The 70,260-nt window shown below is 47.7% G+C and overlaps 2 protein-coding genes across 4 annotated transcripts in view; one reads left to right on the top strand and one right to left on the bottom strand.

Moving 5' to 3' along the window:
* Positions 1–30,328, top strand: part of LOC148131047 (uncharacterized) — a 33,331-nt gene extending 3,003 nt beyond the window's left edge. Inside the window, exons 2-11 of one of the 2 annotated variants that reach the window (XM_087959130.1) lie at positions 6,499–6,614; positions 9,792–9,834; positions 9,919–10,137; positions 13,870–13,974; positions 16,621–16,761; positions 18,149–18,212; positions 22,519–22,579; positions 24,568–24,653; positions 28,668–28,710; positions 30,163–30,328. In XM_087959130.1, coding sequence (XP_087815256.1) covers positions 6,500–6,614; positions 9,792–9,834; positions 9,919–10,137; positions 13,870–13,974; positions 16,621–16,761; positions 18,149–18,212; positions 22,519–22,579; positions 24,568–24,653; positions 28,668–28,710; positions 30,163–30,182 — 897 coding nt within the window. In that variant the 5' untranslated portion in view covers position 6,499 and the 3' untranslated portion in view covers positions 30,183–30,328. Of the gene's footprint in view, positions 1–6,498; positions 6,615–9,791; positions 10,138–13,869; positions 13,975–16,620; positions 16,762–18,148; positions 18,213–22,518; positions 22,580–24,567; positions 24,654–28,667; positions 28,711–30,162 lie in introns of both variants that reach the window. The other variant, XM_087959129.1, reaches the window with a different exon arrangement.
* A 5,693-nt stretch (positions 30,329–36,021) lies between these two features.
* On the bottom strand, positions 36,022–68,646 carry CDK5RAP1 (CDK5RAP1 mitochondrial tRNA methylthiotransferase). Of its 2 annotated transcripts, none has more exons than XM_087959123.1 (14): positions 68,513–68,646; positions 66,560–66,872; positions 62,142–62,245; positions 60,985–61,019; positions 59,395–59,495; positions 55,424–55,634; positions 51,833–51,953; positions 50,164–50,394; positions 49,987–50,084; positions 48,383–48,438; positions 47,940–48,070; positions 44,820–44,969; positions 39,796–39,936; positions 36,022–36,768 (listed from the first exon to the last, which is right to left on the bottom strand). In XM_087959123.1, the coding sequence occupies exons 2-14, from the start codon at positions 66,846–66,848 to the stop codon at positions 36,622–36,624; spliced, it is 1,815 nt and encodes a 604-aa protein (XP_087815249.1). In that variant the 5' UTR covers positions 66,849–66,872; positions 68,513–68,646; the 3' UTR covers positions 36,022–36,621. The 2 variants fall into 2 exon arrangements, with proteins under 2 accessions (XP_087815249.1, XP_087815248.1); XM_087959122.1 differs by having other exon boundaries at positions 68,439–68,643.
* Positions 68,647–70,260: the final 1,614 nt, after the last annotated feature.

Here is a 70,260-nt window from a genome sequence, read left to right as displayed (position 1 = left end):
ATCTCTTTTTAAAAACTTCCAGTGTTGGAGCATTCACAACTTCTATCACTTAGGATTGCTTGTGTTCTGTACAAGTCAATTAACATACTCGTAGCCCGCGTCGCGATTGGTTAAGGCGCGCGACGACCGGGATTGGTCGGCGAGCCGCACTGATTGGTCCGCTGCGAATCCCCGCGATTGGTGGAAACTAATCGCGGGAGATTCAGCGGTGTCATTGGTCGCGACCACCGCGGCTCGAGAATAAAAAGCCGCAGTTTTTCCCTTCAAGCCTAAGCTGTATTCAGGAGCCAATAAAGAGCTGAAACCAAGTCACTGTCTCCGAGCTTCCTTTCTCGACGGACACGACACTGGCGGCGAAGGTGGGATCCAAAGAATAACCACCGAGCACGTGTCCCGAGGAAGACAAAGGACCGACGAGATGGCCAGCATGACCCCACCAGCACCCTTCAACCCCGCTACCGAGGACTGGGAATCGTACACGGATAGATTCCTGATGTTCCTCGAAAGTAGCAATTTGAAGGATGCGAACGGGCAGAAGAAAAGGGCCGTCTTCCTCACACACTGCGGGCCCGCAGTGTTTAAGATGGCCAAAGCCCTGGCCGAAGCTTCCGCAGCGAAGCCACCCGGAAGTCAGCAGCCAGACTTCGGAGGGCAGACAACGGGACCACACTGAAACCCCGAGACAAGCCAACGAGAAACCACCACACACCACGGGACCTGGACTCCGCCTCCGATACCATGGACGAGGAGGAAGACGCCCACCGACTACAAACAGGACGGGACCGGCGAGATCAACGGGGTCGTAAGTCGGGAACCAGTGCGCCGGGTGCGGGGAAACCACTTTCGATCCGAGTGCCGTTTTATCGACGCGATCTGCCGGCAGTGCAACAAGAAGGGCCACATCGCCCGAGTCTGCCGACTCAAAAAGACACACAGCCCCGCCGGCGAGAACCAAGCAACCGGGACGAGACGACACCCCCGAGAATCAGAGATCGCCAAGCCGACTATCGCTGGAACCGAGACAACCGAGGACGACGGAGCGGGAAGGCCGACAGAGAGAAGAAACCCACCAGACGGTCACCATCGGCCATGCCGAAACCACGGATGCCCGGAAGGTCACGTGGAGGTGAGCATCGAGGGCGAACCATGCCGGATGGAGGTAGACTCCGGATCCTACCTCTCCATGGTCGCCTGGAAAGAACTCAAGCGCCTGGTGCCAAACATCCAGAAAAGAGGACTGGAGAACCAGAAACTGATCATCAAGGACTATCAGGGAACCGCATCCCCGTCATTGGGACCGGACAGTTCGTGGTGACTTTCAAAAACCGCACCGCGAAACTTCCCCTGACTATCGTGGACCGGAACCGACCCAGCCTTTTAGGACTCCAATGGTTCGCGCCACTCGGGATCGAGGTCACGGGAGTAAACCACACCACAGAGGCCGACTGGGAGCAGCAGCTGGCGAGGACTTCCAAGAAGTATTCGACGGCACCCTAGGCAAGTACAAAGGGCCCCCTATCTCTTTTAGCCTAGACCCAAATGTCGCCCCCATACGCCTAAAACCCAGACGGGTGCCTTTTGCACTCCGGAAGAAAATAGCGAGCAGATTGACAAACTCGTCAAACAGGGGGTTTTGCAGCCAATCGACCACGCCCGTGGGAGACCCCTATAGTCACCCCAGTCAAACCAGATGGGTCAGTAAGGATCTGCGGGGACTATAAGGCCACCCTCAATTGCGCCCTGCAACAAAGCGCCTACCCCGTCCCAGTAGTGCAACACCTATTACACTCGCTGGGGGGCAAGGTCTTTGCGGCTCGACCTGGCGCAAGCCTATCAGCAACTGCCGGTCGATGAAGAAACCGCCGAGGCGCAAACAATAGTCACCCACCGGGGAGCGTTCGTTGTAACCGACTCCAGTTTGGAGTCAGCGTAGCCCCAGGAATCTTCCAGAGCCTCATGGAGAGACTGCTGCGAGGAATCAAGGGGTGGTTCCCTATTTTGACGATGTATTGGTGTCAGCAGCCAACCAGGAGGAACTAGAGGGTCGCCTAAGGGAGGTGCTAGAAAAATTCAAAGGGGCCGGGCTAAAGGTGAAGAAAGAGAAATGCCAGCTATACACAGAGCAAGTCGAGTTTCTGGGGTACCTCCTAGACCGACATGGCATCCACCCAACCGGAAGCAAGGTCAAAGCCATAAAGGAAGCCCCCACACCCAAGAACAAAACAGAGCTGCAGGCATTTCTGGGACTGCTAAATTTTTACAATGTGTTCTTGCCCCAAAAGCGACGCGGCGGAGCCTTTGCATAGGCTCCTGGACAGGACGGCCAAATGGACCTGGGGAAACGGGAGGACACCGCATTCAAGAATACCAAAGACCTGCTCACCTCGGATGCCGTTCTCATTCAGTATAATGAGACCCTACCCATCGCCGTCACATGCGATGCCTCACCATTTGGCGTCGGCGCTGTCCTCAGCCATACACTCCCAGACGGAAAAGAAGCACCCATCGCTTTCTTTTCAAGAACACTCAGCAAACCCGAAAGAAACTACAGCCAATTAGATAAGGAGGCACTGGCCATCGTCGCAGCAGTAAAAAAGTTCCACGAGTACCTCTACGCCGCCGATTCACCCTCATCACGGACCACAAGCCGCTGCTAGGCATCCTGGCGGGGAACAAGGCCACCCGAACATCCTATCCCCCAGGATGACAAGGTGGTCTGAGTTCCTCGCCGCCTACGACTACCGGCTCACACACAGACCGGGTAAGGCGATCTCCCATGCAGACGCGTTGAGCCGCTCGCCGCTTCCCGACCTAGACGACGATCCAGCTCCCACGACGACCACCTCAGCATAGAGACATTGCCGGACCTACCCATAACCGCGTCAGACATTGCCCGAGAGACTAATAAAGACAAGCGTCTGGCGCGGGTATTACATTGGGTAGCAAAGGGATGGCCAGAGAAAGACAGCGATGAGGCATTCAGGACATTCCGAAACCGGCAAACAGAACTGTCACTACAGAAAGGTTGTTTGTTATGGGGGACAGGGTGGTCATACCGGAAAAACTGCAAGGGAAGGTATTACAATTATTACACGAAGGGCACCGGGAATTGTGAGGACTAAAGCTTTAGCCAGAAGCTATGCTTGGTGGCCAGGTATGGACAAGGAGATCGAGGCCTGGGTAGCCAAGTGCTCGCGCTGCAAGAAACCAGACCAAATCCCCCGCAGCACCAATTTTAGAATGGGAAACGCCCAGGGGACCATGGTCGAGACTCCATATAGACTTTGCCGGGCCCACAAAGGGAACACATTCCTCATCACGGTGGATGCTTACTCCAACTGGCTGGAGGTAAGCAACATGAAGACCACCACAACAGATGCAGTAACCAAGGTCTTAAACAAACTCTTCACAACCCACGGTCTCCCGGATGTCATCGTGTCAGACAACGGACCCCAGTTCACCTCGCTGGAATTCGAAAGATTCCTAGCGGAACGAGGCATACGACACGCACTGACAGCGACGGCGCATCCGGCGGCCAATGGTAGGGCAGAACGGATGGTTCAATTTACAAAAAGAACCCTCCAAAAGATCGAACACGGGACATACAAGAAAAAATAAATAAAATGCTCCTAATACAACATATCACCCCTAACACAACGACTAACAAAAGCCCGGCAGAATTACTAATGGGGAGAAAACTAAGGTCACCACTCGACAGACTACACCCCACATACAACCCGGAAAAACCCCCGGACTCATCTAGCAAGCACCGGTTTTTGCACCAGGCGACGCAGTCTATGCAAAAAACCTTACCGGAGACCCACTATGGGTACCGGCAACTATAACCCAACTGACAGGACCCCACTCCTACCGGCTACAGACAACCGACGGACAAACATGGAAACGCCACATCGATCAAATAAGATCAAGAACAAAAACACAACCGACACGCAACCAAACACAGACGACACCGATAACACAAACCAAGAGGGGAGGGAAGACACAGAGGATCAAATAGGAAATAACCAGCAATACTCACCAGTCAACAGCCAGCCCAAGTCTCACCAGGAAGGAACAGCCAGGCCAGCTCAACCAGCCCGGAAAGACCAGGCAGGAGCGGCGAAAGTCGCAGCTCGACCAACCCGGGTAGACCAGGAGGGAGCTGCAACAAGAGGCCAGCGACACCTTCCAGGGGGTTCCATCGACAGGGCCAAGAGAAACAGAAGTCCCGATCGAACCGGCCGGGAACCAAACAACAACTAAGCTGCGCAAGTCAAGTAGACAAGTACGAAGCCCCGCCTACCTACGGGACTACGTTACGTAGGACCGAACCAAGAGGGGAGGGGTGTTCTGTACAAGTCAATTAACATACTCGTAGCCCGCGTCGCGATTGGTTAAGGCGCGCGACGACCGGGATTGGTCGAGCGAGCCGCACTGATTGGTCCGCTGCGAATCCCCGCGATTGGTGGAAACTAATCGCGGGAGATTCAAGCGGTGTCACACGCGACCACCGCGGCTCGAGAATAAAAAGCCGCAGTTTTTCCCTTCAAGCCTAAGCTGTATTCAGGAGCCAATAAAGAGCTGAAACCAAGTCACTGTCTCCGAGCTTCCTTTCTCGACGGACACGACAGCTTGGCGAGATCCTTTTGTGTTTGCCACCAATGGGCCAAATTGTCTTTTTGGATGACTCATGTATGTGCACACCTCCTCGGTGGTGGCATTTACTCCTTCTCCCTTATATTTGAGGAATAAACTCTTTAAAATCCAACTGTTCAACGGAACTTTTCTGTGTGAACCAAAGGGATACTCCTGGCTTTAGTATATATGTTTTTCTCTGAAATAATGTTTTTTGTTTAAGTCTTTTAAAAAATTTCAAAACTAACAGTTAACCAGCAGAAAAGAATATTTGCGCCTTGGGGTTGAACTGTGAGATCATTGATGTTTCTGAGCTTGGTGGTTTTCTTGCAGATTTTCAAGGATCCAAGTAGGGAACCTCATCAGTGCTAGAAGGGAGGGAAGATTTGTGGGGAGGATTAGGAGGAGAAAGAGAAGAATGACTGTGGGGTCCTTGGTGGTCTCTGAACTTGGTTGTTGATGTTTGATGACCCCTAGAAACATCATCGTTGTTAGTAGGGAGTGGGTTTGTGGAGAGGAGGAGGAGGAGGAGGACAGTGGGGTCCTTAGTGCTATATGAGCTTCGTTGTTTTCTTGCAGACATTTCATGACCCAACTAGGGAACATCATCAGGGCTAGACAGAAAAAGAGTTTGCAGACATGAGGTGGGGAGGAGGAGGAGGAGGAGGAGGAGGAGGAGGAGGAGGAGGAGGAGGAGGAGGAGGAGGAGGAGGAGGAGGAGGAGGACAACGACTGTGGGGTCCTTTAGTGCTCTATGGGCTTGGTTGTTTTCTTGCAGATGTTTCATGATCCAACTGGGTAACACTGACAGTTCTAGACAACAAGGGGGTACAAACAACAAGGAAGTGCCTAATCAAGGAACTACTAAGAGGAAAATGTCACAGCCACCAACACTAATAGGATAAACAGAGAGCATTCCCTCTTCCTTTTAGCACTTTACCCAATTGGGAAATGAAACATCTGGAAGGAAACGTTGAAGCTCCACCAAGGACCCCATATCCCCCTCTCCCTACTCCTCTACACAAACCCACTCCCTACTAACAGTGATGATGTTTCTAGTTGGTCATCAAACATCAACAATCAAATTCAGAGACCACCAAGGACCCCACAGTCATTGTACTACTACTACTACTACTACTCTTTCTCCTCTTCTTCTTCTTCCTCCTCCTCCTCCTCCTCCTCTTCCTCTCCACAAACTCACTCCCTATTAAAAGTGAAGATGTTTCGAGTTGAGTCATCAAACATTCACAACCAAGTTCAGAGACCACCAAGGACCCTACAGTCATTCTCCTCCTCCTCCTCCTCCTCCTCCTCCTCCTCCTTCCTCCTCCTCCTCCTCCTCCTCCTCCTCCTCCTCCTCCTCCTCCTCCTCCTCCTCTCCACAAACCCACTCCCCTATTAAAAGTGAAGATGTTTCTAGTTGGTTCATCAAACATGGGTCATCAAACATCAACAACCAAGTTCAGAGACCACCAAGGACCCCATAGTCGTTCTCCTCCTCCTCCTCCTCCTCCTCTCCTCCTCTTCCTCTCCGTGAACCGACTCCCTACGAGCAATGATGATGTTTCTGGTTGGGTCATCAAACATCAACAACCAAGCTCAGAGAGCACCAACTGATGAGCAGCTGTTTTGTGGAAAGGAACAGGGGTGTCCACAGTGGTGGGGAGAGAAAGGTGGTGGCCATATCATGTGGATGGGTTCTCAGCGGTTGAAGTCCTTGGGATGTTTCTGCTCAGATTTGGGTGAAATTATTACTTTCTAAAAAGGTAAGATCTTGGATCCTTGCATCATGATGATAATAATTCAAATGTCGAGAACCTGCCCACGTCACCCCCACCCATTCTTTTCTTCCCTCTCTTTCAGGATGTCCATCTTGACCATGGCTGTGGCCATCTACATGGCCCTCTTCTGCTGTTTGCTGGGACCAACCCTTGGGCACAGCAACCTCCAAGGTTTAAACTCTGAAAGAAGTCGAAGGGGTAAGTTCACCTGAAATGGCATTTTTCTCCTTTGGGCAGATTCCATCAGAGTAAAACCATGATTGAACAATGGTTCATCCTGGCAGGATATTCTACCTAGTGTGATGACCCAGGGTGGGATAAAAATTAAACACAGTCCAAAAAATAGGTGAAGCCCCTTTTATTCCTTCACTTTGCTTCAAAGCTCCAAATATCCTTGACTGGAGACCAAAAACTCCCGCACAAGCAATTACGAAAAGGAGGAAAATGCCGTTTAAACTAAAAATGCCTATAAATTATCAAGAGTAAAAACAACACAAACCACACACTGAAGCAATTAAGGGAACCAGGCAAGATAAGGGCTTGAAGACGTCCACAGATATCGGAACACACACTGGGAAGGACGCCAAACTCAGAGAGGAACGACAGACTACAGATATTTCCACGTTTTGTTTCCAGCACTGGCCCATACGCATGTCCATCCTCTTATCCAGTTCTCACAGCTGCAGCCCATCAAGGGGATCAAGGCCCTTTCCTCCCCCCGTAGACCATGCCATTCCTGTCTCTCCCTTATTCTCTCCTCCCTGCATGGCCTAGGATGCAGAGGGGATGGGCCTGGGTCCTCCTCTGACTGCTCAGCCGGCCTCTGCCCTTCCCCCCGCCTCCTCCACAACCTCCGGAGCCACACTCCCACTCCCTGTCAGCTGTTCCTCCTCTCCCTCGGAGTCAGTCTCCAACAGGGGCATGACACCTAGTGGCCCTTTGCATCCACGGGTGTATCTGGATAAGGACATTGCGTCTAAGTATCTCCCACCCTAGTGTTTTCGGAAAGAAGTTTACTCACAAACCAAGGTTATAGCTAATTATATTTAAGCAAGACATAATTTCTTCTAAAACATGAAAGCATACATTCAAAACTGCATCAGTCTTGTAAATACAGTATACATAAAACTAAAGTTGCAATCTAGATAGATGTTCAGACTCAGCCTTAGTGGAAGCAAGAAACAGACTCCTTGTCACACACACACAAAAAACCCACACAAAAACACCCCTCTTTATTTACCTCTTGTGAATGAATGGCATTCCCCCACCAAAAAGTCCAGGCAATGGTCCTTCAAAGAGTTAGCAACGGCAACAGATCTTATCAGTTCCTTGAAATAATTGCAAGTTTATGAGCTCCCAGCTGAAAGGCTGCAAATTAAGTTCTGGCAAGCAGTCTTTATGGCACGAAATACAATGAGCCAAATCTTCAGAACTCCGAACTGTGGTCTCCTACAACCACCACTCCCCTTTCCTTCTATTTATTCCTCAGCCAGGGAGGGGCCATTCAGCATCCATGTGTGCTTTGCTTCCCAAGTCAACTCCTTGTCTTCCATTGTTCCCCTCTCCTAACAGCTCTGTGCATGTGTGTCTGGAACAGGCCCCAGCTTTTCTTCCTCCTCGCTTATCTCAGTCTCCGAAGGCAGCTGCATCTCTAGTGGCTGGGAAATATCGGACGGCCCTGGCTCTATCTCTGCTTCCGATGCAGAGCATCCATCAGAGCCTTCCCCAGACTCCAGCACTGGCCCAAGTTCCTCCCCAACCTCCTCATTGTCCGATTCTGCCGCCAGCTCTGGGCCACAACACTAGGTTACTTAACCTCAGCCATTGGAGGATGTGTGGACTTCAACCCCCAGAATTCCCCAGACAACCATGCTGGGAGTTGAAGTCTACAAGTTGGAAAGTTGACAAGTTTGGAGACCCTTGATCTAGTGGTTAAGACACCTGACTAGAAAGTGGAGATTATGAGTTCAGGTTCCACCTTAGGGCAAGAAAGCTGTCTGGGTGATTTTGGGCCAATCACCAGGAGACTTGAGTTCTAGTCCTGCCTTTGGCATGTAAACCAGCTGGGTGATTTTGGGCCAATCACCAGGAGACGGTGAGTTCTAGTCTGGCTTTAAGTATGAAAGCTAACTTTGGGCCAATTGCCAGGAGACAGTAAGTTCTAGTCTCATCTTAGGCATGAAGCCAGTTGGATGACTTTGCACCCATCACCAGGAGACAGTGAACTCTAATCTTGCCTTTGGCATGAGAGCCAGCTGGGTAACTTTGGGTCAATCACACCAGGAGATAGTGAGTTCTAGTTCCCCTCTTGGTCAGCTGGGTGATTTGGGACCAATCAATCTCTTTCAGCCCAACCCATCATGCTGGAATATTGTGGTGGGGAACATTGGAGGTGTGTTGGGTATGTTTGCTGTCTTGAGTTGTTGGTAAAAAAAAATATTATAAAGGGTGGAATACCAGTATAATAAAATAAACAAACAAACAAACAAACAAATAAATAAATAAATAAATACATACATACATACATACATACATACATACATACCAGTGGTGGGATTCAATTTTTTTTAACTACCGATTCTGTGGGCGTGGCTTGGTGGGTGTGGCAGGGGAAGGTTACTGCAAAATCCCCCTTCCCTCCCCACCTCCACTAACCTGCTTTCCAGCTCCGTTCTCCTGGACACGGCAACCAAAGGAGACTCAGCCGATCAGCTGGGACTCAATGGGAGGCAGAGAAGAGATGGGGTTGGCGGGCCCAGTCAGAGGTGGGATTGGCCGGTTCTCCAAACTACTCAACATTTCCACTACCAGTTCTCCAGAACTGGTCAGAACCTGCTGAATACCACATCTGATACACACATAGATACATAGATACATGCTGGTATGCATGCATGCATACATGCTCAAATAGGTAATAGCATTGGTGCTAGGCTGTAGAGTGGTGCGGTAGCCTAGAAGTGGAGCTCTTGCCTCACAGTCAGGAGGCTGTAAGTTCGATCCTAGGTAGAGGCAGATATTTCTCTCTCTGGGCACAATGAGAATATATCTGCTGAACAAAACTCCACACTGGCAACAGGGAAGGGCATCCGGCCAGTCAACATTCTGCTAGCTCCATTCAGTTGCCCAGACGCCACCAGCATCCTCTCTTGAGGATGATGATTGGTGCTAGGCTGTAGGGGAAAAGCAGATTGTGGCGAGTACCCCCATGAAAACTGAGCTCCGGCTGCTGAGAACCCAAACCAGAGAGAAAAAGGAAGAAGGAAACCTTCCCTTGCTGAGGGGAACCTGAGGAAGACGTTGAGTCAGAAGGTCTTGATTAATGCAAGTCCTGTTGATGGAGAAAGCCTAACGGGAACCATTCTCTTCTCAACGCAGGCTTGCTTGGAACGGGAGGAGGATTTCTCGGTGGTGTCCTTGGAGGTGGAGACAAAGCCAGTGGAGGAGGACCTCTCGGTGGTGTCCTTGGAGGTGGAGACAAAGGGGTGCTTGGTGGTGTCCTTGGTGGGGATGGAGGAAAAGGAGACGGCCTCCTTGAGGGTGTCGGAGATCTTCTCACCAGTACCACCAAGGGAGTCTTATCTGGAGCCGGCGGTCTCCTGAATGGGACTCTGGATCAGAAAAAACTGGTTGATCTCCTCACGGGTAAGAACGGACTCCTTGGACTGACAGATGTCCTCAACTTACTCGGTCTGGCAAACGGACTTCAAGAACCATTCCAGTGGTGAGTGGATAAAAACCAAGAGGCCGATACCTCACCTGACCCCCCTCCCCCCCCCAATGTAGCTCCAGGGACATCCCTCGGCCTCCCTATCTGCTCATGAAGGCAGAGCGAGTCCTCAACTTATACAACCACCATTGAGCCCCAAAGCAAGACACTTGTTAAGTGAGCTTTCCCTCATTTTACGACCTTCCTTGGCACAGTTGGGAAGGGAATCACTACAGTTCTTCATTAATCAGAATAGAGCTGGAGGAGACCTTGGAGGTTTTCTAGTCCAACCCTCCCCCGCTCAAGCACGAGACCCTCAGGGGGGTGTCAAACTCGATTTCATTGAGGGTCGCATCAGGGTTGCGTTTGACCTCGGGAGGGTGGGGGGCTTGGCCAGGGTGGATATAACTCATGTCAGGGGCACCTGTAGTGGCCCAGGTGGGGCTGGGGGATCCATTGTCCCCAGCGGAGAAAGGTGAGATCAGGGAGAGCCCCAAACCCTTGTCCTCCAGAGGAACCTTGCCCTCTGCTGGTAGCCAAGTACTAAGGCAGGACTTCCTTTCCTCCCTCCCTCCCTCCCTCCTTCCTTCCTTCCTTCCTTCCTTCCTTCCTCCCTCCCTCCCTCCCTCCCTCCTTCCTTCCTTCCTTCCTTCCTTCCTTCCTTCCTTCCTTCCTGTTCAGAGTATCGCAACGTAAATTCAGCATCAAGAAAGTAAACACAGATGACTAAGGCTTCATTTAACTTCTTTATAAACATATAAAGTAAATTTTACAATACCAGTTGTAGATTTCTCCAATATAGAGCAAACTCAAACAGAAGCAGACATGTTACAGGTTCAGAGCAAAACAGCAACCCAGGAGCTCAGAAACAGACATCAGTTTCACTTTAGTTCAGCAGGCAAGCAGAGGAGAGAAGCAGTTTCATGTTCAATAGACAGACTCAGAGCTCAACAGAGCTGCAGAGCTGCAGCGCTTAATATGGAGCCATGCCTAGGCTGCTTCTAGTTTCAGTTTCCAAACAGTCCTCATTGGCTGACTTAGTTGCTCTGCCTATTCATTGGTTGACCTTGTTACCAAGCTCTATTCCAGGTCATGAATATACTCTGATCCTTTCCTTCCTTCCTTCCTTCCTTCCTTCCTTCCTTCCTTCCTTCCTTCCTTCCTTCCTTCCTTCCTTCCTTCCTTCCTTCCTTCCTTCCCTTCTTTCCTTCTCTTTCCTTCCTTGCTCTCTCCCCCTCTTTCCTTCTTTTTCCTTCCTCGCTCTCTCCCTCTCTTTCCTTCTCTTTCCTTCCTTGCTCTCTCCCCCTCTTTCCTTCTCTTTCCCTTTCTGTTTGTAGTTTGTTTTCCTAGTCCTCTACCAGCAAAAATGGAGCTGGTGGGTAGGCTGCATGCAGCCCTCCTGGGCTGCATTTTTGGCTGCAACGGCATCCTGCAACCCTCTGCCAGTGAAAACGGAGCTCCATTTTTGCTGGCAGAGGCACCGTGGGCCAGTCCTTTGCTGTTTCTATGGTGGCCCCACAGGCCAGATCTAAGCACCCTGCAGGCCAGATCTGGCCCATGGGCCTTGAGTTTGACACCCCTGCCCTATATCATTTTAGACGCCTGGCTGTCCAGTCTCTTCTTAAAAGTCTCCAGTGATGGAGCAGCCACAACCTCTGGAGGCTGTTCCATCTGTCTGTCTGTCTGTCTGTCTGTCTGTCTGTCTGTCTATCTATCTATCTATCTATCTATCTATCTATCTATCTATCTATCTATCTATCTATCATCTATCTATCTATCATAGCAGTCACATTTGTCCATCTATCTGTCTGCCATTCTGTTTGTCTTTATCTTTCTATCTATCTTTCTATTTGTCTGTCTACCTTTCTGTCTCTCTCTTCCTCTATCCACCCACCTATCCTATCTATCTATCTATCTATCTATCTATCTATCTATCTATCTATCTATCTATCTATTAATTCATCTATCTATCTATCTATCTATCTATCTATCTATCTATCTATCATTCTATCTATCTATCTATCTATCTATCTATCTATCTATCTATCTATCTATCTATCCATCCATCCATCCATCCAGGGGGCTGGATAGGAGCTTGAAGGTCATCTAGTCCAACCCCCCGCCCAAGCAGGAGACCCTATCCCATGTCAGACCAGTGGCTGTCCAGTCTCTTCTTAAAAACCTCCAGGGATGAAGCCCCCGCAGCTTCTGAAGGCAAGCTCTTGAGTTAGTGATCCCCTTTTGCGACCTTCGGACAAGCCAAGTCAATGGGGAAGCCAGATTCACTTAACAACTGTGTTCCTAATTTAACAAGTGCAGGAATTCACTTCACAACTCTGGCAACAAAGGTCGTAAAATGAGGCAAAACTCACTTAACAACTGTCCTGAGGAGCTATGGAAATGCTCAGGCTCAACTGCAGTCGTAAGTCAAGGAATACCTGTTAACCTTCTGACAAGCCAAATCAATGGAGAAGCCAGATTCACCTAACAACCATGTTACTAACTTATCAACTGCAGTGATTCACTTAACGACTGGGGCAAAACTCACTTAACAATTGTCTAGCAACAGAAATGATGAGCTCAACATAAGGGCCGTGCATAAGCGCACCATCGTGCCTCCCATCCCTGTCCTATTGTCCCCATTTATCCGTACCTGTTTTCTGTATTCTAACTCATGTTTATACTTATACCTATTATCTTGTAAGCGATTGACAAATAAAAATAAATAAAATAAAAAATATAAAAAAGAAGAAAAAAGGAAGGAAGGAAGGAAGGAGAACAGGGAAGGGGAAGGAAGGAGGAAGAGAAAATAAGGGAGGGAGGAAAGAAAAGAAGGGAGGGAGGAGAGAAAAGAAGGGAGGGAGTGGGAGGAAGGAAAGAAGGGGGAGGGAAGGAGAACAGGGAAGGAGAAGAAAGGAAGGAGAGAAAAGAATGGAGGGAGGAGAGAAAGGAAGGGAGAGAATACCCATTCCTAAGAGGTCTGTAAGGGGCGTGCATAAGTGCCCCATCGTGCCTACCGTCCCTGTCCTATTGTCCCCTTTTATTCGTACCTATTTCCTGTATTCTTACTCATGTTTATAGTTATACCTATGATCTTGTAAGCGATTGACAAATAAAATAAAATAAAATAAAAAATATAAGAAAGAAGAAAAAAGGAAGGAAGGAGGAAGGAAGGAGAACAAGGAAGGGGAAGGAAGGAGGGAGAGAAAAGAAGGGAGGGAGGAGAGAAAAGAAGGGAGGGAGTGGGAGGAAGGAAGGAAGGGGGAAGGAAGGAGAACAGGGAAGGAAAAGGAAGGAAGGAAGGGAGAAAAGAATGGAGGGAGGAGAGAAAGGAAGGGAGAGAATACCCGTTCCTAAGAGGTCTGTAAGGGGCGTGCATAAGTGCACCATCGTGCCTACCGTCCCTGTCCTATTGTCCCCTTTTATTCGTACCTATTTCCTGTATTCTTACTCATGTTTATAGTTATACCTATGATCTTGTAAGCGATTGACAAATCAAATCGAATAAATAAATAAGTAAAATAAAGTTGAGGGCTACCTGTAGATGGGGAAGACTTCTCCAGGAGACAAGTGAGATTCTGACGGAAAGTTGAGTTTGATAGATTCCCTTCCCTTATCGAGCAAAGTGGATCCCTTGGCAGTCAGTAAGAGACAAGAGTGGGACCGGTGAAGGCAATTTGAAAAGCCAAGGGCAATTTTGGGTGGGGACCCCTTTCCTTCATCTCTTTATTTCATTCCCCTTCACAGGGAAAATATTTTGACCATTCAATTTATCCAAGGATCTTGGAAGATCGTGTGGGGAACGGAGTTCATCGTGAATTTGCAGTCAGTGATCACCCTGAATTTGCCAACGTGAGTCATCAGGTGAACTTGCTGGGGAGGGAGAGGGAACTGTCAGACCTGCCCCAATCCGATCCCTTGGGAAAGAAAAACCCTCGACTCCGTGGGGTTAAAGCAAAGGGTTCTTTTAGTAGGGATTGTTGGTTGCAATAAACTCGAGCCGGCTCTGAAATCTCCCACACTCGCTAGATACAAAAAATAGGTTTGCCGCCATCCCATTCCCCCCGTGAGCAGTCTGTTTCCAGCCAATCGGAGCCTGTCGAGATGTTTTGAGAACTCTGAAATGTTTGGGGGTAACCCACATATTTCTCAAGGTGCCTGGCTGTGGGATGCTAGTACAAACAGGATTATCGTCCTGTCATTCCCCTCTCCCAATTTCTATCACACACACCCAAACCTTTATTGCCCTTTCATCCTTCCCCCTTTCTTCTTGTTGTGACCCACCGGCAGCTGATGGAGTAGGCAGCCAAGTTGGACGGTAGTGAGGAGGTTGAGGAGGAACATTCCTGGAGGCTGAGGAAGGCTCGGACGAGGGCTCTGCGTCAGAGGCAGAGTTGGGGCCAGGGCAGGCTGACAGTCATCAGCTGCCTTCGGGCTTGGACAGCAGTGAAGTGGGGGAGCTTCTGGAACCGGTTCCCAGCCTGCACATGCACAGAGCTGCCAAAAGGAAGGCACAATTAAGGACTCAGGGTCGACGTGGAAGTAAGGCCACAGGTGGATAATGAATGGCCCCTCCCATCAGGAGTAAAAGAGGAGCAAAAGGGGGAGGGGGCTTTTGCAGGAAACAACTCGCTTGCTCGTTCATTCATTCCAGCCTCGTGAAGATTTGTCCGTGTAACCCAGGCCTTCCCTGTCAGCACTGAGTGTGGAACTATTTACCGGGCAGCTTTCCAAGATAGATAAGTTCTGAGCTAATTAGTATACCTTTGCAAGACTGTTTGCCAAGCCGTTGGCTGAATGTGAATGCACTAAATTCACATTCATTTAATAAGAAAGGTTTTGTGGAGACTCAGAGTTAAATTAGTGCTTTTTGGGGAAGCCTTGGACAGGAATACTCCTTTCATCCTTCCCCGCATCTTCTCCCTTCCAGCTTTTAATAGCAGGATGCCTGTGAGGCGCCAAGCCAAAGTAGCAAGGAAGGGTCTGGACTTGAAGAGGGAGAGACCCAGATTGGTGGCTACTGTAATGTCTCTCTCTTCTATCTCTACTCAAGACTCAATGTGGAGGTGGTGAAGAAGGTAGTAAACCAACTGAGGAGAGACGTGGGACATAAAAAACTAAGATTGGAAGGGACTTCTAGTCCAAATCCCTGCCTATGGCAGGAGACCCTAACAGAATAGCATAGTTGGAAGGGATCTTGGAGGTCTTCTAATCCAACCTCAGGTATACTGTCCAAGCTCTTCTTGAGAACTTCCAGTGATGGAGCACCCACAGTGCGTGGAGGGAAGCCATTCCACTGATTAATCGTTCTCACCGACAGGAAATTCCATTTTAGTAATACAGATTAACAGAGCTGGAAGGGACCTCGGAGGTCTTCTAGTCCAACCTCCTCCCCCACCCAAGCAGACGCTCCACCATTCTGTTTGGAGTTCTGTTTCCTATGGATGTATTACCTGGAACCCTGACAAGAGACTGGACAATGACTGGTATAGGCAGGGGTGCGATTCAACTGGTATAACAACCGGTTCAGTGAGTGGGTGCTCCGCATTTTAAAAAAAAGCTAATATTAAACCTTCAGCTGCAGCTGAAGAAAACAGCTGAGGTGCGGAAAACTACGCGAAAAAGACAAAAAGATGTAGAGCACAGGAAAGGGAAGGGCCCACATGCGCATCGGAGCGACCTGGTTCGGAGCTGCTGATTGTCGGAACAAGGGGTTTGCCCGAATCAGTCTGAACCGGGAAAATCCCACACCTCGGCATAGGTCAGTGATGGGGAACATTTTTGTTGTGTGCCAAAAGTGCACGCATGTCTGCCAGAACCCACAATGCAATGAGCCCCACCCACCCCCCGCACATGCGCGTGCCACACCCCCTTCCCCCTTCCCTGCACTGTGCACGACACGCACCTCCCAGATGATTTTTGGCCCATTTGAGGCCGTTTCGCCCTCGCGGAGGCTCGAGGAAGCCTCTGCAGCCTCGGGTGGCCGAAAAACGGGCCTTTCGGAAATACCGGAAGTGCTGAAACGGGCCTGTTTTTCGGCCTCCCGAGGCTGCAGAGGCTTCCCTCGAGCCCCTGAGAGGGCGAAAACAACCTCAACCAGGCCAAAAATCAGCTGGGAGGCACATGCACATGCACATTGCAGGTAAGTTTGGCTGGGGCTTGCGTGCCCACACCAATGGCTCTGCATGCCACCTGTGGCACGTGTGCCATAAGTTCGCCATGACGGGTAGAGGCTCTCCTACTTGAGTCGGTGGTGTCAGGCTCCCAGTTCACCCAGAGCCCGTCAGCTCCGAATATGCCTCGCGGCAAGTCAGCCGGCCATGTCACCTTATCTCTGCTGCTGCCAGATCTGGCTGAGGTGTGGTTGGACTAGAAGACCTTCAAGGTCTCTCCCAACTTTGTTATTCTGTTCCATCCAGTATGGTGGACCGGGAAAAGACGAGACGGCCTGCATCCGGGTTTCCAACGCCACTTCCCTTTCCTGTTTGTCTTCAACAGGCCGCTGCTTCGGAATGTCACCGTGGATGTGGACACCACTGCAGACCTGGCCATCCTCCAAGACACGTCTGGTGACCTCAAGCTGGTCCTTAAAAATTGCCAAAAGCTTGTGGCTGGCTTTACCGTCAACTTCCCTTCAGGGTAGGCTGGCAGAAAGGAGGAGAGAGAGGAGAGGTGGGGTCTGTCTCCCAAGGGTCCATCCAGCCTCCGCACAAGATCCTTAGGCAGGCCACCTTGAGACCCAGCGGTGTTGTCTAGACAGACCAAGTTTGGGGATTTCTGTAGCTTCGTTGGGTGAGCCCAGACCATGGTCCTTCATGATGGGGAGATGGAGATGGAGAGAAGAGATACTGTAGATGAGTGTAGTACTGTAGATGGAGAGAGAGAGGGAGGGAGGGAGGGAGGGAGATGGGCAGACAGATAGATGGACAGACAGATCCACGGTAATGATAGACTTGAGACAGATATGGTCGATGACAGAGATAGACAGACAGATATCTGGACACAGAGATAATAGATGAGTAGACAAACAGACAGACAGACAGACAGACAGATATAGATTAGAGAGAAATAGAAAGCTAGATAGGATAGATATAGGTAGATAGGATGGATAGATAGATGAATAGATATAGATAGATAGATGGATAGATATAGGTAGGATAGATGATAGATAGATAGATAGATAGATAGATAGATAGATAGATAGATAGATAGATAGATAGATAGATAGACAGACAAATAGACAAATAGACAGACAGAGAGATAATCGATAAGTAGACAGAGACAGATATAGATTAGAGAGAAATAGAAAGAGATAGGATAGAGATAGGTAGGTAGGATAGATAGATAGATGGATGGATGGATGGATGGATGGATGGATGGATGGATGGATGGATGGACGGACAGACAGACAGACAGACAGACACAGGGATAATAGATGAGTAACCAGACAGACAGATAACAGATTGGATAGAAATAGAAAGATAGATAGGATATAGATAGGTAGGTAGGATAGAGAGATAGATAGACAAACAAACAGATAGACAGACAGATAGATAGACATATAGATGAGTAGCCAAACAGAGAGATATATATTAAAGAGAAATAGAAAGATAGATAGGATAGAGACAGACAGACAGAGACAGAAACAGACAAACAGATAGAAAGGGAGATAAATTAGATTTGATAGAAGATGGATGGGTAGATGATAGATGATAGATAGATAGATAGATAGATAGATAGATAGATAGATAGATAGATAGATAGATAGATAGATGATAGATAGATAGAGCAAAAGTAAATAGTAAATGCTGCAAAGGAAAGATTGTAGAGGACTTGCAAGATCAGGTGGTCTCACGACAGGTGTAGCTTTCTTTATTGTTATTCTCCCCCCCTCCCACTTTAACATTTGAGCCCCATTGCTGGAGCTGGAGCCCTTGCAAAGCCCCTCTCCTTCCCCAGGGGGATGTGGGAGCTGAAACGCCCCTCAGTTCCTCACTGAGATGCTCTGCTTTCCTTTTCTCCGCAGCCTGCTTGCCTTGATGATCAACAACGCGGTGAACTCGGCCATTCAGACCTCCCTGCCTGAAGTGGTGAGTGACCAGATACCCACCCGGGGGGGGGGACACTGGAAGAATAGATTACACATTAACAGAGTCGGAAGGGACCTTGACGGTCCAGTGGTTGCCAACTGGTGGGCTGGGGACCACTGGTGGTCTGTGAGAAAATTTTGGTGGTCCACAGAAAAATGCGCCCCCAGCAATTAATCCAGGCGGGAACACAAGGGTTGCGTTGCTTGAATTGCGAACAACATGAGGTAGTGAGGGGAGGGGGGGAAAGGGCGGTGGGGAGAACTTGCCCCACTCTCCCCACGTGCCTGGCCTGGCCACTGGGCTGCTTCTTTCCGCTTCTTTCTTCTTCTGCTTTTGGCTGCACGCAGGGAAAGCAGCCAAAGTCTTTCTTTCTCTCCCCCAAACTCCTCCAGAAATGAGTCTTTGGGACCCTGCAAGGCCTCCTGCTCCAAGAGGCTGCGCCAGCAAAGACTCTTTTCTGGTGGAGTTTAGGGGAGAGAGAAAGAAAGACTTCTGCTGCTGCTGCTGCTTTCCTTGCATGAAGGCAAAAGTCTCTCTCACTCTCTCTCTTTTTCTGCCCCTGAGAACGGAGCTGGAGACGGTATCCTGTGATCCCAATTAAAGAACGATCGATCGGGAGGAAAACGGGGTGGGGGATTTTCCTGCAGACTTTATTTGGGATTTTCCCATGGTCTCTGGTCCGCGGGATTTAAAATGATGAGTTTGGTGGACCCTGAGGTCCAAAAGGTTGGCGACCCCTGGTCTAGTCCAACTCGCCTGCAGGCACGTCTTTTCCGGCTCACCTGCTCCTCGGGGGCCCCACTTCCAGATCTCGAGATCTGGAAGAATTACAGAAGAGAGAATCCTAGGGGTCTGGGAGGGGACTTTGAAGGTCATCAAGTCCAGACCCCTGCTTGAACAGGAAAACCAATACCAGTGGCTCTCTACCTGTGGCCCATTTATGTCATCACAGGGGGGTTTCCACAAAAGCTTAGAAGAAATATTATGATTTAAATCTTAAGTCTTGCAGAAAAGGTTGAGGGCTGCTGCCTTATACCCTTCAGAATAACCAAATGCAAGAAGTCCTTGACTTACGACCACAGCTGAGCCCGAAATGTCTGTCACTAAGAGAGACGGTTGTTAAGCAAGTTCCCCCCCCCCCGTTTTTATGGTCTTTCTTCCCACCATGGTGAACTGAATCAATGCAGTTGTTAAACTACTACTAACATGGTCATTAAGTGAATCCGGCTTCCCCCCATTGATTTGGTTGGTCAGAAGCTTGCCAAAGGGGATCGGGACACAGCGACCATCATAAATACGAGCCAGTGGCCATGCACCTGAATTTTGATCACATGGCCATGGGGAGGCTGCAGTGGCCGTGAGAAAAATGGTCATATGTCACTTTTTTTCACAGCCATCGCGACTTCAAACGGTCACTAAATGAACTTTTGTAAGTCGAGTCGGAAGGGACCTGTTCTGACCAAGGCTTCCTGAGACCATAATTAAGCACATTCTTAGTCCAAACAACTCTTGTCTTATTTCAACACTGGGAATTAGGTTCATTCCCAGCCTGTAATGAGTCCCAAACAGTCCCTCGAGATAAGCACCCACCTTTCTCTCCTTTGAATGGCTGCCAACGACTAAAGTGCCAAATGAACTGTAAAAAAAAAAACAACCGAAGTACAAAGTCCACACAGAGCTTCAAGGATTAATCCGATCAGGGCAAACGACTTTGCTTCCTGCAAAGATTTCTTTACCTTTGCCTATCCTTTATCCCTTAAGGGAGTGGCAATCACCTCTCAGTCTTACTCCCCAGTCGCCCCTTTTGCCTCAGCTGCTCTTGACCTTCTAGCAGTTCTGTGCGCGCCACACACACACACACACACACACACAGGTAACAGGCTCCCCCTCTGCCTCGCTGCTGCCAGACTCTGGAGGCTCCAGAGGCAGCACCCCACTCCCAGATGGTCCTGGCCCCATCTCTGCATCAGATGCAGGACCCTCGTCCCAGTCCTTCCCAGACTCCATAACTGGTCCCCGTTCTTCCCTACTGTCCGATTCCTCTGCCGTCTGCACCGGCTGCAGGGCAAACCACAACAGAACCTTGGAGATCTTCTAGCTCCACATGCCACAAAAAGTAGGGTTCAAAAACTATTAGGGAGGAGCTGTCTTCGCCCTCTTTCTCACACACAAACTGTGCTGGCTCATCCTCCTCTGGGATGCAGCTCCTCCCTCCTGGGAATCCAGACTACATTCCACCCCACATCGTTAGATCTACCAACTTTAGAAGAGTAACAGAATAACAAGAGTTGGAAGGGACCTTGGAGGTCTTCTAGTCCAACCCCCTGCCCAAGCATGCCCAAGAAGCATTTTGTTAGACAGGGTTCAAGTCTGTCAATGACAATCATGCCCCCTTTTTAAAAACATGGTGGCAGCTAAAATCTTGACTTTTTTGACCTGCCTTGACCCAAGCTCATGAGGTTGAGCCTCTATAGACCACAATTTTGGTTTTGCAAATGCAAAATCTAGTCACATTTGGCCAATAAAGTATTCATTCATTCATTCATTCATTCATTCATGCTGTTATTTCCCAAAGTTTGCCAAATTACAAAACAGTAGACAGCTCCCCAAAAGAGTGAAGAAAAATTATTTTAAGTCTCTAAGATAACAGTGTGAAAATGGAACTGAAAATTAAGATAATTCATGCAGAGCTCTAAGTTTAGAGTAGAACACAAGGCACCAGAGGTTCTGCTTCCAGACATCAGCTGGAAGAACGAAGTCTTCATGACTTTTTCATGAAAAGAAGGACTAGGGGGGGACAGGATAGCAGTCTTCCAATATTTGAGGGGCTGCCACAAAGAAGACGGTGTCAAATCATTCTCCAAAGGACCTGAAGGCAGGATAAGAAACAATGGATGGAAACTGATCAAAGAGAGATTCAACCTGGAAATAAGGAGGAATTTCTTGACAGTGAGAACAATTCATCAGCGGAACAACTTGCCTCCAGAAGTTGTCAATGCTCCAACGCTGGAAGTTTTTAAGAAGAGACTGGACAACTATTTGTCTGGAATGGTCTAGGGTTTCCTGCTTGAGCAGGAGGTTGGGCTAGAAGACCTCCAAGGTCCCTTCCAACTCTTGTTATTCTGTTACTCTTCTAAAGTTGGTAGATTTGATGATGTGGGGTGGAACGTAGTCTGGATTCCCAGGAGGGAGGAGCTGCATCTCAAAGGAGGATGAGCCAGCACAGTTTAGACTGTGTGTGAGAAAGAGGGTGAAGACAGCTCCTCCGTAATAGTTCCCAGAATGTCCTTTTTGTGGTCCCAGCAGTCTAGTTTGGCCAGAACAATAAAGGAAACTGCTTAGAGAAGAACCTCAATGGCTCTTTGGTGGGAGCTAGGCAGAACTTGGCAAAGGGATTAACTTCAAAGGGCCAGGAGTTTTTCTACCCGTTTGGAAGAAGTTCCACTCCAGGGCTCCTACGCCTTCACCTCTCAGGTGGACATCAAAAGGACCAGGGGGGACATGATAGCAGTGTCCCAATATCTCAGGGGCTGCCCCAAAGAAGAGGGAGTCAAGCTATTCTCCAAAGCATCAGCATGAAGAATAAGAAGCAATGGATGGAAACTTAATTAAAGGAGAGAAGCAACTTAGAACTAAGGAAGAATTTCCTGACAGAACAATCAGTGGAACAATGCTCCAACACTGGGAGTTTTTAAGAAGAGATTGTAGAACCATTTGTCTGAAGTGGTGTAGGGTTTCCTGCCTAGGCAGGGGGTTGGACTAGAAGACCTCCAAGGTCCCTTCCAACTCTCTATTCTATTCTATTCTATTCTATTCTATTCTACTCTACTCTACTCTACTCTACTCTACTCTACTCTACTCTACTCTACTCTACTCTACTCTATTCTATTCTATTCTATTCTATTCTATTCTATAACTCTATTCTATTCTATTCTATTCTATCTCTATTCTATTCTACTCTACTCTTCTATCTATTCTATTCTATTCTATTCTACTCTACTCTACTCTACTCTACTCTACTCTACTCTACTCTACTTTAATTCTACTCTATTCTATTCTATTCTATTCGATTCGATTCTATATTCTATTCTATTCTACTCTACTCTCCCAAGCAGAAGAATCAACTGTTTGGAGAAGACAGTCTCCAAAATCTCTGTGCTCAAGGCCTCTAGAACTTCATAGGTTAATCTTGGCACCTCAGGTTCTTTTTTGAGTCCTTCAGCTCTTAGATGAAGGTCTGTTGCTCCCATTGTGGCCTTTTCTTTGTGTCTCTCTCTAAGCTTCCAAAATTTCTGCTCTGTTCTAGTTGTGTCCCATATTACAAGAACCGATCAACTTCATCAATGTGGAACTTCGGGTCCTCAACGGTAAGTTTTCTTTGATTGCATAGGTGCACCTCGGGGTCCTTGGGCAAACTTGACTCTTGAGGGGTCCCAGCTGGTCTCTTGAGCTTGGTAGTTTTCTTGCAGGCATTTCATGACCCGACTAGGGAACATCATCAGTGCTAGAAGGGGGTTTACAGGGGAGGAGGAGGAGGAGGAGGAGGAGGAGGAGGAGGAGGAGGAGGAGGAGGAGGAAGGGGGAGTAGAAGGGGAAGAACTGAGAGGTTCTTGGTGCTATTTGAGCTTGGATGTTTTCTTGCAGATGTTTCATTACCAAACTTGGGCACATCATCAATGTCAGAAGGGACTGTGGTTTGCAGAGAGGAGGAGGAGGAGGAAGAGGAGGAGGAGGAGAGTGTAGGGTTCTTGATGGTCTCTCTGAGTTTGGTGGTTTTCTTGCAGACCTTTAATGACCCAACTAGGGAACCTCATCAGTGTGAGAGGAGGAGGAGGAGGAGGAGGAGGAGGAGGAGGAGGAGGAGGAGGAGGGGAGGAGGAGGAGGAGGAGGAGGAGGAGGAGGAGGATGTTAAAGTATTAAGATTTAATAGCTGACCAGCTGCTGTAAGGCTGATGCAGTGAGGATGAATCAGCATGGATATTGCCACTTTAAGACTGAGGATGGGTCCCATAGGGTTTTACCACTTTAAGAAGCTGTATATATATATAAATGAGGTCATTAGAGGGAGGACCTCTCTCTCCTTGTGTTCTGTCTCCATAATGGTTCTCCCTGCAGAGTAAAAAAAGATGGATTGCTTGCCAGGTATTTGCCTACCACGTATATTGTATGTATGTCTTGCATATAAACCACTATTCAACAACAAAAGCACCTGTGTGCTATGTTGTGCTCCTGGGTTACCTCACAATAGTAGTAACGCTGCAAACACTCTGACAGAGGAGGAGGAAGAGGAGTGTGGATGGGTCCTTAGTGTTCTCCCGAGTTTGGCTATTTTCTTGCAGACGTTTCATTGCCAAAGTAGGTAACCTCATCAGTGCTGGAAGACAGGGGAGGACTTGCTGAAAGGAGGAGGAAGAGGACTATGGGGCCCTTGGTCCAGCTGGGGCATGGCTCCCAGTTGGAAAGGGAAGGCAGAAATAACACAATAATACAAGAGCAACTGAGTTGGAAGGGGCCTCAAAGGCCTCCATAAACCCCGGTGGGGGCTGGCCCTCCAACCCTGTGTAGGGCAAGGGTTAGGGTTAGGGTTAGGGTTAGTGTGATGACCCGGAATGTAACACAAATGTAACAAAATCCAAAACATAAATAATTGTCTTTTAATGCCTCCAACTTGGCCCCACTGTTCAATAACTTGCAGTTGGAAATTAAACTTATTCAAAAATAGTCTTCAAAAGAAAGCAATACAGTCTGAACTTAATGAGCAGATAGAGGTGAAATAAAAAAACCAAAACAAACTACCATGAAGGAATTTCCACAACGGACCAGGATAAGTAATTACCAACATCAAGGAGATAACAAGGTGCAGTCTGTTGGAAGGACGCCAACCCAGTTAACTTCAGCCCAAAATAACACACGCTTTGCCTCTGGCAACGCTGTGTTTTAATCCTCTCTCTTATATACTAGTCTCCCCAACTGCAACCAAGGAGGGGATCATGGCCGCTTCCTCTCTCATAAGCCAAGTTGTTCCCTTCTCAATTTCTCCCCGCGTGCCCTAGGATGGAGAGGGGATGGGCCCGGTTCTTCCTCTGACTGCCCAGCCGGCCTCTGCCCTTCCCCAGCCTCCTCCACAACCTCCGGAGCCACACTCCCACTCCCTGTGGGCTGTTCCTCCTCTCCCTCAGAGTCCGACTCTACCAAGGGCATGATAGTTAGGGTTAGGGTTGCTCCCTTCTCCTTGCGGGGGGCTGGGCAAGAGAAGGCGGCACGGGGAGATGAAGGGAAGGAACAGAGGGCCACATTCAAGTCCCCCCACTGCTCCCCCACTCAACCCCCTGCACTTTGCTTCTTTTTTTTCAGATGTCTTATTTGGGGTCTTGAGCGAAATCCACACCGCCCTCTCCAAAATGCCAATTTCGAGCGGACATTTTTACTTGGATTTGAAGGTGGGTCACGACTCGGGGTGGGTGGGTCTCCTACTTAGGTGGGGTGGGGTGGGGGTTGGACTAGATGACCTACAAGGTCCCTTCCAACTCTTGATTATTTGTGGATCTTCCTCTTGGTCCTTCCTGCTTCCCCCCAACCTCTCCGTTGCCCCCCCACCCGCCCTGAAAGCTGGAATCCTGCTTCTGCTAAAAAAAAAAAACGCATCTCCCCGTGCACCAAGTGGGGGGGAGGGTTGGACTAAATGACCTCATGATGCCTCTGGTGAGCCAGAGCTACCTGTTCTCGGCAGAAATAGAGCTAGTCCTCGACTTAACAGCAGTTCATTTAGTGACGGTTTAAACTTTAAGCTGGAAAAAAAGCAACTTATGACCATTTTTCACACTTGCGACCATTGTATCACCATGGTCACCAGATCAAAATTCGGAGGCTTGGCAACCGGCTCGTATTTATGATGGTTGCAGCGTCCCGGGGCTGTGTGTGTGTCACGTGATCCCCCTTTTACGACCCTCGTACAAGCCAAGGGGGAAATGCAGATTCGCTTAACGACTGTGTGACTAATTTAACAACTGCACTGATTCCACAATAATGACTGTGGCAAGACACATCGTAAAATGGAGCAAAACTCACTTCACAAGTGTTTTGCTGAGCAGCTGGCCTCAATTGTGGTTGTAAGTAAGTAGGTAGATAGATGAGTAGATAGATAGATAGATAGATAGATAGATAGATAGATAGATAGATAGTAGATAGAGATAATAGATAAATAGAGATAGATAATAGATAGATATAGATAGATAGATAATAGAGAGAATAGAGATAGATAGAGATAGATAATACATAGGTAAATAGATCTAGATGATAGATAATATAGATGATAGATAGAGATTGATAGATAAATAGATAGAGATAGATAATACAGATAATAGATACGTAGCTATATATATATATATATATATATATATATATATATATATATATATATATATATATATAGAGAGAGAGAGAGAGAGAGAGAGAGAGAAATAATATAGATAATAGATAGAGATAGATAGCAGATAAATAGAGATAGATAAGTGATATAGATAATAGATAGATAGATAATATAGATAATAGATAGATATAAATAATAGATAGGTAGGTAGTAGGTAGGTAGATAGATATTAGATGAAGAGAGAATTAGATGAAGAGATAGATATCTAGATAAATAGGGAAGAGATAGAAAGAAAGATAGAAAGATAGATAGATAGATAATAGATAGATAGATAGATAGATAGATAGATAGATAGATAGACAGACAGACAGACAGACAGGTCTTTTCCCTTAGCCGTAAAATAAAATATTTATTTATATGAAGACTCACCAAAATTTTATCATGAGGTCATTTAGTCCAACCCCAGCCATTTGAAAAAAAAATTGAGAATGCCATCATGGTTCTAGGCAGATTTACAAGCACTCATTTAGTTAAAAACAATGACTTATGACTGGTCCTCACACTTACGACCTTCACAGTATTATCCCAAGCCGCACGATCAAAATTTGGGCGCTTGGCAAGCAGCATGTGTTCCTGAGAGTTGCAGCGTCTCAGGGTCACAAGTTGGTCATTTGCGACCTCCCGACAAGCCAAGTCAGTGGGAAGCCAGATTCGCTTAGCGATCATGGGATTCACTTAACGACTGCATTGATTCGCTTAGCAACCCTGGCCAAAAAAAAGGGCCATCAAATGATAAAGTGAGACTTGCCTTTAAAAAAAAATAAAAAATTAAGTAAACATTAAAAGCAATGGAACACAGTGCGGCTTTCTTGGCCATCATTTTGGCGATACATACTATAGCAGGGATGGCGAACCTTTTTGGTGTGGTGTGCCAAAAGCACGCGCATGGGCTGGCACCCACAATGCAATGCGCCCTGCCCCTTGCACATGCATGTGCAACGCCCCCGCCCCGCTCCCCTACCCACACTGCGCATGCGCGTGCCTCCCAGCTGACTTTTGGCCCGTTTTGAGGCCTTTTTCAGCCTTCCTGAGGCTCGAGGGAAGCCTCTGCAGTCTCGGGAGGCCGAAAAATGGGGCAGTTCCACCGAAATACCGGAAGTGCCTGTTTTTAGCCTCCGGAGGGCCTCTGGAGCCCAGGGAGGCCGCCCTCCCAGGGGCTCAAGGAAGCCTCTGCAGCCTCGGGAGGCTGAAAAACTGGCCCATTTCATGGATAATTTGGAAAGAATGGACAAAAATATAAATATAATGAATTAAATTAAAATGAATTAAATAAAATAGAAATAAGAAGAGTGAAAAGTGGGGAGAAGTTATATGGAAGATATAGAATGGTAAATAAGATAGGTAATGGCATATAAGATGAGCAATTTAATTTAATTGAAGTCCATACAAAGAGAGGTAATCTGGGGCCAAACTACTTTCTTAAAAGAAGTTTTATATTTTTGTGTTTTGTGTGTCTATGTTTTCTTTGAGAATTAATAAAACCTCGGAGGAATGTTGGATGAGAATAATGTTAAACAAGACAGAGAGGAATGAAGATGATGGTTGTAAACTGGATAAATATAGAAAATTAATAATAATTAATGAAATTGAATAAGAAAAAGAAATAATGAGAAATTTGTTGAGAGATATCTATATGGTTATATTGAAATGGTGAAAAAAGAATTATGTTGTATAAAATAGTATTCTATCTGACTTGTAAAATTAATAATGGAGAGGTTTGTGTACTTAATGGATAACGATGGTTTGTTTGTCTTTAAAATTAATAAAATTTGTTTCAAAAAAAAAAAAAAAGAAAGAAAGAAAGGGACCGTATAAACAAGGGGCTATTAAATGCAGCAGCATGCAGAAACAATAAGCAACAGGAAATGAAATTATGAATAAATTCCCTTTTTCCTGAAAAAAAAAAAAAAACTGGCTCATTTCGGCACTTCCGTATTTCCGGAAGGCCCGTTTTCAGCCTCCCGAGGCTGCAGAGGCTTCCTCGAGCCTCCAGGAGGGCAAAAATGGCCTCAAGCAGGCCCAAAAACAGCTGGGAGGTGCACGCTTGTGCAGGGCAGGTAAGTTTGGCTGGGGCTCGCCTGCCCGCAAAAATGGCTCTGCGTGCCCCCTGCATCACAGTGCGATAGCATAAAAGTAGATATAACAGTTGATTTTTCCTTTTTTCCTATGTTGTTATTTTAATGCTGGTTACATATTTGTTTCTATTTACATTTATATGCATTTATATACATGTTTACAACCTAGCTCCTTTTCCATCTCCTTTTTCCCCTTATAGTCTTTATATTCATATCATATTGTCCATTAAATGTCATTTTCTTTAAACTTAGAAAACTTTTGACTTTCATTCCTATAAAGCATCAACAATTTCTTCTTTTCCTCGACTCCAACCATTGATGCATCTTGCTCCAGGCTTCCCAATACTCTGTCTCACCCTTTAATTTCTAGGGTTAATCTGTCCATCTCTGCACAGAGTAATATTTTTCTTATTATTTCGATTTCTTTAGGGCTGTCTTCATTCTTCCAGTTCTGGGCATGCACCAATCTTGCCGCTGTTATTATGTGCCACATTAAATATGTTGTTCCTTTGCTATACTTCTCATCTATAATTCCCAATAGGAACATTTCTGGTGTAAACTCTATTTTTTTTTTTTGGCTAACCATCTCTTCCATCCATACCTTTATCTCCCACCAAAACTCTTTTGCTTTTACACACTTCCACCACATGTGATGGTAGGTCCCTATGGCCATGCTGATTTTCCAACATTCCAACATGATACATTTTTACTTATTTTAGCCAATCTTGTTGGAGGGAGGTACAATGCGACTTCCTTAGCAATTCGAAATTCTAGTCCTGATTATAGGATTGGGCTAGGTCGATTATACAGTAAATCGACGGCCAACCGTAATGATGAAAAATTGCTGGGGAGCAAAAAAAGATACACACACACACACAAATGACAATTTGCCAGGTGTCGACAAAACCCCAAGAGGATCATTTCTGACTTTCTGTCTCCTGCATTTCCAGGACAAGCCGTTCCCGGGTTACCTCCTCAACTGGCTTTTCGATTGTAAGTTCTTTGTGGTCTCTTTTTCCCTTCCATACCCAGGCCTCCCAAAGGACTACAAGTCCCATCATCCCAACAAGCTAGCAGATGGGGAAGAGAGGGAGCCCTCTCTTCTCATTCACAAAAATGCTTTTTATTTGTGAGGGGAGGGTTTTAAAAATGCTGCTCCGTTTGTGCACAAAGCAGGAAGGTTGTGTGAACGGTGGCTTCTGGTCAACTTTGGTGGGATACAGGAATGTCTCTATCTCTTTCTCTCTCTTTCCTTTTTTCCCCTCTCTGTCTCTGTTTCTTTGTGTCTCTGTTTCTGTCTTTGTCTCTTTCTTTCTTTGTTTCTCTTTTCTCTCTGTGTGTGTCTGTTTCTGTTTCTTTTTTCTGTTCCTTTCTTTCTTTCTCTCTACTTTTCTCTGTCTGTTTCACTGTTTCTGTGTTTCTTTTTTGTCTGTTTCTTTCGATTTCTTTTTGGTCTGTCTGTTTCTGTCTTTTTTACTGTCTCTCTCCGTTTCAGTTCCTTTTTTTCTGTTTTTTTCTTTCTCTTTCTTTTTTTCTCTGTTTCTGTCTCTGGTTTTTTTTTTGTGTTAGTTTCTTTTTTCTGTGTCTGTTTCTGTCTCTCTTTTTCTGTTCCTTTCTTTCTTTCTTTCTTTCTTTCTTTCTTTCTTTCTTTCTTTCTTTCTTTCTTTCTTTCTTTCTTTCTTTCTTTCTTTCTCTTTTCTCTCTCTCTCTCTCTCTCTCTCTCTCTTTCTCTCTCTCTCTCTTTCTCTCTTTCTCTGTCTGACTAACTGTTTGTTTCTTTTTTGTCTGTCTCTTTCTCTTTCCATTTTTGGTCTGTCTCTTTCTGTCTATTTTTTATTGTCTCTCTCAGTTTCAGTTTTTCTTTTTTTTTTTCTGTGTGTGTCTTTTTCCTGTCTTTGTCTTTCTTTTTTTCTCTGTGTTTCTATCTCTTTGGGTTGTTTTTTTTTTTTTTTGTCTGTCTCTGTTTCCTTTTTGTCTCTTTATTTCCTTTTTTTCTGTCTCTGCTTCTGTGTTTTTTTCTGTTTCTTTCTCTTTGTTTTTTCCCCTCTGTGTATCTTTTTGTTTTTTTTATCCGTTTCTGTCTCTCTCTCTCTGTTTCTTTTTTTTCCTGTCTGCCTCTGTTTCTGCTTTTGTCTCTCTTTCTCTCTCTTTGTCTCCATCTCTTTCTCTCTTTTGGTGCTTGTGTGTGTTTGTGTGACTGTGACTACATGAACAAAAGGGGCAGAGCTTCAACTGCAGGGAAACAAACGGGCAACCAGCGCAGTTTGCGCAACAGTGGAGCCAACGCACCACCCGAGAGGTCCCCAGAACTGTGTGCTCCCCCGGCCTTCGGCCCCACTTGCAGCTTCCAAATACCCTTCAAGGGCAGCCCCAGGTAGAGCACACTGCAGTAGTCCAACCAAGACACGACCAGGGCATGAAACGATTGTCCTCCTTTTTCTGCAGGGGAGAAGCTCATACCTTAAGGAGCCTGGGCGCACCTTGCCCGCCCGTGGAAGCCTCGTGCTGCAAACATCTGGAATGCAGTCCTTCCTGTCCCAGCTGTTGACTCTCTTTGTGAACCCACCTGGGTCGAAACGCACCTCAGGCAAAATAAAATGCATGAATTAAAAAAAAAATAGATGACTAAATGGTTTAAATGGGACAACGGCTTGATGGGTGCAGGCGCCTAATCCAAATGGGGGTGAAAGTCCATTCCATTGAGGGCAGCATCCGGGTTGGGTTTGGCCATGGGGGGGAGAATGGGGGCGTCGCCATTGGTGGGCGTGGCCAGCTCGATGTCACCTGTGTTGGGGGCACCTGTGGTGGGCAAATGCTAAGGCAGGACTTCCCTCGGATCCTCCCTCCCTCTCATTATAATCTCTTTCCTTCCTTCCATTCCCTTCCCTACCACTCTCCCTTTCCTTCCTCCTTCCCTCTCCTTTTCTTCCCTCCCTCTCCCTTCCCTCCTCTCTCTCTCCCTTCCTCCTTCCTCCTTCCCTCCATCTTCCTTTCCTTTCCTTCCCTCCCTCCCTCTCTTCCCTTCCTCCCTTTCCCTTCCTTCCTCCTTCCCTTCCTCTCCCTTCCTCCTCCCTCTTCCTTCCTTTCCTCCTTCCCTTCCTCTCCTTCCTCCTCCCTCTCCCTTCCTTTCCTTCCCTCTCTTCCTTTCCTCCCTCCTTTCCTTCCTTCCCTCTCCCTTCCTTCCTCCTTCCCTCCCTCTCCTTCCTCCCTCCTTCCCTCCCTCTCCCTTCCTTCCTCCTTCCCTCCCTCCCTCCTCCCTTTCTTTCCTTCTTCCCTCCCTCCTCCCTTCCTTTCCTTCCTCCTTCCCTCCCTCTCCTTTCCTTCCTCCTTCCCCCTTCCTCTTCCTTCCTTTCCTTCCCTCCCTCACCCTTCCCTTCCTTCCTCTCCCTTCCTTCCTCCTTCCCTCCCTCCCTCCTCCCTTTTCCTTCTTTCCTCCCTCCCTTCCTTCTTTCCTCCCTCCCTTCCTTTCCTTCCTCCTTCCTTCCTTCCCTCTCCCTTCCTTCCCTCTCTCTTCCTTCCTCCTTCCCTCCCTCCCTCTCCCTTCCTTCCCAATTCATTCTTCCTTCCCCTCTCTCCTTTTTTCCTTCCTTGCTCTTTCCTCTTTCCCTTTCTCCTTTCCTGTCCTTCCTTGCATGCTCAGATGCAAAAGGGGAAAGATTTCTTCATTATTATTATTTTTTTTGCTAGCCCTGTGCCAGTGAAAACGGAGCCCTGGGGAGAAGGGGGCACTTGACCTAATCGGTTAGCAAAATCCAATTTACGACCAGTCTGTGGTTTGAACGAGAACAGATTTGCGCAGCATTTCAACGGGTCTTAACCTGGTCTATTTCGCACACTGGGAGCTGGTTGTGATGTTCACACCACAATGCTAAGAATGCATCTTATGTTTTGGGCCCTGCAATGCCGCTAATCCTCGGCTTACAGTTCAGACGGTATTTTCCCTTGCTAAGTAAGGGGGGCTTATTCCGTGAACCGAGACTGATTTGACCATTATTATTATTTTTGCTAACGGTCGTTAAGCAAATCGTTAAGTCTGCCAACCTGCTTCCAGGTGCTTTAAGGAGCTTGAATTTCCACCCCGCAGCTTTGGGTATTCAGATACACCCTGACTGATCATGGAGGCCCTACTTGAGTCTCGTAACCTAATTGTTGAACCAAGCATTTTCAGTCTTCCAGATGTGCTGGAATTTCTACCATGGTGTAATTTTACAGGCCAGCTGTATAACAGCCCAGAACTAGTTGGTGATTGGTCCTCACACTTACTACTGTTGGGATATGCTACAACAATCCTAAGCGTGAGGACCGGCCGTTCTGTCCTAGGCCTCCCCAAAAAGCACTAAGTTAATTCTGAGACCCGGCAAATACCTCTTTTATTATTTAAATTATGATTCTGTTTTAAACCATTTCCATATAATATACCAAAACCTCTTATTCAATTTCTCTTTACTTCTCTTTACTCTTATTCAATATCATTATTATTATTTCATCTGATTCTTTCTGACTTAGTTACCATTATTCTCATTCTATATTTCTACAAGTTTTTACCAATTCTCCCCCAAAAAAGACATATACACACAACACACAAAACATAAAAAAAAATCTTTTTGGAAAGTAACTTGGACCCAGGTGTCTCTCTCTTCATGGACTTCAATTATATTCATGCTCATCTTACATATCATTACTTATTTTATTTACCATTCTAAACCTTCTATATTAACTTCTCCACATATTTCACACTTCTTAATTCTACCTTAATTAATCATCTTAGTTTAAATCATTATATTTGTATCTTTTGTCCATTTTTTATCATCCCTTTGTCTCATCCCTTATAAAAAAAAAAGAAAATCAGTTTCTCCTGAAATCATTAATCAGAGTATGATGCCTTTCTATCTCCCCCTAAGTTAATCAAATTAATCTTTAAAATAATATCTAATACCCAATCAGATTTTGCTTGGTACATTCTATCTAACTAATACATCCAACACAATTAAGTGCATAATTAGACAATAAATCCAAATATTAAAGAGAAAATACTATAATAAAATTTTATAATAACATCAATACCATAATTTTATTAAACTCTTTAATTAAAACAATATTCTAAACCTCTCCTATTATTAAGTTTTAAAACCAATCATTTTTAAACATTTTAACATTTTAATCTCTTATCAACTCTTAAACCATTGCAATACTACCATCTCATCTTATGTACCTTGCAAAATCTTTTTTTTTTTTAAAAAAATTATACTTTATCCATTATCCATAAAAATTCCTTTTTTCCATTTAATTTCAAAACATTGTAGCTTTTCTCCACCTTTTCCTTTCTTTCTTTTCCCAACAAACCTTTCTACCCCCTTCTTCTAGCCTCTGCCTTACCGGCTTCCCTTCTCTGTCGTATTTCTTTTCCCCTTTGTTTACAATCATCATATTGGTTTTGCACTTTATTTTTCCCTTTCTTAAATGTTTTTTAGATCTTAAGTCCTTAAATCCTTTAGTTTTTTCTTTTCTCTTCTTTTCTTTTCTTTCTCTCTTCCTTTTTTCTGGATCAAATTCTGAGATTCATTAAAGATGGCTCCTTCCTTTCTTTCTTGTTCCTCTGCTGTCTTCATCTGTTGTAATTTTTGTTGATAATTAGTAAGCGCCATTTCTGAGAAAAGGAAAGCTTCTTCCACACCATTTCTTAGTTCCTCAACAGAAAGAGCCATTATAAATCTTTTCTTTTCTTTTCTCCTTCTTTCTTCTTACAACAACCAGAATATTCAAAAGAAAATAAAAAAAATAAAACAGTCCCAAAGTTATCAATCAGTCCAAACCAAGGCAGAGTTCTCACTTTCTCCTTCTGGGGTAATATCAATCCAAGAGAAAGAAAGTCCAAATCTGTTTAAAATCTTATTACAATATATTCTAGTCTTCAAATCCTTAAGGCATCTGCTCCAACAAATCTTAGCATACAAATATTTTCTTTTTAATCCTCTCTCTTCCCACTCATCGCTTAAAACCAATTTCCACCTAAAAAATAGGTTTCTTAATATCCAGTTATTTATTCCGTAGGAAAAGAGGGAAAGCTATCCTTTCAGCACCTTCAAGCAGCCGCTTTTTTCCTCTTCTGGCAGGTATTATTCAGAAAGTCATACTTTTCAGGAATTTCATTAAATATGTCTTAGAGTCCTAGGAGCCAAGAAAAACTTTCTCCTCTCAATCACTTTCTCCACTTCCTCCTGCGCATTCTTACCCGGCTGCCAGCTTCTTTGTGGCGGCCATTACGGACCGCCGCTGCACCGTCCTGGGAAAAGGGGTTCTGCCGGCCAGGGAGGGGGTCTGCAACACCCCAGTCCCTTCTCCGGATCCCCCCACCTTCAGCTGCCCCTGCAGGGCAGCCTAGCTCGCGTCCGTGTGGGTCGGAGCCCCAAAACGGCTAGCGGCAGGGATCGCGCAGCTTCGCAAATCCCCTGCCGCGGCTTCGACAAACCGGAAGTTCCCCCTCTTTTATTACATTAATGTGAATTTATTTCATTCACAAGTCAGCCAATGGCTTGGCAAACAGCCTTGCGAAGGAAGATTAATGAGCTCAGACCTTTCTCAATCCTAGAACGCTGCTGGTAAATAGTTCCACACTCAGTGCTGGCAGGGAAGGGCCGGGTTACACACTGGGGTGGGAGTCAACCGGTTCTGTGGGCGTGGCTTAGGTGGTGGGCATGGCTTGGTGGTCATGTGACTGGCTGGGCGTGGCCAACTCCATATCACTCACATCGAGGCACGCATCTCCTCGCCTGGCCTCTCGTGACTGTGGGGATGCTGCAACAATCGTAAGTGTGAAAAACGGTCATAAGTCACTTTTTTCAGTGCCATTGTAACTTTGAATGGTCCCTCCACACAAGCAAAGTACCAGCAAAGGAGGGGAAAAAAAACTCCAGAGAAGTTCCTGAGACAGGAAGTCTAGTCCTGCCAAGAATGTAATAAGGGTTAACGGAGAGGCAGTTTCTGTAAGCAATACCAGAATGTTTCCTTCCTGCCTTCCTTACAGGATTAGCCCAGTAATTTCTGTTAGGGATAACATTGTTTACCCTAACTGGTTTGGGTAAAAATAATAAATATGGTATCATGGTTTGTTAGTTAAAGTGTGTGTAACTTTAACAGCAAGAATGTAATTAAGCACTATATAAGAAGCGAGGCAATTGCAGCTCTCTCTCTCTCTCTGGCTTACTGATCCCTAATTACTGGATGGATTGATGACTGCGTTCTTGGTGGAACGGGGAGAGAAAAAGGAGTGTTGATTCTTCTCAACGGAGAGAAGATAAAGATTGGACTGATTTATTGTAAGTGTACTGGACATTGGCTATTCAACACGGACTTTGCAAATAGAGTATCCCCGACAAGACTTGACTGAAATTGATATATGACTAATGGACCGTTTATTTTGACTATGCTATAATTCTTAAATGGAATAAACTATATTTTTGATAGCACAAGCGTATCTGTATTTTTACTGCGTGTTAACTAGAAAACTTATCTCACACATTTACCTGTCTTCCTATCTGACTTCGCTGCGTTCTGTTTAACACCCGTTGGGAATCCAGGCTTAACAATTTCTTCTAACAACCGGTTCTCCGAACTGCTTAGAATGTTAACAACCAGTTCTAGCGAATAGGTGCAAACTGGTAAAATCCCAACCCTGGTTACACAGGCAAATCTTCATGAGGCTGGAACAAACAACCGAACGAGCGAGTTGTTTCCTGCAAAATCCCCCTCCCCCTTTTGCTCCTCTTTTAATCCTGATGGAAGGGGCCATTCATTATCCACCTGTGGTCTTACTCCCACATCGACCCTGAGTCCTTAATTGTGCCTTCCTTTGGGCAGCTCGACGCATGCGCAAGCTGGAAACCTGTTCCAGAAGCTCCCCAGCCTCACTGCAGTCCGAGCCCAAAGGCAGCTGATGACTCTCAGATGGCCCTGGCCCCATCTCTGCCTCGGACGCAGGACCCTCGTCCGAGCCTTCCTCAGCCTCCAGGACTGGCCCGGGTTCCTCCCCAACCTCCACACTACTGTCCTACTCAGCTGCCCACTCCGTCAGCCGCCAGTAGGCCACAACACTATGATCAAAATACAGGTGGTTGGAAACCAACATGTACTTTACAATGACGTTCTGAAGTCGTGTGACCATAACGATTGACGAGTTGTGTAACCCTTCTGGGCTCCCTTATGGTCGTAAATCAAGGACTCCCCTGGGTTGATTCTTCCAGCACAGGATGGACAGATGTTGCGTTAAATGGCAGCAAAATCAAATAAGGAAGTCCTGGAAAGCTATTTTTGCAAACGTTAATTTATTTAGTCCACTGCTTTCCATCCCAACCTCTGTGCAGCTTCCACCAACCACAAACTCCCATCATCCCTAAGGAGCCAAAAGACAGGCTACTGGAGGGCGCCTGCTTGGAGAAGGAGAGCCCCCTGCCCCCAAATTCTTTACCTAATACACCACCTGAACCCTCCCAAAATGTTGCAAGAGGACAGTGGGCTGCTGGCCGGCTTTGTGAAGTCCACTAGCTCTCATCCCGGAGAGTCTGTTAGCTCTGAAGCCAACGGACGTATGTCTGAGACGAAGGGGGAAGCGTCCAGGAGCATGGAAGTGTCCACATGTAAACCACCCCTGGAAGAAAAGTGGACAACGGGCAGGAACACCCTGCACTTCTGAATGCGTCCATTGATGGACGAAGCAGGGATTCCTTGTTTCCGAGGCGGTTTGTCCAGCCACGTAGCTTGGTCTCCACGCCTCCCTTCCCGCCTCTGCTTCACATAACGACGCCCGATGGCTTGGTTGGGTGAACAGCCTCTCGCCAAGGGATGCCCAGCCAGGTTGCAGCAGCCGGCGTCCAAGGTGCTCGCTGGTCATCAGTCCTTGGCTGCTCCTCATTGTCTTGAGAGTGCAGAAAATCCGCCCCCGTCACCAGTGGCTGCTTTGCGGGCGGCCTCTGCCGAGGCTGGAGATGAGCTGCCCCTCAGCGTGGTCCGGCAGATCGGGGTGCCCTTCAGGGTCAGAGAGGAGGACGAGGAGATCTGGGGCGGGAGGAAAGAAGGTAGAAGCGGTCAATCCCCAGGTGACGGGGAGTTCTAGTCCCACCTTAGGCATGAAAGCCTGTTGAGTAACTTTGGGCCAATCCCCAGGTGACAGGGAGTTCTAGTCCCGCCTCAGCCATGAAAGCCAGCTGGGTGAGCCAATCCCTGGGAGATGGGGAGTTCTAGTCCCACCTCAGCCATGAAAGCCTGTTGGGTGAGCCAATCCCCGGGAGATGGGGAGTTCTAGTCCCGCCTTAGGCATGAAAGCCTGTTGGGTGAGCCAATCCCTGGGAGATGGGGAGTTCTAGTCCCACCTCAGCCATGAAAGCCAGCTGGGTGAGCCAATCCCGGGAGACGGGGAGTACTAGTCCCGCCTTAGGCATGAAAGCCTGTTGGGTGAGCCAATCCCTGGGAGATGGGGAGTTCTAGTCCCGCCTCAGCCATGAAAGCCAGCTGGGTGAGCCAATCCCGGGAGATGGGGAGTACTAGTCCCGCCTTAGGCATGAAAGCCTGTTGGGTGAGCCAATCCCTGGGAGATGGGGAGTTCTAGTCCCGCCTCAGCCATGAAAGCCAGCTGGGTGAGCCAATCCCCGGGAGACGGGGAGTACTAGTCCCGCCTTAGGCATGAAAGCCTGTTGGGTGAGCCAATCCCTGGGAGACGGGGAGTTCTAGTCCCACCTTAGGCATGAAAGCCTGTTGGGTGAGCCAATCCCTGGGAGACGGGGAATTCTAGTCCCGCCTTAGGCATGAAAGCCTGTTGGGTGAGCCAATCCCAGGAGACGGGAGTTCTAGTCCCACCTCAGGCATGAAAGCCTGTTGGGTGAGCCAATCCCCTGAGAGGGGGAATTCTAGTCCCACCTTAGAGCATGAAAGCCTGTTGGGTGAGCCAATCCCCAGGAGACGGGGAGTTCTAGTCCCACCTTAGGCATGAAAGCCTGTTGGGTGAGCCAATCCCTGGGAGATGGTGAATTCTAGTCCTCCTGCCAGCTGGGTGACTCTCAGCCAGTCTCTCTCTCTCAGCCCAACCCACCTCACAGGGGTGTTGTGGGGAAAACAGGAGAAGGAGAATTAAGTGTGTTTGCCTCCCTGAATTACTCGTTTAGGCAGATTAAAAAATAAATAAATGAATGCAACTGTTTGGTCTCCCCTTCCCTGTGCAGCAACAGCCACCCCGAGCAAACCCTGATCTGTCCTGCAGAAAGCTGGGTCCATGGAGACTGTAATTCCCAGTGAAGTAGGAACACCCCCTCCTGGCAGCCGCAGAGGCCAGTCACCTCCCCGTTGCCCTTGGAGGTTTGCAACGCCCAATTTCAGAGCCAGCCCTCCTTCCTTGCTTCAGGCCTCACGAGCCGTGAACCGAAGGCACCAAGACATCCATTTCTGGCCTGCAGCCCTTGCTCCGCTAGCCCTTCCCTTCCCATTCCGTGGCCGCCGGTGGACAACACAGGTAGTCCTTGACTTACGACCACAACGGAGCCCAACAGGTCTGGGGCCGAGCGAGGCACTTCGGAAGTGAATCTCACCCCAACATTTTTACGACCTTTCTCGCCGCAGTTGTTCAGTGAATCGCTGCGGCTGGTAAGTCAGGAACCCGGTCATTAAGTGGATCACACGGTCGTTAAGAGAACCTGGCTTCCCCCTTCCCCCGCCCCCGTGGACTCGGCTGGTCAGAAGGTCGCAAAAGGGGATCACCTGACACGGCGAACCGTCATAAATGTGAGTCAGTGGCCAAGCGTCCGCATCTAAATCCCTTTGTCATGGGTCCAACAAATCCACCCCCTTTCGAATCGTCTCTAGCCGGATCTGTTCTGACCCAAACCTACTTCCAAGAGAGCAAACACAAGACCAAGGTACCAGCACCACCTTTTACTGTTTCACTTACGAATCCTGTTTCTTCATAGATCAAAGGCTGCTTCCAACTCACGAGCTCCGATAAGGAAGAGCCTTGCCAAGTTTTTGCAAGGCTGCCAAGAACACCAGATAAAGTTCCTAAACAATAAATCAAAGAGTCTCCAAACACCAACTCAGATATTCCGAACGTCCACAAGGCTTGAGTGCAAAAACGTCTTTGCTTCCTGCAAAGAACTCCGGTTTCTCAGGTGCCTTTTATCCCTTAAGGGAGGGGCCATTACTTTGAAGCCTTACTCCCAAGTCGCCCGTGCTGCTGCAGCTGCTCTTTCCTTCGAGCAGCCCTGCACACACACGCACTGAGCACAGGCTCCTCGGGGCCTCTTCCTCACTGCTGCCAGCCTCCACCATCTCCGAAGGCAGCACTGCACTCCCTGATGGTCCTGGCCCCCTTCCTGCCTCACATGCAGGCCCCTCACCCAAGTTCTCGCTCTCCGAGACCTCAGCCATCCTCACCTGCTGCCGGCGAACCACAACACAGAGTAAAAAAAAAACTAGGAATGGCCATGTCGGCATTACCTGGGTGCAGCCGACGCTGAGACACACAATTCATTTCCCCCTTGACCCTGGCCTTTCCCCCCACCCCCTGGATGTATCTTCTCCAATGGGACACGTCCATAGCCAAGAGTCATCCATCATGCTCTCCAGTAATAATCGTGCGTGCCAACAGCTTCGGCTGCCAAGGCGATTTTCTGAGGCATTTAAGGAATGCACTGCTTTTCCCCCCCCCACTGCCTTTCTGCTGGCAGCTAAAAAAGACCAAAGGATTATTATTATTTTTTTTAGTTGACACCTGTGAACTTGGGGATACTGCAACAGTGTGAAAAATGGTCCACAGTTTTTTGGGAGTGGCGTTGCAACTTTGGAACAGTCACTAAACAAACGGTTGTAAGTCGAGGAATATCTGTAAGGTGAGTTTTTTTGGGGGGGATGTGTATGTGAAATAAGAGGACGTTTTCATGATCGGGGATCGTGCTGCACCCTGGACATTTTGGGGGAATTGCACCCTTCCTCTGTCCATTAAGGACAATCCAGAAGGCAGAGAAAGCGCCATTCCTGGGATCCGGGAGGCTTTACTCGTGATGGCAGTGCCGGAGTAGTGGCCAACGCGCCACTCACCTCCACCAGAACGTAATCTCCTGGTTGCGCTCGGACAGCCGACGGCCCCTCAGTCCCATCGCCCAGCTCCACGTCTGGGAAGATGACTTTGACTCCGCCGTCGTTCCGGCCCCACAGATCCAGAGGGGAGCGCCTGCTGGGCTGGGGAGGCAAAGAGACAGTGGAGGGGAGAGAAAAAGACGTCAGAGACTGGGCAGCCACGACCGGCCAGCTGCTCCAGAGGGCTTGTCGCGTCCCGCTGCTCCGGGGGGAGGCAGCTACTTGGGATGGAGGGGAACATGACTCACAAATTGGGACCGTTGTGCATGCTCCGTTTTCTTTTCTGAAGGATAAACCCAAGACTCGGCAATGCCCCTCCCCCCACCCGACCCACTCACCCACCCACCCAAAATCCAATTGAGCAACTGGAACCCTTCTGAGTCCTACCTGGAGAACTGTCTGCCTGTCTTGTCTATCTAAAAAACAATGGACACGTCTCTCTCTGTCTTTTCTTCTATCTATATCTAATATATTATCTGTCTATCTCTCTCTATCTATCTACCTACCTACCTATCATCTCTCTGTCTGTCTGTCTGTATATCTATCATGTCTATCTATTATCATGTCTGTCTGTCTGTCTGTCTATCTACCTAGCTACCTACCTACCTACCTATTATCATGTTTGTCTGTCTATCTATCATCTATCTATCATCATGTCTGTCTGTCTATCTATCTATCTATCTATCTATCTATCTATCTATCTATCTATCTATCATCTGTCTGTCTATTTATCTATCATCTATCTATCATGTCTATTTATCATGTCTGTGTCTGTCTATCTATCTGTCTATCTGTCTATCTATCTATCTATCTATCTATCTATCTATCTATCTATCTATCTATCTATCTATCTATCATCTATCTATCTATCTACCTACCTACCTACCTATCTAGTCTATCTATCATGTCTGTGTCTGTCTGTCTGTCTGTCTCTCTCTCTCTCTCTCTCATGTCTGTCTATCATGTCTGTCTATCTATCATTTCTGTCTGTCTGTCTGTCGTCTATCTATCTATCTATCTATCTATCTATCTATCTATCTCAAGAAAACACTGGAGAATCATTGTCTGGATGGTATAAAGTTTCCTGCCTTGGGCTGCAGGTTGGACTAAAGAAGTCCACGTTCCCTTCCAACCTTATCTTTATTCTTATCATCCCTATTCCTATTCTGCTTAATTATATTCTATTGCTATCCATATCTATCTTTCTTTCTCTTTCTTCTCCTTCCTTTCCTTCCTATCCCTCATCTCAATCACTTCGCTTCTTCTCCTTCCTTCAATCCATCTACCCATCATTTCTATCACCTCTCTCCCTCTTTTCCTTCCTTCCACCATCCATCTTCCTTCCTTCCCTCCCTCCCATCTCTCCTCCCTCCTCCCTTCCTTCCTTCCACCATCCATGTTCCCTTCCTTCTTCCCTTCTCTCCCATCTCTTCCTTCCTTCCTTCCCTCCCATCTCTCCTCCATCCCTCCCTTTCTTCCACTCTCTATATTCCCTCCTTCCCTCCCTCCCTCCCACCATCCATCTTCCTTTCCTTCTTGCCTTCTCTCCCATCTCTTCCTTCCCTCCTTCCTTCGTTCCTTCCTTCCTCCATCCATCTTCCTTCCTTCCCTCCCATCTCTCCATCCCTCCCTCCCTCCCCTTTCTTCCACTCTCTATATTCCCTCCTTCCTTTCTTCCTTCCCTCCCACCATCCATGTTCCCTTCCTTCTTCCCTTCTCTCCCATCTCTTCCTTCCTTCCTTCCTCCATCCATCTTCCTTCCTTCCCTCCCATCTCTCTCCATCCCTCCCCTTTCTTCCACTCTCTATATTCCCTCCTTCCTTTCTTCCTTCCTTCCCTCCCTCCCTCCCACCATCCATGTTCCCTTCCTTCTTCCCTTCTCTCCCATCTCTCCATCCCTCCCTCCCTCCCCTTTCTTCACTCTCTATATTCCCTCCTTCCTTCCTTCCTTCCCTCCCATCTCTCCTCCCTCCCTCTCTTCCACCATCCATGTTCCCTTCCTTCTTCCCTTCTCTCCCATCTCTTCCTTCCTCCCTTCCCTCCTTCCCTCCCATCTCTCCTCCATCCCTCCCTTTCTTCCACTCTCTATATTCCCTTCCTTCCTTCCTTCCCTCCCTCCCTCCCACCATCCATCTTCCTTTCCTTCTTGCCTTCTCTCCCATCTCTTCCTTCCCTCCTTCCTTCGTTCCTTCCTTCCTCCATCCATCTTCCTTCCTTCCCTCCCATCTCTCCATCCCTCCCTCCCTCCCCTTTCTTCCACTCTCTATATTCCCTCCTTCCTTTCTTCCTTCCTCTCCCACCATCCATGTTCCCTTCCTTCTTCCCTTCTCTCCCATCTCTTCCTTCCCTCCTTCCTTCCTTCCTCCATCCATCTTCCTTCCTTCCCTCCCATCTCTCCATCCCTCCCCTTTCTTCCTCTCTATATTCCCTCCTTCCTTTCTTCCTTCCTTCCTTCCTCCCTCCCTCCCACCATCCATGTTCCCTTCCTTCTTCCCTTCTCTCCCATCTCTCCATCCCTCCCTCCCTCCCCTTTCTTCCACTCTCTATATTCCCTCCTTCCTTCCTTCCTTCCCTCCCATCTCTCCTCCCTCCCTCTCTTCCACCATCCATGTTCCCTTCCTTCTTCCCTTCTCTCCCATCTCTTCCTTCCTCCCTTCCCTCCTTCCCTCCCATCTCTCCTCCATCCCTCCCTTTCTTCCACTCTCTATATTCCCTTCCTTCCTTCCTTCCCTCCCTCCTCCCACCATCCATCTTCCTTTCCTTCTTGCCTTCTCTCCCATCTCTTCCTTCCCTCCTTCCTTCCTTCCTTCCTTCCTCCATCCATCTTCCTTCCTTCCCTCCCATCTCTCCATCCCTCCCTCCCTCCCCTTTCTTCCACTCTCTATATTCCCTCCTTCCTTTCTTCCTTCCCTCCCTCCCTCCATCCATGTTCCCTTCCTTCTTCCCTTCTCTCCCATCTCTTCCTTCCCTCCTTCCTTCCTTCCTTCCTTCCTTCCTTCCTCCATCCATCTTCCTTCCTTCCCTCCCATCTCTCCATCCCTCCCTCCCTCCCCTTTCTTCCACTCTCTATATTCCCTCCTTCCTTTCTTCCTTCCCTCCCTCCCTCCCACCATCCATGTTCCCTTCCTTCTTCCCTTCTCTCCCATCTCTTCCTTCCTTCCTTCCCTCCCATCTCTCCTCCATCCCTCCCTTTCTTCCACTCTCTATATTCCCTCCTTCCTTTCTTCCTTCCCTCCCTCCCTCCCACCATCCATGTTCCTTCCTTCTTCCCTTCTCTCCCATCTCTTCCTTCCCTCCTTCCCTCCCATCTCTCCTCCATCCCTCCCTCCCTTTCTTCCACTCTCTATATTCCCTTCCTTCCTTCCTTCCTTCCTTCCTTCCTTCCTTCCTTCCTTCCTTCCTTCCTTTCCTTCCTTCCTTCCCTCCCATCTCTCCTCCCTCCTTCCTTCCACCATCCATCTTCCCTTCCTTCTTGCCTTCTCTCCCATCTCTTCCTTCCCTCCTTCCTTCCTTCCTCCATCCATCTTCCTTCCTTCCCTCCCATCTCTCCTCCCTCCCTCCCTCCCTCCCTCCCACCATCCATGTTCCCTTCCTTCTTCCCTTCTCTCCCATCTCTTTCTTCCTTCCTTCCACCATCCATCTTCCTTCCTTCCTTCCCTCCCATCTCTCCTCCCTCCCTCCCTTCCACCATCCATCTTCCTTTCCTTCTTCCCTTCTCTCCCATCTCTTCCTTCCCTCCTTCCTTCCTCCATCTTCCTTCCTTCCCTCCATCTCTCCTCCATCCCTCCCTCCCTCCCTCCCTCCCTTTCTTCCACTCTCTATATTCCCTCCTTCCTTCCTTCCCTCCCATCTCTCCTCCCTCCTCCCTTCCACCATCCATCTTCCTTTCCTTCTTCCCTTCTCTCCCATCTCTTCCTTCCCTCCTTCCTCCATCCATCTTCCTTCCTTCCCTCCCATCTCTCCTCCATCCCTCCCTTTCTTCCACTCTCTATATTCCCTCCTTCCTTTCTTCCTTCCCTCCCTCCCTCCCACCATCCGTTCCCTTCCTTCTTCCCTTCTCTCCCATCTCTTCCTTCCCTCCTTCCCTCCCATCTCTCCTCCATCCCTCCCTCCCCTTTCTTCCACTCTCTATATTCCCTTCCTTCCTTCCTTCCTTCCTTCCTTCCCTCCCCATCTCTCCTCCCTCCTTCCCTTCCACCATCCATCTTCCCTTCCTTCTTGCCTTCTCTCCCATCTCTTCCTTCCCTCCTTCCTTCCTTCCTCCATCCATCTTCCTTCCTTCCCTCCCATCTCTCCTCCCTCCCTCCCTCCCTCCCACCATCCATGTTCCCTTCCTTCTTCCCTTCTCTCCCATCTCTTTCTTCCTTCCTTCCACCATCCATCTTCCTTCCTTCCTTCCTCCCATCTCTCCTCCCTCCCTCCCTTCCACCATCCATCTTCCTTTCCTTCTTCCCTTCTCTCCCATCTCTTCCTTCCCCTCCTTCCTTCCTCCATCTTCCTTCCTTCCCTCCCATCTCTCCTCCATCCCTCCCTCCCTCCCTCCCTTTCTTCCACTCTCTATATTCCCTCCTTCCTTCCTTCCTCCCATCTCTCCTCCCTCCCTCCCTTCCACCATCCATCTTCCTTTCCTTCTTCCCTTCTCTCCCATCTCTTCCTTCCCTCCTTCCTCCATCCATCTTCCTTCCTTCCCTCCCATCTCTCCTCCATCCTCCCTCCCTCCCTTTCTTCCACTCTCTCTATTCCCTCCTTCCTTCCTTCCGTCCCATCTCTCTCCTCCCTCCCTCCCTCCCCTTTCCACCCATCTCCTCCCTCTCTCTCAAATTCCCACGCCATTCACCTCCCTCTCCGCAGGGACTCTGGGCCGGCTCCAGGCAGAATCCCAAGCGTTCCCACCTCACCTCCTCCCCTGCCCCGAAACCCTGGGGAAAGTAGGAAGCCTTTCCCCCTTCACTCGCCCGAGCTGGCTAGCCCCGTGGCACCCTCACCCCTTCCACCAGCACCACTTGTCTCTGGCCCACGGCCGCTGCCTGGAGGCGGGAAGCCTCTTCCCGAAAGACGATGTTCAGTTCCTCCAGCCGGCGGTGCTTCACTTCGGGCGGGACGTCGTCCGGCAGGCGGTGAAACGCCCGGGTTTTCTGGGGAACAGAGCCACCGAGACATGGAGGTCAGGACTAGGGAAGGCAGGAAGCAGGACTGGGACACTGGACTCAATCCGGGGACTGACCGAGCAGCTGACCGAGCAAATAATGCAGGCATGATATTCCCCTCTGGAAAAAAAATCGGGGCCGGCCAAAAGAGACCCTCCCACCGCACGCCAAGAAATCGCTGCTCAGCTCCCTTTTCCTGCCGCTCAGCGGCCCTCTGCCGCACCGCCTGAGCTCTGCTCAGGTATCCGGCTGGGGCTGTCAGGAGTTGCTACCGGCGCGCGGCTCAAGGCTCCAGTCCCGCGTTGCCTCGGGAAGGGAAAGGCAAAACCAGGAGCCGCTGCTGCCGTTGCAAAGCGCCGCCGCGGCTCTTCCTTTTGCCTTCCCTTCCTGAGGCAACGCGGACTGAGTGGCGGAGCCGCGCCAGCGGTAGCAACTCCTGACTCGGGCCTCCGAGGGGAGGGGAAGGAGGAGAAGAAGGGGGGAAAGGGGGCGATTCCCAAAAAATCGGAATTCCGATTTTAATCGGAAGAATATCATGTCTGATAATGACCGGGCCAGGACAGATCCTGGCAGATGCCTCTGCACTGGTCAGCCCTGTAGAGTGGACCAGACTAAGAAAATTAACGCCCCGTGGGACTAGAACAGGGGTCGCCAACCCTTTGGACCTCAGGGACCACCAAACTCATAATTTTAAATTCCACAGACCAGAGACCCTGGGAAAATCCCCCAAAAAGTCTGCAGGAAAATTCCCCATCCTGTTTTCCTACCGATCGATCGATCTTTATTTGGGATGGCAGGATACCGTCTCCAGCTCCGTTCTCAGGGGGAGAGAGAGAGAGGGAGAGACTTTTGGCTTCATGCAAGGAAAGCAGCAGAAGCCACAGAAGTCTTTCTCTCTCTCCCCCAAACTCTGCTAGAAATGAGTCTTTGCTGGCGCAGCCTCTTGGAGCAGGAAGCCTTGCAGGGTCCCAAAGACTCATTTCTGGCGGAGTTTGGGGGTGAGAAAGAAAGACTTTGGCTGCTTTCCTTGCCTGCAGCCAAAAACAGAAGAGGAAGCGGAAAGAAGCAGCCCGGTGGCCAGGCCAGGTGCGTAGGGCGAGTGGGCAAAGTTTCCCCTCTCCACCCTTTCCCCCCTCCCCTCACTATCTCGTGTTGTTTACAATGCAAGCCTTGTGTTTGGGAGGAATGGACAAGAGAGCAACATGTGTTGTGTGGCTTACGGGGGGAGGAAAGGGCCCTGATTCCCTTCATTAGCCACACCTGGGAAGACAGTTTATAAGAAAGGCATGCTGAGTGCGGCAGCTGCTGGGAGCAAACGTGACTTTATCCTGTGTTGTCGTTGCTCTTCTGTGTTCCTGGTGTCTTCCCAACCGTGTTGAGTTATTGTCATGCCTTTACATCCGGAATTCTTGCTCCTGCCCTGCTGGACTAATTACCTCAGTTTGCCTTGATTGGACTTAAAGTTACAGTTTTCGTTGACCACATTTTGGACTTGATTCTCTGCAGCCAAAGGCTGTTCCTGGGAGAGTTTTTCTCTGGCCAGAAGTTAACCAGGACATTGGGGGCAAAGTTGGAGTGAATAAAGGGACTCCTACTTATTATCTGATTGTGTGGCCTTTGTGCCACGCCCCTTTGGGTCATCACAGTGCCATTGTAAGTTCGAACGGTCACTCAACGAACTGTTGTAAGTTGAGGACTACCTGTGCTTAATTGGAATAGTTTAGAAATGGAATCTTGTAAATCCAAATGAATGTCCACTCCCTGACTTCATCTTCATGTAAACTTGGGGAGGACTTGGCTTGAGATGTTTTCTCATGCTGGTTTCTTGGCCTCTTATCTAACCTAGATAGCAGCTCTTCCTCCTGCCCTCCAAGGCCACTCTCTTCACAGCTTTTCTGTGGTCTTAAGAGACTTTGGGCGCATCATCACCAGGAGACGGTGAGTTCTAGTTCTGTCCTAGCCATGAACACCGGCTAAGTGACTTTGGGCCAATCACCAGGAGGTGGTGAGTTCTAGTCCCGCCTTACGCATGAAAGGCAACTGGCTGACTTTGGGCTTGTCCCTCTCTCTGTCAGCCCAACCCACCTCACAGGGCTGTTGTTATGGGGGAAATTAGAAACAGAATCAACAGAGATGGAAGGGACCTTGGAAGTCTTCTAGTCCAGCCCCCTTGCTCAAGCAGGAAACCCTATACCATTTCAGACAGACGGCTGTCCAGTCTCTTCTTAAAAACTTCCAGGGTTGGAGAACCCAGAAAGTTTTTAAGAAGAGATTGGACGATCACCATTTCTCTGAAAAAGAAGAGGAAGGAGCGCAGGGTATATCCCCCAACTTGAGGTATTTGCAAAAATCATAAAAGCAGGAATTGTGGCCTCTTGGCCACCGGCCCGTCAAGCAGCTGAATCAGAGGAGGAGGCGGTGTTGGAATCAGGATCACCATCAGGGTAACCTGAGAGCTCCTGGGGGGAAAAGAGAGAGAGAGAGAGGGAGGGAGGGAGGGAGACCGTCAGCCCTCAGTTGGAGAGTCAACAGCCTCCAGGTCTGGAGGCGGCTGATGAGGAAGAGGAGGATCAGCTGGGCCCAGTGCCTGAGGATACGCAGAAGGCAGAGGAGAGGAGAGGAGAGCAGTGGAAATCTATGGGCCGGTCCTTGGCATGGAAGAGCCAAGGGGATAAAAAGAAAGGTGGGGTGAATAGATGTGACAGACAACTATTCAATCTCCCTGCTGGACAGACTTGGCCTGCAATGAGAGAGAGATTTTTTTGCCAGGGCTGCCGGCGCTCCTAAGCAAGGAATCCTTGAGTTCACTTCCGAGGGTTTGTCGTGTTTGGGAAGCTGGGTCAGGGTACAAGTAAATAAATAGCAATTCAGCCCGCCGCTGCAACATGGGCACAGCCGCCACAGGTGCAAATCAGCCCTGTTCAGATGTGCCAATGCAGTGGGTGCCCCAGGCCTCACCTGCCGCTGGCTGTACGCAAAGATGTAGGCGAAGTTGTAGCTGACCTCACGGAGGAGCGACAGCGTCTGCAAATGATCGGCCTCTGTCTCCCCACAGAATCCGGCGATGAAGTCACTGGTGAGGGTTGCATCTGCAAACAGAAGAGGTGGGTGGGATCTTCTTCCTAGTTCACTAACCGTCTCCAACCTGGAATATCCCCATCTTCGTGGCTCGTAATTATTTTTTTTTAAAAAGGGCCAGGGATAGAGGCCAACCCATGACATAAACGTGAGAGCAGAAGGGTGATATAGTAATCGGTGCAAATAAGGCAACGATGTCGTGGGGCTGCCAAAATATCTTTTTCACACACCCCTGTATCATCTGCATGCTATCCTTAAAAGTCCATAAATATGTGAGTCTGGAGAAGGGGGGTCATCAGAAAGCATAAATGAGACACACCTACCTGGTAAATAGTTGCGGAGGTGGTATACAAGCTCCAGGTACGATTCCCGCGTGTATCTGGAAGGATGAGAACATGGATGTCGGGCCCCAAACCAAGAATGACACATGAAGATCCTTTCGAGCCGAGTTCTATACCTGTAGACAGAATCTGGCCAGACTGAAGGCTCGAATTCTCCTCATCTAAAATAGACTCTGGGAACCATGGAGGAGAGGCTGTCTTCATCCACTTTCTCTCACACAGGCTACCTGTTATATCATGCTCCTCTGCATTGCACCCCTCCCTCTTATGATGGCACCTAATTATATTCTGCCACATCACGTGTAAACTCCCTCAGCTACCACATGTGGCCTTCAATTCCCAGAATTCCTCAGTCACCCTGTCTTGGGCGCCAACCAAGAATGACAGGTGGTGATTCTTCCAGGCTGAATATTGTTTCCCACCTATAGACAGAATCTTGCCAGACTTAAGGGCTCCACTATCTCAATCCACAATATACTCTGGGAGTTATTAGGGAGAGGCTGTCTTCACCCTCTTTCTCTCACACATAATATCAGGTTTGAATTATCTCCTGGGGAATCCACTGTCTCACCACCTTCCATCACATCCTGTGTGGACTTCAACTCCCAGGATCCACCAGGTGTGGGACCTCTAATTAAGAAGGACATATATACATAAAATATTAGAATGTGCGGAAATGGATAGGCTCACGTTAGAAATGAAAGAGAAAGCGAACTCCGGATATTATATAACGTGGGACAAATGGCATGAATGGTTAGAGAACAGATACGGAAAGTAGGAAAAATAGATTAATGCAATTAAAGTATGAGGTCTTAAGATAATATTATTCCAGACATATAAATAAGAAGGTATAGGAGATACATGTAATTATAGATATTTATAAATAAACCACACAAGATAGCTGTTAATGTATAAATAATAATCTATATAATAAGAACTATAAGATATAAATATATGTCGATGCCAAAACGCTGTTACAAACATGATTGACGTTTGTATTTGTGAAAATGTAATAAAAAATTTATTTTAAAAAAAAGAATGACATATGATTCTTCCAAGTTCTATATTGTTCCACACCTACAGACTAAATCATGCCAGATTGAAGACTTGACTCTGCAATCAGGAGGCTGCGAGTTCGATCATAGGTAGAGAGATATTTCTCTCTCTGGGCACACTGAGAATTATATCGGCTGAAAAAACAATTGTCAACAGGAAGGGCATCTGGCCAGTAAACATTCAGCTCCATTCAGATGCCCGGTCTCCACCACGCAAGGGATTATGGGGTGGTTAATAGAGGATGATGAACTACGGTAGTAGTCAGCCAATAGATGAATGTTTACAAGTTTGGATCTATGGTGTTCCTGTTCCTTGTTTTCTGTTATACAGTTCTACAATTGAGCAGTAAAGCACATGGTAACTGTGCTCTTTGTTTGCTCTGTGTGGTGCTTTATATACATTTTTAACACGAACTTCCCCAATGTTTCAGCAGAATGGGCTGCTGAAAGGGGATGCCACGTGGCTAGACCTTTTCAAGGTGCATTAAGAGCCCCTGCAGACACTCACATACACACAAACACAGATCTCACCCCCTCTTCATGGCCTCCAGGACACGGGAGCTGCCGCTTTGGGCAGGAAGGTGCACCTGTTTGCAGATATTGTGCCTTTCCCGCATGACCTCGAAGACCTGCGAAACGCAAACAGGGTTGTTATATTGGCGCGCCGCTGCCGGTGGGCGAGGAAGAGGTCAGCGGGGCCTGACCCACCTCATCCGGGAAATCTTTGGGGTGCGGAGAAGTGAAGCGGATCCTCATCTCTGGGTCCACGGCAGCCACTCGGTCCAGAAGCTCGGCAAAACGCAACCCGCCCTTTTTGGCTTTGTAGACGGTCCGGAATCCTTGCCTGAGCTCAGGTGATGCCAGGGAGTGAAACTGAACCTCAGAGTTGTCCCGGTAACTGTTGACATTCTGGCCCAAAAGGGTCACTTCTTTCACCCCCTAAGAGGAGAGGGGATAGATGAAAAGATGTATGTCAATGGCTTCCTATTTATGACCGCTGCTCTGTCCCCCAAGGCCATGCAATTCCCTTTTGCGGCCTTCTGCCAAGCCAAGTTGATGGGGAAACCAGGTTCACTTAACAAGCGGGTTTACTAACTTATCAATGGCAGCGATTCACTTAACAGCTCCGGCAAGAAAGGTTGTAGAATGGAGAAAAAACTCACTTCACAAATGTCTCACTTCACAATAAGAATATTGGCCTCAGTTGTGATAGCAAGTGGAGGACGACCTGTCAGCCCTATTGACACAACCTGTATTGCAGGCTCACTCGCTGCTCACTGCCAGCAGTTTGATTCCCACTGGCTCTAAGTAAACTTTCTCTCATTCCGAGGTCAGTAAAATGAGGACCCAGATTGTTTGGGGGCAAGAGGCTGGCTTAGAGAGGGCTGTAAAGCACCGTAAAGTGGTATATAAGCCTAAGAGCTATTGCTACCTTCTTTCCTTCCTTCTTTCCCTCCCTCCCTCCCCCCCCTTTCTTCTAAAGGTTGCTTCAGCCTTCCATCCTACCGAGGTCAGAAAAATGAGACCCAGATTGTTGGGGGCCAGAGGCTGGATCTGGAAAACTGCTTAGAGAGGGCTGTAAAAGCACTGTAAAGTGGTATACAAGCTTAAGGGCTATTGCTACCTTCTTTCCTTCATTCATTCCCTCCCTCCCTCCCTTCCTATGGTTGACTCAGCCTTCCATCCTTCCGAGGTGGGTAAAATGAGGACCCAGGTTGTTGGGGGAAAGAGGATGGCTCTGTAAACCGCTTAGAGAGCTGGGAAACAACATGAAGTGGTATATAAGTCTACAGGCTATTGCTACCTACCTACCTTCCTTTTCCTTCCTTCCTCCTTCCCTCCCTCCCGCCCTTCCTTTCTTCCTTCTAAAAATTGACTCAGCCTTCCATCATGCCGAGGTCAGTAAAATGAGATCCAGATTGTTGGGGGCAAGACACTGACTCTGTAAACTGCTTAGAGAGGGCTCTATATCTATATCTAATCTACATATCTTTCTATCTCTCTGTATCCTCTACCTACCTACCTACCTACCTACCTACCCACCCACCCATCCATCCATCCATCCATCCGTATCGTCTGTCTGTCTATCAGCTGAAGTCCACCCATCTGAAAGCATGCTGGCTGGGGAATTCTGGGGGTTGAAGTCCACAAGTCTTAAAGGTCCAAGGTTGGACACCCCTGATATAGGGTCCCCTGATATAGGGTCTCCTGTGGGACTGGACTAGAAGACCTCCAAGGTCCCTTCTAACTCTTCTGTTATTCTATTCTGGATTCCTCCACTTCCCCAGAAGGGGCTGGAAAGAACCTCTCTCTCCACCTTGAGCAGAGTTTTTAGTTGACAGGCCTGGGTCAGAGGTTCAAGTCCAAGGCCTCCTACCTGGTCTGAGAGCATCTGCACTTCCTGGAGAATGGAGGCCAAGGGCCGGCTCCGTTCGCGCCCACGAGTGAAGGGGACGATGCAATAGCTACACATGTTGTCACAGCCACGCATGATGGAGCTGGGAGAGAGAAAGCAAGCGATCGTTATGGGGACAACACAAACTGCTTTTTCAAGAGGCAAGTGGGTTGGCTTTCTGGGCTTTTTCCTTTTGAAGACGTTTCGCTTCTCATCCAAGAAGCTTCTTCAGCTCTGACTGGCTAGTGGGGAAGGATTGATATTCCTTGCAAAACAGCTGGTCATTTGCATCCTTTTGGAGGGACGTTGAGGCCACTTGGAGGTTTGTCTGTGTCCTCAGGGTTACCTGAGTGGTGCAAATGATTCTTTTTTTTTTTTAAAACAAGTTTTATTAATTTTTAAAACACACAAATTATCATTATTCATTACATGTTTAAACCTTTTTCCCTTGTAAATTTAACAAGTCAGATAAATTATGATTCTGTTTTAAACCATTTCCATATAATATACCATAACCTCTTATTCAATTTCTCTTTACTTCTCTTTACTCTTATTCAATATCATTATTATTATTTCATCTGTTTCTTTCTGACTTAGTTACCATTATTCTCATTCTATATTTCTACAAGTTTTACCAATTCTCCCCCAAAAAAGACATATACACACAACACACAAAACATAAAAAAAATATCTTTTTGGAAAGTAACTTGGACCCAGGTGTCTCTCTCTTCATGGACTTCAATTATATTCATGCTCATCTTACATATCATTACTTATTTTATTTACCATTCTAAGCCTTCTATATTAACTTCTCCACATATTTCACACTTCTTAATTCTACCTTAATTAATCATCTTAGTTTAAATCATTATATTTGTATCTTTTGTCCATTTTTATCATCCCTTTGTCTCATCCCTTATGAAAAAAAAAGAAAATCAGTTTCTCCTGAAATCATTAATCAGAGTATGATGCCTTTCTATCTCCCCCTAAGTTAATCAAATTAATCTTTAAAATAATATCTAATACCCAATCAGATTTTGCTTGGTACATTCTATCTAACTAATACATCCAACACAATTAAGTGCATAATTAGAGAATAAATCCAAATATTAAAAAGAAATACTATAATAAAAATTTTATAATAACATCAATACCATAATTTTATTAAACTCTTTAATTAAAACAATATTCTAAACCTCTCCTATTATTAAGTTTTAAAACCAATCATTTTTAAACATTTTAACATTTTAATCTCTTATCAACTCTTAAACCATTGCAATACTACCATCTCATCTTATGTACCTTGCAAAATCTTTTTTTTTAAAAAAAAAAAATTATACTTTATCCATTATCCATAAAAATTCCTTTTTTCCATTTAATTTCAAAACGTTGTAGCTTTTCTCCACCTTTTCCCTTTCTTTCTTTTCCCAACAAACCTTTCTACCCCCCTTCTTCTAGCCTCTGCCTTACCGGCTTCCCTTCTCTGTCGTATTTCTTTTCCCCTTTGTTTACAATCATCATATTGGTTTTGCACTTTATTTTTCCCTTTCTTAAATGTTTTTTTAGATCTTAAGTCCTTAAATCCTTTAGTTTTCTTCTTTTCTCTTCTTTTCTTTTCTTTCTCTCTTCCTTTTTCTGGATCAAATTCTGAGATTCATTAAAGATGGCTCCTTCCTTTCTTTCTTGTTCCTCTGCTGTCTTCATCTGTTGTAATTTTTGTTGATAATTAGTAAGCGCCATTTCTAAGAAAAGGAAAGCTTCTTCCACACCATTTCTTAGTTCCTCAACAGAAAGAGCCATTATAAATCTTTTCTTTTCTTTTCTCCTTCTTTCTTCTTACAACAACCAGAATATTCAAAAGAAAAAAAAAAGATAGAACAGTCCCAAAGTTATCAATCAGTCCAAACCAAGGCAGAGTTCTCACTTTCTCCTTCTGGGGTGATATCAATCAAAGAGAAAGAAAGTCCATAATCTGTTTAAAGTCTTGTTACAATATATTCTAGTCTTCAAATCCTTAAGGCATCTGCTCCAACAAATCTTAGCATACAAATATTTTCTTTTTAATCCTCTCTCTTCCCACTCATCGCTTAAAACCAATTTCCACCTAAAAATAGGTTTCTTAATATCCAGTTATTTATTCCGTAGGAAAAGAGGGAAAGCTATCCTTTCAGCACCTTCAAGCAGCCGCTTTTTCCTCTTCTGGCAGGTATTATTCAGAAAGTCATACTTTTCAGGAATTTTATTAAATATGTCTTACAGTCCTAGGAGCCAAGAAAAACTTTCTCCTCTCAATCACTTTCTCCACTTCCTCCTGCGCATTCTTACCCGGCTGCCAGCTTCTTTGTGGCGGCCATTACGGACCGCCGCTGCACCGTCCTGGGAAAAGGGGTTCTGCCGGCCAGGGAGGGGGGTCTGCAGCACCCCCAAACCCTTCTCCGGATCCCCTACCTTCAGCTGCCCCTGCAGGGGCAGCCTAGCTCCGCACCCGGCTGGGTCGGAGCCCCAAAAACGGCTAGCGCGGCAGGGATCGCGCAGCTCGCAAATCCCTGCCGCTCGGGCCGACAAACCGGAAGTCACAAATGATTCTTGTAGTCTGCAATTTTTGCCCTCTGGGAATCCATTCCGACTCCCACACCATTCCAAGGGTGTCCATCCCAAATTGTGTAGCTAAAAGTCTGTATAGATCCTACGCCATCCAGGTCAAGGTTGTCCCAAAGAGAAGCACCTATCTGGTTATCATCTATCTAGCTCCCATCTTTCTACCAATCCAACCTAATCTAATTCCTAATCTAATCTATTTCCATCTATCATAGCTATCTGGTTATCATCTATCTCGCTATCATCTCTCTCTTTCTCTCTCTCTCCCAATCGAATCTAATCCCTAATCTAATCTAATCTAATCCTTAATCTAATCTAATCTAAGTCAATCTATCATAGCCAACCACCTGGTTATCATCTATCTATCATCTCTCTCTCTCTACCAATTTAATCTAATCCCTAATCTGATCTATTTCAATCTATCATAGCTATCTGGTTATCATCTATCTCGCTATCATCTCTCTCTCTTTCTCTCTCTCCCAATCTAATCTAATCCCTAATCTAATCTAAATCAATCTATTATAGCCAACTATCTGGTTATCATCTATCTAGCTATCATCTCTCTCTCTCTCTCCCCCAATCTAATCCCTAATCTATGTCAGTCTATTGTGGCTAGCTCAGTCTATCATAGCTCGCTGTCTGGTTATCATATATCTAGCTATCATATCTATTTATTATCTATCTAATCCCTAATCTAATCGATTTCAATCTATCATAGCTAGCTAGTTATCATCCATCTAGTTATAGTTTCTAGTTGTCTGTCTCTCCAAGGGAGATGGGCAGTTTAGAAATATGAACTATGTATCAATTAATCAATCGATCAATCTTCACCGCCCAGAGCCCCTCCCCGAGGGAGATGGGTGATTAAGAAACAAAAACTACGTATATATCGATCAATCGATCGATCTCGGGCATTTTCCACCTTCCTGGCTCCCGGGTAGGATCAAACCAGCAACAAACCAGGTTTCTCCTTACACGAAGGCCGTGGTGGCACCAGGGTTGAGGTGGACGGGCAAAATGTCCGCGTAGGTCTCGTCCAGGGAGAGCAGGACGTTGGCCGCCTGCTGGCCGGATTCAGCCACCGTCAAGAGCCGGGGCAGGTCCCGGTAAGCGTCTGGGCCGGCCACAATGTCGACCAATTTCTCCTCTTCCAAAATTTTCTCCTTCAGCCTCTCGGCCATGCAGCCTGCAAGAAGGTGCAGAAGCGTGAGCCGAGGAGGGGAGGGGAGGGGAGGGGAGAGGAGAGGAGAGGAGATTAGAGAAGAGAAGAGAGAAGAGAGAAGAGAGAAGAGAGAAGAGAAGAGAAGAGAAGAGAATATACAAGGGAAGGGAAGAGAGAAGAGAGAAGAGAGAAGAGAAGAGAAGAGAAGAGAAGAGAAGAGAAGAGAAGAGAAGAGAAGAGAAGAGAGAACAGAATATACAAGGGAAGGGAAGAGAAGAGAAGAGAAGAGAAGAGAAGAGAGAAGAGAAGAGAAGAGAAGAGAAGAGAAGAGAAGAGAAGAGAAGAGAAGAGAATATACAAGGGAAGGGAAGAGAGAAGAGAAAAGAAGAGAAGAGAAGAGAGAAGAGAAGAGAAGAGAAGAGAAGAGAAGAGAAGAGAGAACAGAATATACAAGGGAAGGGAAGGGAAGAGAGAGAAGAGAAGAGAAGAGAAGAGAAGAGAAGAGAAGAGAAGAGAAGAGAAGAGAAGAGAAGAGAAGAGAAGAGAAGAGAGAAGAGAATATACAAGGGAAGGGAAGAGAGAAGAGAAGAGAAGAGAAGAGAAGAGAAGAGAAGAGAGAACAGAATATACAAGGGAAGGGAAGGGAAGAGAAGAGAAGAGAAGAGAAGAGAAGAGAAGAGAAGAGAGAACAGAATATACAAGGGAAGGGAAGGGAAGAGAGAAGAGAAGAGAAGAGAAGAGAAGAGAAGAGAAGAGAAGAGAAGAGAGAACAGAATATACAAGGGAAGGGAAGGGAAGAGAGAAGAGAAGAGAAGAGAAGAGAAGAGAAGAGAAGAGAGAACAGAATATACAAGGGAAGGGAAGGGAAGAGAGAAGAGAAGAGAAGAGAAGAGAAGAGAAGAGAAGAGAAGAGAAGAGAAGAGAAAAGAAGAGAAGAGAAGAGAAGAGAGAAGAGAATATACAAGGGAAGGGAAGAGAGAAGAGAAGAGAAGAGAAGAGAAGAGAAGAGAAGAGAAGAGAGAACAGAATATACAAGGGAAGGGAAGGGAAGAGAGAAGAGAAGAGAAGAGAAGAGAAGAGAAGAGAAGAGAAGAGAAGAGAAGAGAAGAGAAGAGAAGAGAAGAGAATATACAAGGGAAGGGAAGAGAGAAGAGAGAAAAGAAGAGAAGAGAGAAGAGAAGAGAAGAGAAGAGAAGAGAAGAGAAGAGAGAACAGAATATACAAGGGAAGGGAAGGGAAGAGAGAGAAGAGAAGAGAAGAGAGAGAGAAGAGAAGAGAAGAGAAGAGAAGAGAAGAGAAGAGAATATACAAGGGAAGGGAAGAGAGAAGAGAAAAGAAAAGAAGAGAAGAGAAGAGAAGAGAAGAGAAGAGAGAGAAGAGAAGAGAAGAGAAGAGAGAAGAGAATATACAAGGAAGGGAAGAGAGAAGAGAAGAGAAGAGAAGAGAAGAGAAGAGAAGAGAAGAGAAGAGAAGAGAAGAAGAAGAGAAGAGAGAGAAGAGAGAACAGAATATACAAGGGAAGGGAAGAGAGAAGAGAAGAGAAAAGAAGAGAAGGAAGAGAAGAGAGAACAGAATATACAAGGGAAGGGAAGAGAGAAGAGAAGAGAAGAGAAGAGAAGAGAAGAGAAGAGAAGAGAAGAGAAGAGAAGAGGCAGGAAATATTGATTTGGAGATGCCAGTTTCCCATCCTAGCCGCAGATTTTAACAGGTTCAACATCATGAGCTGCAGAACGGATGGAACCCCTTTGGGTCTAGCAAAGGGGGGGTGGGGAGAACCACTTTTTAATACTCCCACAGATTAAAATCCCGCGGATTAAAATTAAGAACCAGGCGAGCACCCGGAGCTGAAAGATTTCCTATTTATATGAGCCTTGTTTCAACACCTTTAATCATTACTAAGTAGATTCTTATTCATCCATTCCTTACGCCTTTGCATGTGAAGGCTTACCAAAGAAATATACTTAATTGGGAATTTATCCCACGTTTATTATTTTTATAAATGACTCAAGGAGGCGAACGTACTTAATACTCCTTCCTCCTCCAATTTTTTTTTCTCACAAGAACCCTGTGAGGTGGGTTGGGCTGGCCCAAAGTGTCACCCAACCAGATTTTGTGCCTAAGACGAGACTAGAACTCGCAGTCTCCTGGTGATTGGCCCAAAGTCACCCAGCTGGCTTTCATGTCTAAGGCAGGACTAGAACTCACCATCTCCTGGTGATTGGGCCAAAGTCACCCAGCTGGGGACTAGAACTGTTTCCTAGGGATTGACCCAAAGTCACCTAGCTGATTTTCATGGTTAAGGCAGGACTGAACTCCCAGTCTCCTGGTCATTGGCTTAATGTCACCCAGCTGGGGACTAGAATTCCCTGTCTCCTAGTGACTGGCCCAAAGTCACCTAGCTCATTTTCATGGTCAAGACAGGACTAGAACTCACCGTCTGCTGGTGACTGGCCCAAAATCACCCAGCTGGCTTTCGTGCCTCAGACAGGACTAGAACTCACCGTCTCCAGGTTATTGGGCCAAAGTCACCCAGGCGGCTTTTCTGCCTAAGGGGGGGGGGACTAGAACTCACTGTCTGCTGGTGACTGGCCCAAAATCACCCAGCTGGCTTGCGTGCCTCAGACAGGACTAGAACTCACCGTCTCCTGGTGATTGGGCCAACGTCACCCAGCTGCGGACTAGAACTGTCTCCTAGGGATTGACCCAAAGTCACCTTGCTGATTTTCATGGTTAAGGCAGGACTGAACTCCCAGTCTCCTGGTCATTGGCTTAATGTCACCCAGCTGGGGACTAGAATTCCCTGTCTCCTAGTGACTGGCCCAAAGTCACCTAGCTCATTTTCATGGTCAAGACAGGACTAGAACTCACCGTCTGCTGGTGACTGGCCCAAAATCACCCAGCTGGCTTTCGTGCCTCAGACAGGACTAGAACTCACCGTCTCCTGGTTATTGGGCCAAAGTCACCCAGGCGGCTTTTCTGCCTAAGGGGGGGGGGGACTAGAACTCACCGTCTGCTGGTGACTGGCCCAAAATCACCCAGCTGGCTTTTGTGCCTCAGACAGGACTAGAACTCACCGTCTCCTGGTGATTGGGCCAACGTCACCCAGCTGGGGACTAGAACTGTCTCCTAGGGATTGACCCAAAGTCACCTTGCTGATTTTCATGGTTAAGGCAGGACTGAACTCCCAGTCTCCTGGTCATTGGCTTAATGTCACCCAGCTGGGGACTAGAATTCCCTGTCTCCTAGTGACTGGCCCAAAGTCACCTAGCTGATTTTCATGGTCAAGACAGGACTAGAACTCACCGTCTGCTGGTGACTGGCCCAAAATCACCCAGCTGGCTTTTGTGCCTCAGACAGGACTAGAACTCACCGTCTCCTGGTTATTGGGCCAACGTCACCCAGCTGGGGATTAGAACTGTCTCCTAGTGATTGGCCTAAAGTCACCTAGTTGATTTTCATGGTTAAGGCAGGACTAGAACTCACCGTCTCCTGGTGATTGGCCCAACATCACTGAGCCAGCTTTCATGCCCAAGGCAAGACTAGAACCCGGAGTCTCCTGTTTTCTAGCCTGGTGCCCTCATCGCTAACCTGAGCTATGGAGGTGAGGCCACATCTAACTATGGGCAGCTCCAGCGTTTGAAAGACCTGGGCTAATTATCCATCCCAGCCCCAGGTTCCCCTTCCAGAAAAAGTGGGACATTCACCTACTATCCAGAGGCTCCCAGTCCAGCCCCGGAGGGTCCCCCCTCCCCGTAAGACCCTTTGCTGGGAGCGTCCCTGTTACCTAAGATCCCGATCCGCAGAGACCCCCGTGAACGTTGCCGCTTGGTCTTGAGATTTTTGAACACGTGCAGGCGATTCCAGACTGTCTGCTCAGCCTTCTCCCTGTCGAGCAACGAAACATGGATGAACCCTTGGCCGGGCCTGAAGAAGAGTCACTCAAAACTCTGCTCGGGGTAGAAGAGGGGCCCGTGGGTTCTTCCCAGCCCCTTCTGGGGAAGTGGGAAATCCAGAACGGAATAACAAAAGAATTGGAAGGGACCTTGGAGGTCTTCTAGTCCAATCCAATGCTCAAGCTGACCAGAAGAGAAGGAGCAGGGGAGACAGGATAGCAATCTTCCAATATTTGAGGGGCTGCTAGAGAGAGGAAGAGGGGGTCAAGCTATTTTCTAAGGCACCCCAAAGGGCAGACAAGGAATAGTGGACGATCTATAAGGTCCTTTCCAACTCTGTTATTCTATTCTAAATATAAAGAATGGTTACAGGAACTGGGCCTGGCTAGTCTAGGGAAGAGAAGAACCAGGGGAGACAGGAGAGCATCTTCCAATAGTTGAGGGGCTGCCCCAGAGAGGAGGTGGGGGGTCAAGCTATTTCCCAAGGCACCTTTGAAGGCCGGACAAGGAACAATGGATGGAAACTGACCAAGGAGAGATTCAACCTGGAAATGAGGAGGAGGGATTTTCTGACAGAGAACAATCAACACATGGAACAGAAGTTGTGGGAGCTTCATCATTGGAAAGCTTTCAAGAAGAGACTGGACTGCCATTTGTCAGAAAAAATGTAAGGTCTCCTGCTTGGACAGGGGATTGGACTAGGTGACCTACAAGGTCCCTTCCATCTGTTCAAAAAATATGCCTGGGTTATCCAACCTTGGAACTTTTAAGACTTGTGGACTTCAACTCCCAGAATTCCAAGACCAGCTGGGGAATTCTGGGAGCTGAAGTCCACAAGTCTTAAAGTTCCCAAGTTGGGACGCTCTTATACCATTTCAAACAAATGGTTGACCAGACTCTTCTGAAAAACCTCCAGTGATGGAACACCCACAGCTCCTGGAGGCAATCTATCCCACTGATTAATTATTCTGTCAAGAAATTTCTTAGTCCCAGGTTGCTTCTCTCCTTGTTCCGTTTCCATCCATTGTTCCTTGTCTGGCCTTCGGGTGCTTTGGAAAATAGCTTGACCTCTTCCTCCTCTCTGTGGCAGCCCCTCAAATATTGGAAGATGCTCTCCTATTTCCCCTGGTCCTTCCCTAGACTAGCCAGCCCCAGTTCCTGCAACCGTTCATCGTATCTTTTAGACTCCAGTCCCCTCATTGTCCTGGTTGCTGTTCTCTGCGCTCTTTCTAGAGTCTCAACCTCTTTTTTATAGTGTGGCAACCAAAACTAGATGCAGAATTCCAAGTGTGGCCTTACAAAGCCCTTATAAACTGGGATTAACACTTTGTGTGATCTTGATTCTATCTCTGTTTATGCAGCCTAGAACTGTGTTGGCTTTTTGGCAGCTGAAACACACTGTTGGCTCATATTTAAGTGGCCGTCCACAAGGTAAATGGTGCTGCGTATTACGATTATTTCCAAATCCAAGCAAACCTTACCTGATGGAACAGGTGACAAGCAGAACCACATCAGCCTGAAATAGAGAAGGGGCAGAAAGAGCTGGGATTATTAAACACAAACAGGGGGAGGAAGAAACATTTTTCTTCCTTCTCTGGGATTAAACGTTCCTCATCTATAGAGAGTGGGCTGCTAGCCTAAACAGAAGCCTTTAAAAGCTCCATTTAAGCAGAAAATGCAGCCTTCCAGCATTCAGACTGGGTGATAACAGGGGGCTCAGAAAAAGTTTAGCAGAATCTGTTGCTCCAAAAGTTCCAATGTGATGACACAATATTAACAACCACGAATTGAACTTTGTGTCAGCATGGAGGAGACAGGATTATTGTGTCACAAGACACAAGGTGACTCTGTCAGGATGTTGGACTGAAGAGCGGGGTCCTTGGTGCTCTCTGAGTTTGGCTGTTTTCTTGCAGATGTTTCGTTACCCAACTAGGGGGCTTCATCAACGCTAGAAGGGAGAGGAGTTTGCAGAGAAGAGGAGGAGGAGGAGGAGGGCGAGGAAGAGGAGGAGCTGGAGGAAGAAGACTGGTGGTCTTTGGTGCTGAGTTTGGCTATTTTCTTGCAGACGTTTCATAACCTGATTAGGGAACATCATCAATGCTAGAAGGGAGTGGGGAGGAAGGACGACTGAGGGGGTCCTTGGCGCTCTCTGAGCTTGCTGTTTTCTTCCAGATGTTTCATGACCCAACTAGGGAACATCACCAGGGTTGCTGCTTCCTTGATTGGAATATTCACTTCTTGGTTGTTGGACTCTAGTGGTAATAATCTTGGTGCAGCCTCTGCTCACGTGGGGGTTGAAGGCGCTTTCCAAATCAAAAGAACTACTCACAAACAAGCTAACAGTAAAAAATTGTCTAATCAAGGAACCACCAGGAACATTCCCACCAATACTGACAAACCACCAGTATATAAATGAGAGAGAAAACCCGACTCCCTTTTAGCCCAGTTCGGTCATGAAATGTCTACAAGGAAGGGGGGAAAAGCAAGCAGAGAGCACCAAGGACCCCTCAACCCCCAGATTATGCCCTGGGTCTTTCTGGGGCAGCAACCAACGAATGAGTGTCGAACTGGCACTGCTCCCACTACTCCAGCCACTGAGGCCGCTGCCGGAAAATGCCCAGCCTGGACTTTTGAGTACCTCCGCCAGGTTGCTGGTCCTCTGGTAACCACTCCGCTGGAGGATGGCCCAGGCTGTCTCCGTGTCGCTGACATTCATCTGGCAGCCGTAAGTCTCCAGATAGACTAGGAGGAAGAGGAGGAGGGAGGAAGTGAAGGAGGAAGAGGTGGAGGAGGAGGAGGAGAAGGAAGAAGAGAAGGAGGTGAAAGAGTAGGAAGAGGAGAAAAAGAGGAAGAGGAGGAGAAAGGAGGTGGAAGAGGAAGAGGAGGAGAAAGAGAAGGAAGAGGAAGAGGAGGAAGAGAAGGAGGGTGAAGGAGGAGGAAGAGGGTGAAGGAGGAGGAAGAGAAGGGGGAGGAGGGGGAATAGGAAGAGAAGGAGGTGAAGGAGTAGGAAGAGAAGGAATAGGAAGAGGAGGAGGAAGAGGTGGAGAAGGAGTAGGAGGAAGAGGAGGAGGAGAAAGAGAAGGAGGAGGAGGGGGAATAGGAAGAGAAGGAGGTGAAGGAGTAGGAAGAGAAGGAATAGGAAGAGGAGGAGGAAGAGGTGGAGAAGGAGGAGTAGGAGGAAGAGGAGGAGGAGGAAGAGAAGGAGGAGGAGGGGGAATAGGAAGAGAAGGAGGTGGAGTAGGAAGAGAAGGAATAGAAAGAGGAGGAGGAAGAGGAGGAGGAGGAAGAGGGTGAAGGAGAAGGAAGAGAAGGGGGAGGGGGAATAGGAAGAGGAGGAGGTGAAGGAGTAGGAAGAGAAGGAATAGGAAGAAGAGGAGGAGGAAGAGGTGGAGGAGGAGGAGGAAGAGGAGGAGGAAGAGGAGAGATTCCTTAAGACAGAGGGCACCGAGTAGTTGTACCTTTTATTTTTGGAGGTTTCTCCATTCTCTATATGGGTAGTCCTTGACTTACAACATTCCTTTAGTGACCGTTCAAAGTTGCAGCACTGAAAATTGGGACTTACGGCCACTTCTCACACTCACGACCACTGCAGCATCCCCATGACCACGGGATCAAAATCCAGGCGCTTGCCAACAACTATCTAGGACGACGGCAGCATCCCATACGGTCACGTGATCAAAATTCAGATACTCGACAACTGACTCGTGTTTATGACGGTCGCAGTGTCCCATGATCCCCGTTTGTGTGACAAGCGAAGTCAGTGGGGAAGCCCAGATTCACTTCACAGCCATCCCTTCACAGCTGCAGTGGTTCACTTAACTGTGTCAAGAAAATGGGAGCAAAACGTACTTAATGCCCGTCTCGCTTAGCAAGGGAAATTGTGGTCGTAAGTCAAGGACTGCCTCTAGAATTGTAAGCAGCCCCTTTGGGCCAAGACACCCCCCATTTCTCACAGAGGAGAAACCCACCCATCTAAGATAAAAGACTAGACAGCCACTTGTGTGAAATAGTATAGGTTCTCCTGCATGAGTAGTGTTGTGGTTCGCCGGCAGGTGAGGACGGCTGAGGTCTCGGAGAGCGAGGACTCAGGTGAGGGGCCTGCGTGGGATGCAGGGATGGGGCCAGGACCACCAGGGAGTGGAGTGCTGCCTTCGGAGATGGTGGAGGCTGGCAGCAGTGAGGAAGAGGACCCCGAGGAGCCTGTGCCCAGCGCATGTGTGCGCAGGGCTGCTCGAAGGAAAGAGCAGCTGCAGCAGCACGGGCGACTCGGGAGAAAGGCTGCAAGGTGATGGCCCCTCCCTTAAGGGATAAAAGCCAGCTGAGAAACAGGAGTTCTTTGCAGGAAGCAAAGAAGTTTTTGCACTCAAGCCTTGTGGGTGTTAGGAATATCTGAGTTGGTGTTTGGAGACTCTTTGATTTATTCTTTAGGAACTTTATCTGGTGTTCTTGGCAGCCTTGCAAAAATTTGGCAAGGCTCTTATTGGAACTACCGTGTGTTTCACCAACAATACGGCCTCCACCAATAGGAAGGCCGAGCATGTTTTATCGGCAAAAAATCAAATTAAGCCCCTCCCCCCAAATTAAGGCCTATATTAAACATGCGAAATGGGGGGGAATGGGGGGGCTTGCCATTAGGAAGTAGTTTTGTTGCATACCCGGATATGGTGCTGCCTGCGTTGACTTTGGCGTTGGTGGGGCACTTCGTATCAGGAGACCTTCTGCCACCGTTGCTTTCCCTTCTCCCTTGCTGCCGCGGTGTTTAGAGCAACACCACGGTGTTTCGCGCAGCCATGTGCGGCTCCTCCCTGCAACCGGAGCCCGGCGGAGACACTCGGCTTCAGGCGCTCCTGTCGCCGCCTTCCCTTTGCCTCCAAAGGCAAAGCCAATTCTTTTAAAAACGACGCCCTACTACCGTATGACAAAGCCTCCCCTGCCCGAGAGGGCAGCCCAACCCCATGCGGGACGCGAATCTCCCGGGGCCGCAGCACAGGATCGGCCCACCCCGGGAGAAGCGCCCAGCCGCCATCCCTGCCTGGCTCCGGGCAGAGCGCAAAGAGCTTCGCTTGGGGCACCTAGCGCAGCTGACAGCCGGACCCTCTGCTCATCCTGCCAGGGCCACGCCAGAGCCGTGCGGGCTGGGCAGAGCCAGGAAAGCGAGCCGCGGGTGCGCGCCCGCCTGCCAAGCAAAAGAGCCGGGCCGACCTGAGCTTGGCTTCCTTCCCAAGTCCCTCCAGCGAACCCAAAGGGGCCACTGGGAGAGGCCGCCCGTGGCAGTGATAGCGCCCACCCGTCCACGGACAGGGAGGCGAGGCGACGGCCTGCGCCACGTCCTCCTCCAAACTGAGCCCCGCCGAGTCAGCGCCTCTGCCTGATGCCCGTTCCACTGCAGCGTCTGGAGCTGCCGGCGCATTTGGAGGTGCACGGGGACAGGCTGGGCGAGGGGTGGAAAGGACGGGCGGCTTCGGGCTCTCTCCGCCGGCCAGGGAAGCAGTGCTACCATCACCTCGCCTCCCTGTCCGTGGACGGGTGGGCGCTATCACTGCCTCGGGCAGCCTCTCCCGGTGGCCCCTTTGGATTCGCGCTGGAGGGACTTGGGAAGGAAGCCAAGCTCAGGTCGGCCCGGCTCTTTTGCTTGGCAGGCGGGCGCGCACCCACGGCTCGCTTTCCTGGCTCTGCCCAGCCCATACGGCTCTGGCGTGGCCCTGGCGGGATGAGCAGAGGGTCCGGTGGGGAGGCGCTCGCTGCCTTGGCGAGAGCTCTGCTGCCGGGCAGGAGGGCCTGCCTGTCAGCTGCGCTGGGCGCCCCAGGCGAAGCTCTTGGCGCTCTGCCCGGCGCCAGGCAGGGATGGCGGCTGGGCGCTTCTCCCGGGGTGGGCCGATCCTGCACTGCGGCCCCGGGAGATTCGCCTCCCCACATGGGGTTGGGCTGCCCTCTCGGGCAGGGGAGGCTTTGTCATACCGGTAGTCAGGCGTTGTTTTTAAAAGAATTGGCTTTGCCTTCGAAGGCGAAGGGAAGGCGGCGACAGGAGCGCCTGAAGCCGAGTGTCTCCGCCCTGGCTCCGTTGCAGGGAGAGCGCCACATGGCTGACTCAAACGCCGCGGCGTTGCTCTAAACACCGCGGCAGCAAGGGAGAAGGGAAAGCAATGGTGGCGGAAGGTCTCCCGATCGAAGTGCCCCACCAACACCGAAGTCAACATCCAAGCTGTCGCTGCCCGCCCACCCGAGGTTGCAAGGGGAATTAGTCACCCCGAAAAGACGGCCTAGCCGTTTTTTGGTGGTCAAAAAAAAATAAGGCCCGGTCTTATTTTGTGAAATTAGTTGGAAGCAGCCTTTTATCTGTGAAGAAACAGGATTCGTAAATGAAACATTAAAAGGTGGTGCAACATAGGTTTGTCTCGTGTTTGCTCTCTTGGAACCAGGTTTGGGTCAGAACAAGTAGGGGACTGGACTACAAGACCTCCAAGGTCTGATTCTTCTTTCTTTCTTTCTTTCTTTCTTTCTTTCTTTCTTTCTTTCTTTCTTTCTTTCTTTCTTTCTTTTCTTTCTTTCTTTCTTTCTTTCTTTCTTTCTTTCTTTCTTTCTTTCTTTCTTTCTTCTTCTTTCTTTCTTTCTTTCTTTCTTTCTTTCTTCTCTTCTTTCTCTCTCTCTCTCTCTCTCTCTCTCCCTCTCTCATTCTCTTCTCTTCCCTATTCTCTTCTCTTCTATTTTCTTCCCATCCAACTTGACTCTTGATAACCATAAGGACAGTTTTCTTAGCAACAACAAGGACAAATTTGACCCTGTCATTCTGGGACTCTGTGACCTAACCTACAACCTCAGGATTTCCTGGTGGTCCCCCATCCATCCAAATTCAAAAACAGGTTCAACTCTGCTCGGGGCCCAGGCTGCTGTTTCATCGTGAGGGAACTGTTTTGCCGACATAAGTGAGCAAACTCACTGTGATTGCCCAGCAGGACACAGAGAGCCGACCCCCAAAAATGTCCCTATTCAAAATCAAGTCAGCGCTTGATTGTATGCAGCATTTCAGGAAAGGTGTGATGGAGCAGCCCTACTCACCTTTCTTCGGGGAACCTGCCAGGCTGGTGGGTCCAAGGTAAGGGGCGGGGTCTTCCAAGACGTCAGCTGGCAAGCGATCCTGCCCAGGAGCAGCCGATTGTAGGAAATGCTGCAAAGGGGGACCCCCAAGTAGTTTGGAGCGGAAATCTTCGAGGCTTCCTCCACCTCTTTGTTTTTTGATGGGGGTCCCAGGATCCGGACTGCAGGTCGAAAGCCAGGCCTGGAATCCCGAGCGCACGGACCGACACAGAGGCCTCGGGCGGACCAGCACACCCCGCAAAGCCAGCATCTTGGCACGAGGCCCTCCTGCTCCCTAAAGGAATGGATTAGAATGATCAGCCATCTCTTGCTAGGTGCCTTTCAAACAAAATGGTGAGGGGGAGAGACGTGTTGTTTCAAAAAGAGCTATGAATGGATTAGCCAGTCTGTCTCTCAACCAAACCTACGTTGCAGGATTGTTGTGGGGAAAGGAAGATTAGGGATGCTCTCTCCCTAAAACGTTTAGGTAGGTAGGTAGGTATGGGTGGATAGATAGATAGATAGATAGATAGATAGATAGATAGATAGATAGATAGATAGATAGATAGATAGATAGATAGATAGATAAAGATATTAGATGAAGAGAGAATTAGATGAAGAGATAGATAGCTAGATAGCTAGATAGATAGGTAGGTAGGTAGGTATAGAAGGAAAATAAAAGATAGATATAGTTGATATAGAACGAAGATAGATAGAAGGAAGATAAATAGATATTAGATGAAGAGAGAATTAGATGAAAAGATAGATAGATAAGAGATAGATAGGTATTAGATGAAGAGAGAATTAGATGAAGAGATAGATAGATAGATAGATAGATAGATAGATAGATAGATAGATAGATAGATAGATAGATAGATAGATGATAGATGATAGATGATAGATAGGTATAGAAGAAAAATAAGAGATAGATATAGTTGATATAGAACGAAGATAGAAGGAAGATAAATAGATATTAGATGAAGAGAGAATTAGATGAAGAGAGAATTAGATGGAGAATTAGATGAAGAGATAGATAGATAGATAGATAGATAGATAGATAGATAGATAGATAAGAGATAGATAGGTATTAGATGAAGAGAGAATTAGATGAAGAGATAGATAGATAGATAGATAGATAGATAGATAGATAGATAGATAGATAGATAGATATTAGATGAAGAGATAGATAGATAAATAGGGAAGAGATAGATAGGTAGATATAGAAGGAAAATAAGAGATATAGTTGATATAGAACGAAGATAGATAGAAGGAAGATAAATAGCTATAGATGATATAAAAGATAGGATAGGAGTGTAGGTACATAGGTAGATAGAGACAAACAAGAGGTAGATAGACAGGTGATAGAATTTTATCCCAACTTTTAGGTAAGGAACTTTCCTAAACCTGTTTCTTTTGCATGTTTTATATTTATATACACCTGAACACAAATATAAAAATCCACGTGTAGACATATTTGTAATATTATTAAAACTATGTATTTTACATGTACATATCATTTTGTAGTATCATACGTACATACATACACACACACAACAAAATATATATATATATCTTCTGCGCCTAAAAAGGTGGGATAAAATTGTGTGTGTTTAATGTACATGTAATATGCGTGTGTGTGTGTATAAAATTATAGTTATAACGATATACACACACGCTCTTATGCCCCCTTTATAGGCGCAGAAGGTCCCTATTCCTCCTGCCTCCTCTTTTCCCCACAACGACCCTGTGAGGTAGGTAGGCAGGCCGAAAGGTCCTGGCTTGGAGCCCCCGCCCCCCCGCCTCCTTCCATTCATTCATTCGGTCACTCATTAAATTATCATTATTATTCATTTTACCCCACCTTTTCGGGCGGAGAACACCCCTAACGCCCGCTCCCCACGTCCAGAGAAAGGGCGGAAGAGGGGCGGCTCTTACCGGGGCTGCCCGATGGAGCAGCGCCCCAAACCAGAGGCAGGAGACGGGGAGACACTAACCCACGAGCCCCAAGACGGGCGAGGACGAGCGGAGGCGCGTTTTGAGGGACGGACACCGGAAGTGCAGAAGGGACTTCCGGGGGGAGGAGCCGACTCTTCATACAATAGCGTGGCGCGGCCTCTGATCACGTGGGCGCCTCTAGCGCTGGGGGTGCAATGTCCAAAGTGTCCCCCTCGGGAAACGCTCTCCGCGGCGCAACGTTTCCGGGCTCTAACCTTCTGGCCTGCTTCCCTTTCTTTCCTTCAACCTTGGAAGGTTTAAGAGGGGTGGACTTCCTCCCTTCCCCCAAAAGACCCCAGCCAGAAATCAGTAGGACTGGAGAAGTGTTTTTCACACTTAGCCTCTCTGACATGGATGTATGGACTTCTACTCCCAGAATGCCTCAGTTGGGGGGGGGGGTACAGCAGTATTTTTCCCAGCTTGGAATTCTGGGAGTTGAAGTCCACCCATCTTAAAGGGGGCTGGGCGCTTGGAAACACTGTTATGTGCTCCACTGCCCTGGCTGATCCCTCTGGGGCTTATGGGCAGCCCCACTACATTGGCATTTGGCCCCCATTCCCATTGTGTACTACACAACATTAACCTGGATGTTGGGGTTAACCCAGGTTCTGTGTTCATACGGTGGCTTTAAAGCAGGGGTCTCCAACCTTGGCAACTTTAAGCCTGGAAGACTTCAATTCCCAGAATTCCCCAGCCAGCTTTGAATTCTGGGAGTTAAAGTCCTCCAGGCTTAAAGTTGCCATGGTTGGAGACCCCTGCTTTAAGCCACATTAAAACCCCAAGGTGAATGGGGGTGAATGCTGACCCACCAAGGAATGCCACCTGGGGCCATACATTGTGTGAGGAACCTGGGGTGTGAAGTCATCCAAAAGAAATAAAGTAACCAGGAGGCTGCCTGCCCTCTTCACTAGCTTAAACCTGTGCAATAGCTCCTCTTCTGTGGTAGGCAGTGCAGAGAAGAACATTTATAATTGAGGTCCCAAAGGTGTTTTTTTTTTTTTTTTTCAGGAAGCAACTGGACCTTCTGGATTTTCTTTGAAGACGTTTTGCTTCTCATCCAAGAAGCTTTTTCAGCTCAGAAATTTCCTGATGTTGAGGACAATTAACCAGTGGAACTGCTTGACTCTAGAAGTTGTGGGTTCTTCATCAATGGAGATTTTTAAGAGGAGACTAGACAACAATTTGTCTGAAATGGAGCAGGGTTTCCTGCCTGAGCAGGTGATTGGACTAGATAGTGTGGAAAGGGAATTTCACAAAGGCAGTAGTGTCACAAAAAACAGGAAAAGCCCAAGGGGAACATCAGGTCAGCCAGAAAACAAACTTACATAGGAAAAGGAATCAAATAAAAAGTATTAAAGAATCCCTATAGACAAAAGCCTAAGTAATTAAGAAAACTAGACAAATAGGAAAAGGAAACAAAAGATAATTTAGAAAACCCTTACAAACACAGGACATACCAAATAAGCAAAACAAACAGACAAAAAACACAAAATATAAATTACAAAAGGGACAGACAGGAGATTGCCACAGAACAAATATGAAAAACTATCTTAAAGCTAAAAGAGATTACAGAAAACCAATAATACAATCTGGCCACCCCGCGGAGTTTGCCCTCCGGCGGAAATAAAGACAAACTCAAACAGGATTTGAAACATTAGGCACAAATACAAACACTCACACAAAATCAA

This window comes from Notechis scutatus, chromosome 3, assembly GCF_049901735.1.
Source record: "Notechis scutatus isolate UNSWTSFEM ecotype Mainland chromosome 3, rNotScu1.2, whole genome shotgun sequence".
Lineage (NCBI taxonomy): Eukaryota > Metazoa > Chordata > Lepidosauria > Squamata > Elapidae > Notechis > Notechis scutatus.
Note: the sequence above shows the minus strand (reverse complement) of the source record. Positions and strands in the feature narration are given on the sequence as shown.

Bases quoted from the DNA above. Each gene is read 5' to 3' on its own strand.
- CDK5RAP1 (XM_087959123.1), bottom strand. From the start codon at position 66,848: ATGCTGGCTTTGCGGGGTGTGCTGGTCCGCCCGAGGCCTCTGTGTCGG. The intron at 59,496-60,984 runs GTAAGGTTTGCT...GTTGCTCGACAG, and splicing joins CTTGTCACCTGTTCCATCAG to GGAGAAGGCTGAGCAGACAG. The intron at 50,395-51,832 runs GTAGGAGGCCTT...CTCTCCTCTTAG, and splicing joins TGCAGATGCTCTCAGACCAG to GGGGTGAAAGAAGTGACCCT.